The following is a 72,089-nucleotide window of genomic DNA, read 5'->3' on the forward strand; positions in this document are numbered from 1 at the left end:
AACTATTCCTGTGACACTAGTTTTAGATTCCGATGCTTCACAACAGGTTTACTGTATCCCTCTACTCTTCTTATTGACGATGAAACACAGAAATTGCATCGGAATTAAACACAAAAGCCGCAATGCCGACTTAAGTACAAGAAAATGGACTCTTCTTACTCTCTTTGTTTTGAACCATTCCTGTGACACTAGTTATAGATTCCGATGCTTCACTTGAGGTTCACTGTATCCCTCTGACCCTCTTATTCACGATGAAACACAGAAATTGCATCGGAATGAAATACAAAACGCACAATGCCAACTTAAGTACATGTAAATTGACTCTTCTTATTATCTATGTTTTGCACTATTCCTGTGACACTAGTTATAGATTCCGAAGCTTCACTTCAGGTTTACTGTATCCCTCTGACTTTCTTATTGACGATGAAACACAGAAAATGCATCGGAATTAAAGGCAAAAGGCACAATGCCGAAAAAGTACAAGTAAACTGACTCTTCTTAATGTCTATGTTTTGAACTATTCCTGTGACACTAGTTATAGATTCCGATGCTTCACTTCAGGTTTACTGTATCCCTCTGACCTTGTTATTGACGATGAAACACAGAAATTGCTTTCTAATTAAATACAAAAGGTGCAATGCCGACTCAAGTACAAGAAAATTGACTCTTCTTACTGTCTATGTTTTGAACCATTCCTGTGACACTAGTTATAGGTTCCGATGCTTCACTTCAGGTTTACTGTATCCCTCTGACCCTCTTATTGACGATGAAACACAGAAATTGCCTCGGAATGAAATACAAAACGCACAATGCCAACTTAAGTACAAGTAAACTGACTCTTCTTACTGTCTATGTTTTAAACTATTTCTGTGAAACTAGTTATAGATTACGATGCTTCACTTCAGGTTTACTGTATCCCTCTGACCTTCTTATTAACGATGAAACACAGAAATTGCAGCGGAATTAAATACAAAAGGCACAATGCCGACTTAAGTACAAGGAAACTGACTCTTCTTACTGTCTATGTTTTGAACCATTCCTGTGACACTAGTTATAGATTCCGATGCTTCACTTCGGGTTTACTGTATCCCTCTGACCTTCGTATTGACGATGATATACAGAAATTGCATCAGAATAAAAACAAAAGGCACAATGCCGACTTAAGTACAAGAAGACTGACTCCTCTTACTGTCTATGGTTTGAACCATTCCTGTGACACTAGTTATAGATTCCGATGCATCACTTCAGGGTTACTGTATCCCTCTGACCTTCTTATTGACGATGAAACACAGAAATTGCATCGGAATTAAATACAAAAGGCACAATGCAGACTTAATTATTAGAAAACTGACTCTTCTTACTGCCTATGCTTTGAACCATTCCTGTGACACTAGTTATAGATTCCGATGCTTCACTTCAGGATTACTGTATGCCTCTGAACTTCTTATTGACGATGAAACACAGAAATTGCATGGGATTTAAATACAAAAGGCAGAATGGCGACTTAAGTACAAGTAAACTGCGTCTTCTTACTGTCTATGTTTTGAACCATTCCTGTGACACTAGTTATAGATTCCGATGCTTGACTTCAGGTTTACTGTAACCCTCTGACCTTCTTATTGACGATGAAACACAGAAATTGCATCCGAATTAAATACAAAAGGCGCAATTCCGACTTAAGTACAAGAAAATTGAATCTTCTTACTGTCCATGTTTTGAACCAGTCCTGTGACACTAGTTACAGATTCCGATGCTTCACTTCAGGTTTACTGTATCCCTCTGACCCTCTTATTGACGATGAAACACAGAAAATGCAACGGGATTAAAAACAAAAGGCACAATGCCGAATTCAGTACAAGTAAACTGACTCCTCTTACTGTCTATGATTTGAACCACTCCTGTGACACTAGTTATGGATTCCGATGCTTCACTTCAGGTTACTGTAACCCTTTGACCTTCTTATTGACGATGAAACACAGAAATTGCATCCGAATTAAATACAAAAGGCGCAATGCCGACTTAAGTACAAGAAAATTGATCTTCTTACTGTCCATGTTTTGAACCAGTCCTGTGACACTAGTTACAGATTCCGATGCTTCACTTCAGGTTTACTGTATCCCTCTGACCTTCTTATTGACGACGAAACACAGAAAGTGCTTCGTAATTATATAGAAAAGGCACTATGCCGACTTAAGTGCAAGAAAACTGACCCTTCTTACTGTCTATGTTTTGAACCATTCCTGTGACACTAGTTATAGATTCCGATGCTTCACTTCAGGTTTACTGTATCCCTCTGAACTTCTTATTGACGATGAAACACAGAATTTGCATCGGAATTAAATACAAAAGGCAGAATGCCGACTTAAGTACAAGTAAACTAACTCTTCTTACTGTCTATGTTTTGAACCATTCCTGTGACACTAGTTATGGATTCCGATGCTTCACTTCAGGTTTACTGTATCCCTCTGACCTTCGTATTGACGATGAAATACAGAAATTGCATCAGAATACAAACAAAAGGCACAATGCCGACTTAAGTACAAGAAGACTGACTCTTCTTACTGTCTCTGCTTTGAACCATTCCTGTGACACTAGTTGTAGATTCCGATGCTTCACTTCAGGTTTACTGTATCCCTCTGAACTTCTTATTGACGATGAAACACAGAATTTGCATCGGAATTAAATACAAAAGGCAGAATGCCGACTTAAGAACAAGTAAACTAACTCTTCTTACTGTCTATGTTTTGAACCATTCCTGTGACACTAGTTATAGATTCCGATGCTTCACTTCAGGTTTACTGTATCCCTCTGACCTTCTTATTGGCGATGAAACTCAGAAATTGCATCTGAATTAAATAGAAGAGGCACAATGCCGACTCAAGTACAAGACGACTGGCTCTTCTTACTGTCTATGTTTTGAACTATTCCTGTGACACTAGTTATAGATTCCGATGCTTCACAACAGGTTTACTGTATCCCTCTACCCTTCTTATTGACGATGAAACACAGAAATTGCATCGGAATTAAACACAAAAGCCGCAATGCCGACTTAAGTACAAGTAAACTGACTCTTCTTACTATCTATGCTTTGGATCATTCCTGTGACACTAGGTATAGATTCCGAAGCTTCACGTCAGGTTTACTGTATCCCTCTGACCTTCTTATTGACGATGAAACACAGAAAATGCATCGGAATTAAAGGCAAAATGCACAATGCCGAAAAAGTACAAGTAAACTGACTCTTCTTACTGTCTATGTTTTGAACCATTCCTGTGACACTAGTTATGGATTCCGATGCTTCACTTCAGGTTTACTGTATCCCTCTGACCTTCGTATTGACGATGAAATACAGAAATTGCATCAGAATACAAACAAAAGGCACAATGCCGACTTAAGTACAAGAAGACTGACTCTTCTTACTGTCTCTGCTTTGAACCATTCCTGTGACACTAGTTGTAGATTCCGATGCTTCACTTCAGGTTTACTGTATCCCTCTGAACTTCTTATTGACGATGAAACACAGAATTTGCATCGGAATTAAATACAAAAGGCAGAATGCCGACTTAAGAACAAGTAAACTAACTCTTCTTACTGTCTATGTTTTGAACCATTCCTGTGACACTAGTTATAGATTCCGATGCTTCACTTCAGGTTTACTGTATCCCTCTGACCTTCTTATTGGCGATGAAACTCAGAAATTGCATCTGAATTAAATAGAAGAGGCACAATGCCGACTCAAGTACAAGACGACTGGCTCTTCTTACTGTCTATGTTTTGAACTATTCCTGTGACACTAGTTATAGATTCCGATGCTTCACAACAGGTTTACTGTATCCCTCTACCCTTCTTATTGACGATGAAACACAGAAATTGCATCGGAATTAAACACAAAAGCCACAATGCCGACTTAAGTACAAGAAAATGGACTCTTCTTACTCTCTTTGTTTTGAACCATTCCTGTGACACTAGTTATAGATTCCGATGCTTCACTTGAGGTTCACTGTATCCCTCTGACCCTCTTATTCACGATGAAACACAGAAATTGCATCGGAATGAAATACAAAACGCACAATGCCAACTTAAGTACATGTAAATTGACTCTTCTTATTATCTATGTTTTGCACTATTCCTGTGACACTAGTTATAGATTCCGAAGCTTCACTTCAGGTTTACTGTATCCCTCTGACTTTCTTATTGACGATGAAACACAGAAAATGCATCGGAATTAAAGGCAAAAGGCACAATGCCGAAAAAGTACAAGTAAACTGACTCTTCTTAATGTCTATGTTTTGAACTATTCCTGTGACACTAGTTATAGATTCCGATGCTTCACTTCAGGTTTACTGTATCCCTCTGACCTTGTTATTGACGATGAAACACAGAAATTGCTTTCTAATTAAATACAAAAGGTGCAATGCCGACTCAAGTACAAGAAAATTGACTCTTCTTACTGTCTATGTTTTGAACCATTCCTGTGACACTAGTTATAGGTTCCGATGCTTCACTTCAGGTTTACTGTATCCCTCTGACCCTCTTATTGACGATGAAACACAGAAATTGCCTCGGAATGAAATACAAAACGCACAATGCCAACTTAAGTACAAGTAAACTGACTCTTCTTACTGTCTATGTTTTAAACTATTTCTGTGAAACTAGTTATAGATTACGATGCTTCACTTCAGGTTTACTGTATCCCTCTGACCTTCTTATTAACGATGAAACACAGAAATTGCAGCGGAATTAAATACAAAAGGCACAATGCCGACTTAAGTACAAGGAAACTGACTCTTCTTACTGTCTATGTTTTGAACCATTCCTGTGACACTAGTTATAGATTCCGATGCTTCACTTCGGGTTTACTGTATCCCTCTGACCTTCGTATTGACGATGATATACAGAAATTGAATCAGAATAAAAACAAAAGGCACAATGCCGACTTAAGTACAAGAAGACTGACTCCTCTTACTGTCTATGGTTTGAACCATTCCTGTGACACTAGTTATAGATTCCGATGCATCACTTCAGGGTTACTGTATCCCTCTGACCTTCTTATTGACGATGAAACACAGAAATTGCATCGGAATTAAATACAAAAGGCACAATGCAGACTTAATTATTAGAAAACTGACTCTTCTTACTGCCTATGCTTTGAACCATTCCTGTGACACTAGTTATAGATTCCGATGCTTCACTTCAGGATTACTGTATGCCTCTGAACTTCTTATTGACGATGAAACACAGAAATTGCATGGGATTTAAATACAAAAGGCAGAATGGCGACTTAAGTACAAGTAAACTGCGTCTTCTTACTGTCTATGTTTTGAACCATTCCTGTGACACTAGTTATAGATTCCGATGCTTGACTTCAGGTTTACTGTAACCCTCTGACCTTCTTATTGACGATGAAACACAGAAATTGCATCCGAATTAAATACAAAAGGCGCAATTCCGACTTAAGTACAAGAAAATTGAATCTTCTTACTGTCCATGTTTTGAACCAGTCCTGTGACACTAGTTACAGATTCCGATGCTTCACTTCAGGTTTACTGTATCCCTCTGACCCTCTTATTGACGATGAAACACAGAAAATGCAACGGGATTAAAAACAAAAGGCACAATGCCGAATTCAGTACAAGTAAACTGACTCCTCTTACTGTCTATGATTTGAACCACTCCTGTGACACTAGTTATGGATTCCGATGCTTCACTTCAGGTTACTGTAACCCTTTGACCTTCTTATTGACGATGAAACACAGAAATTGCATCCGAATTAAATACAAAAGGCGCAATGCCGACTTAAGTACAAGAAAATTGATCTTCTTACTGTCCATGTTTTGAACCAGTCCTGTGACACTAGTTACAGATTCCGATGCTTCACTTCAGGTTTACTGAATCCCTCTGACCTTCTTATTGACGACGAAACACAGAAAGTGCTTCGTAATTATATAGAAAAGGCACTATGCCGACTTAAGTGCAAGAAAACTGACCCTTCTTACTGTCTATGTTTTGAACCATTCCTGTGACACTAGTTATAGATTCCGATGCTTCACTTCAGGTTTACTGTATCCCTCTGAACTTCTTATTGACGATGAAACACAGAATTTGCATCGGAATTAAATACAAAAGGCAGAATGCCGACTTAAGTACAAGTAAACTAACTCTTCTTACTGTCTATGTTTTGAACCATTCCTGTGACACTAGTTATGGATTCCGATGCTTCACTTCAGGTTTACTGTATCCCTCTGACCTTCTTATTGACGATGAAACACAGATATTGGATCGGAATTAAATACAAAAGGCACAATGCCGACTTAATTTTAAGAAAACTGACTCTTCTTACTGTCTGTGCTTTGAACAATTCCTGTGACACTAGTTATAGATTCCGATGGTTCACTTCAGGTTTACTGTATCCCTCTGACCTTCTTATTGACGATGAAATACAGAAATTGCATCGGAATTATATACAAAAGGCACAATGCCGTCTTAAGTACAAGAAGACTGACTCTTCTTACTGTCTATGTTTTGAACTATTCCTGTGACACTAGTTTTAGATTCCGATGCTTCACAACAGGTTTACTGTATCCCTCTACCCTTCTTATTGACGATGAAACACAGAAATTGCATCGGAATTAAACACAAAAGCCGCAATGCCGACTTAAGTACAAGAAAATGGACTCTTCTTACTCTCTTTGTTTTGAACCATTCCTGTGACACTAGTTATAGATTCCGATGCTTCACTTGAGGTTCACTGTATCCCTCTGACCCTCTTATTCACGATGAAACACAGAAATTGCATCGGAATGAAATACAAAACGCACAATGCCAACTTAAGTACATGTAAATTGACTCTTCTTATTATCTATGTTTTGCACTATTCCTGTGACACTAGTTATAGATTCCGAAGCTTCACTTCAGGTTTACTGTATCCCTCTGACTTTCTTATTGACGATGAAACACAGAAAATGCATCGGAATTAAAGGCAAAAGGCACAATGCCGAAAAAGTACAAGTAAACTGACTCTTCTTAATGTCTATGTTTTGAACTATTCCTGTGACACTAGTTATAGATTCCGATGCTTCACTTCAGGTTTACTGTATCCCTCTGACCTTCTTATTGGCGATGAAACTCAGAAATTGCATCTGAATTAAATAGAAGAGGCACAATGCCGACTCAAGTACAAGACGACTGGCTCTTCTTACTGTCTATGTTTGAACCTTTCCTGTGAGACCGGTTTTAGATTCCGATGCTTCACTTCAGGATTACTGTATCCCTTGGCCCTTCTTATTGACGACGAAACACAGAAAGTGCTTCGTAATTATATAGAAAAGGCACTATGCCGACTTAAGTGCAAGAAAACTGACCCTTCTTACTGTCTATGTTTTGAACCATTCCTGTGACACTAGTTATAGATTCCGATGCTTCACTTCAGGTTTACTGTATCCCTCTGACCTTCTTATTGGCGATGAAACTCAGAAATTGCATCTGAATTAAATAGAAGAGGCACAATGCCGACTCAAGTACAAGAAAATTGACTCTTCTTACTGTCTATGTTTTGAACCATTCCTGTGACACTAGTTATAGGTTCCGATGCTTCACTTCAGGTTTACTGTATCTCTCTGACCTTCTTATTGACGATGAAACACAGAAATTGCATCGGAAATAAATACAAAAGGCACAATGCCGACTTAAGTACAAGAAAATGGACTCTTCTTACTCTCTTTGTTTTGAACCATTCCTGTGACACTAGTTATAGATTCCGATGCTTCACTTGAGGTTCACTGTATCCCTCTGACCCTCTTATTCACGATGAAACACAGAAATTGCATCGGAATGAAATACAAAACGCACAATGCCAACTTAAGTACATGTAAATTGACTCTTCTTATTATCTATGTTTTGCACTATTCCTGTGACACTAGTTATAGATTCCGAAGCTTCACTTCAGGTTTACTGTATCCCTCTGACTTTCTTATTGACGATGAAACACAGAAAATGCATCGGAATTAAAGGCAAAAGGCACAATGCCGAAAAAGTACAAGTAAACTGACTCTTCTTAATGTCTATGTTTTGAACTATTCCTGTGACACTAGTTATAGATTCCGATGCTTCACTTCAGGTTTACTGTATCCCTCTGACCTTCTTATTGGCGATGAAACTCAGAAATTGCATCTGAATTAAATAGAAGAGGCACAATGCCGACTCAAGTACAAGACGACTGGCTCTTCTTACTGTCTATGTTTGAACCTTTCCTGTGAGACCGGTTTTAGATTCCGATGCTTCACTTCAGGATTACTGTATCCCTTGGCCCTTCTTATTGACGACGAAACACAGAAAGTGCTTCGTAATTATATAGAAAAGGCACTATGCCGACTTAAGTGCAAGAAAACTGACCCTTCTTACTGTCTATGTTTTGAACCATTCCTGTGACACTAGTTATAGATTCCGATGCTTCACTTCAGGTTTACTGTATCCCTCTGACCTTCTTATTGGCGATGAAACTCAGAAATTGCATCTGAATTAAATAGAAGAGGCACAATGCCGACTCAAGTACAAGAAATTTGACTCTTCTTACTGTCTATGTTTTGAACCATTCCTGTGACACTAGTTATAGGTTCCGATGCTTCACTTCAGGTTTACTGTATCTCTCTGACCTTCTTATTGACGATGAAACACAGAAATTGCATCGGAAATAAATACAAAAGGCACAATGCCGACTTAAGTACAAGAAAATGGACTCTTCTTACTGTCTTTGTTTTGAACCATTCCTGTTACACTAGTTATAGATTCCGATGCTTCACTTCAGGTTTACTGTATCCCTCTGACCCTCTTATTGACGATGAAACACAGAAATTGCCTCGGAATGAAATACAAAACGCACAATGCCAACTTAAGTACAAGTAAACTGACTCTTCTTACTATCTATGTTTTGGACCATTCCTGTGACACTAGTTATAGATTCCGAAGCTTCACTTCAGGTTTACTGTATCCCTCTGACCTTCTTATTGACGATGAAACACAGAAAATGCATCGGAATTAAAGGCAAAATGCACAATGCAGAAAAAGTACAAGTAAACTGACTCTTCTTACTGTCTATGTTTTAAACTATTTCTGTGAAACTAGTTATAGATTACGATGCTTCACTTCAGGTTTACTGTATCCCTCTGACCTTCTTATTAACGATGAAACACAGAAATTGCATCGGAATTAAATACAAAAGGCACAATGCCGACTTAAGTACAAGGAAACTGACTCTTCTTACTGTCTATGTTTTGAACCATTCCTGTGACACTAGTTATAGATTCCGATGCTTCACTTCGGGTTTACTGTATCCCTCTGACCTTCTTATTGACGATGAAACACAGAAATTGCATCGGAATTAAATACAAAAGGCACAATGCAGACTTAATTATTAGAAAACTGACTCTTCTTACTGCCTATGCTTTGAACCATTCCTGTGACACTAGTTATAGATTCCGATGCTTCACTTCAGGATTACTGTATGCCTCTGAACTTCTTATTGACGATGAAACACAGAAATTGCATGGGATTTAAATACAAAAGGCAGAATGGCGACTTAAGTACAAGTAAACTGCGTCTTCTTACTGTCTATGTTTTGAACCATTCCTGTGACACTAGTTATAGATTCCGATGCTTGACTTCAGGTTTACTGTAACCCTCTGACCTTCTTATTGACGATGAAACACAGAAATTGCATCCGAATTAAATACAAAAGGCGCAATTCCGACTTAAGTACAAGAAAATTGAATCTTCTTACTGTCCATGTTTTGAACCAGTCCTGTGACACTAGTTACAGATTCCGATGCTTCACTTCAGGTTTACTGTATCGCTCTGACCCTCTTATTGACGATGAAACACAGAAAATGCAACGGGATTAAAAACAAAAGGCACAATGCCGAATTAAGTACAAGTAAACTGACTCTTCTTACTGTCTATGATTTGAACCACTCCTGTGACACTAGTTATGGATTCCGATGCTTCACTTCAGGTTACTGTAACCCTTTGACCTTCTTATTGACGATGAAACACAGAAATTGCATCCGAATTAAATACAAAAGGCGCAATGCCGACTTAAGTACAAGAAAATTGATCTTCTTACTGTCCATGTTTTGAACCAGTCCTGTGACACTAGTTACAGATTCCGATGCTTCACTTCAGGTTTACTGTATCCCTCTGACCTTCTTATTGACGATGAAACACTGATATTGCATCGGAATTAAATACAAAAGGCAGAATGCCGACTTAATTATAAGAAAACTGACTCTTCTTACTGTCTGAGTTTTGAACAGTTCCTGTGACACTAGTTATAGATTCCGATGCTTCACTTCAGGATTACTGTATCCCTCTGACCTTCTTATTGACGATGAAACACAGAAATTACATCGGAATTATACACAAAAGGCGCAATGCCGACTTAAGTACAAGAAAATGGACTCTTCTTACTGTCTTTGTTTTGAACCATTCCTGTGACACTAGTTATAGATTCCGATGCTTCACTTCGGCTTTACTGTATACCTCTGACCTTCTTATTGACGATGAAACACAGAAATTGCATCCGAATTAAATACAAAAGGCGCAATGCCGACTTAAGTACAAGAAAATTGAATCTTCTTACTGTCCATGTTTTGAACCAGTCCTGTGACACTAGTTACAGATTCCGATGCTTCACTTCGGGTTTACTGTATCCCTCTGACCTTCGTATTGACGAAGATATACAGAAATTGCATCGGAATGAAATACAAAACGCACAATGCCAACTTAAGTACAAGTAAACTGACTCTTCTTACTATCTATGTTTAGGACCATTCCTGTGACACTAGTTATAGATTCCGAAGCTTCACTAAAGGTTTACTGTATCCCTCTTAACTTCTTATTGTCGATGAAACACAGAAAATGCATCGGAATTAAAGGCAAAATGCACAATGCCAAAAAAGTGCAAGTAAACTGACTCTTCTTACTGTCGATGTTTTGAACTATTTCTGTGAAACTAGTTATAGATTCCGATGCTTCACTTCAGGTTTACTGTATCCCTCTGACCCTCTTATTGACGATGAAACACAGAAATTGCCTCGGAATGAAATACAAAACGCACAATGCCAACTTAAGTACAAGTAAACTGACTCTTCTTACTATCTATGTTTTGGACCATTCCTGTGACACTAGTTATAGATTCCGAAGCTTCACTTCAGGTTTACTGTATCCCTCTGACCTTCTTATTGACGATGAAACACAGAAAATGCATCGGAATTAAAGGCAAAATGCACAATGCAGAAAAAGTACAAGTAAACTGACTCTTCTTACTGTCTATGTTTTAAACTATTTCTGTGAAACTAGCTATAGATTACGATGCTTCACTTCAGGTTTACTGTATCCCTCTGACCTTCTTATTAACGATGAAACACAGAAATTGCATCGGAATTAAATACAAAAGGCACAATGCCGACTTAAGTACAAGGAAACTGACTCTTCTTACTGTCTATGTTTTGAACCATTCCTGTGACACTAGTTATAGATTCCGATGCTTCACTTCGGGTTTACTGTATCCCTCTGACCTTCGTATTGACGATGATATACAGAAATTGCATCAGAATAAAAACAAAAGGCACAATGCCGACTTAAGTACAAGAAGACTGACTCTTCTTACTGTCTATGTTTTGAACCATTCCTGTGACACTAGTTATAGATTCCGATGCTTGACTTCAGGTTTACTGTAACCCTCTGACCTTCTTATTGACGATGAAACACAGAAATTGCATCCGAATTAAATACAAAAGGCGCAATTCCGACTTAAGTACAAGAAAATTGAATCTTCTTACTGTCCATGTTTTGAACCAGTCCTGTGACACTAGTTACAGATTCCGATGCTTCACTTCAGGTTTTCTGTATCGCTCTGACCCTCTTATTGACGATGAAACACAGAAAATGCAACGGGATTAAAAACAAAAGGCACAATGCCGAATTAAGTACAAGTAAACTGACTCTTCTCACTGTCTATGATTTGAACCACTCCTGTGACACTAGTTATGGATTCCGATGCTTCACTTCAGGTTACTGTAACCCTTTGACCATCTTATTGACGATGAAACACAGAAATTGCATCCGAATTAAATACAAAAGGCGCAATGCCGACTTAAGTACAAGAAAATTGATCTTCTTACTGTCCATGTTTTGAACCAGTCCTGTGACACTAGTTACAGATTCCGATGCTTCACTTCAGGTTTACTGTATCCCTCTGACCTTCTTATTGACGATGAAACACTGATATTGCATCGGAATTAAATACAAAAGGCAGAATGCCGACTTAATTATAAGAAAACTGACTCTTCTTACTGTCTGAGTTTTGAACAGTTCCTGTGACACTAGTTATAGATTCCGATGCTTCACTTCAGGATTACTGTATCCCTCTGACCTTCTTATTGACGATGAAACACAGAAATTACATCGGAATTATACACAAAAGGCGCAATGCCGACTTAAGTACAAGAAAATGGACTCTTCTTACTGTCTTTGTTTTGAACCATTCCTGTGACACTAGTTATAGATTCCGATGCTTCACTTCGGCTTTACTGTATACCTCTGACCTTCTTATTGACGATGAAACACAGAAATTGCATCCGAATTAAATACAAAAGGCGCAATGCCGACTTAAGTACAAGAAAATTGAATCTTCTTACTGTCCATGTTTTGAACCAGTCCTGTGACACTAGTTATAGATTCCGATGCTTCACTTCGGGTTTACTGTATCCCTCTGACCTTCGTATTGACGAAGATATACAGAAATTGCATCGGAATGAAATACAAAACGCACAATGCCAACTTAAGTACAAGTAAACTGACTCTTCTTACTATCTATGTTTAGGACCATTCCTGTGACACTAGTTATAGATTCCGAAGCTTCACTAAAGGTTTACTGTATCCCTCTTAACTTCTTATTGTCGATGAAACACAGAAAATGCATCGGAATTAAAGGCAAAATGCACAATGCCAAAAAAGTGCAAGTAAACTGACTCTTCTTACTGTCGATGTTTTGAACTATTTCTGTGAAACTAGTTATAGATTCCGATGCTTCACTTCAGGTTTACTGTATCCCACTGACCATCTTATTAACGATGAAACACAGAAATTGCATCGGAATTAAATACAAAAGGCACAATGCCGACTTAAGTACAAGGAAACAGACACTTCTTACTCTCTATGTTTTGAACCATTCCTGTGACACTAGTTATAGATTCCGATGCTTCACTTCGGGTTTACTGTATCCCTCTGACCATCGTATTGACGATGAAATACAGAAATTGCACCAGAATACAAACAAAGGGCACAATGCCGACTTAAGTACAAGAAGACTGACTCTTCTTACCGTCTATGTTTTGAACCATTCCTGTGACACTAGTTATAGATTCCGATGCATCACTTCAGGGTTACTGTATCCCTCTGACCATCTTATTGACGATGAAACACAGAAATTGCATCGGAATTAAATACAAAAAGCACAATGCAGACTTAATTATTAGAAAACTGACTCTTCTTACTGCCTATGTTTTGAATCATTCCTGTGACTCTAGTTATAGATTCCGATGCTTGACGTCGGCTTTACTGTATACCTCTGACCTTCTTATTGACGATGAAACACAGAAATTGCATCCGAATTAAATACAAAAGGCGCAATGCCGACTTAAGTACAAGAAAATTGAATCTTCTTACTGTCCATGTATTGAACCAGTCCTGTGACACTAGTTACAGATTCTGATGCTTCACTTCAGGTTTACTGTATCCCTCTGACCTCCTTATTGACGATGAAACACAGAAAATGCATCGGGATTAAAAACAAAATGCACAATGCCGAATTAAGTACAAGTAAACTGACTCTTCTTACTGTCTATGATTTGAACTATTCCTGTGACACTAGTTATAGATTCCGATGCTTCACTTCGGGTTTACTGTATCCCTCTGACCTTCATATTGACGATGAAACACAGAAATTGCATCGGAATTAAATACAAAAGGCACAATGCCCACTTAAGTACAAGAAAACTGACCCTTCTTACTGTCTATGTTTTGAACCGTTCCTGTGACACTAGTTATAGATTCCGATGCTTCACTTTAAGTTTACTATATCCCTCTGACCTTCTTATTGACGATGAAACACAGAAATCGCCTCGGAATTAAATACAAAAGGCACAATGCCGACTTAAGTACAAGGAAACTGATTCTTCTTACCGTCTATGATCTGAGCCAATCCTGTGACACAAGTTATAGATTCCGATGCTTCACTTCAGGTTTACTGTATTCCTGTGAACTTCTTATTGACTATGAAACACAGAAATTGCATCGGAATTAAATACAAAAGGCACAATGCCGACTTAAGTACAAGAAAACTGACTCTTCTTACTGTCTATGTTTCGAACCATTCGTGTGACACTAGTTATAGATTCCGATGCTTCACTTCGGGTTTAATGTACACCTCTGACCTTCTTATTGACGATCAAACACAGAAATCCCATCGGAATACAAACAAAAGGCACGATGCCGGCTTAAGTACAAGATGACTGACTCTTCTTACTTTCTATGTTTTGATCCTTTCCTGTGAGACCGGTTTTAGATTCCGATGCTTCATTTCAGGTTTACTGTATCCCTTGGACCTTCTTATTGACGACGAAACACAGAAATTGCATCGGAATTAAATACAAAAGCCACAATGCCGGGTTAAGAACAAGAAAAGTGGCTCTTCTTACTGTCTATGATTTGAACCATTCCTGTGACACTAGTTACAGATTCCGATGCTTCACATCAGGTTTGCTGTATCCCTCTGACCGTCTTATTGACGATGACACACAAAAATTGCATCGGAATAAAAATCAAAAGGCACAATGCCGACTCAAGTACAAGAAGATTGGCTCTTCTTACTGTCTATGTTTTGAACCATTCCTGTGACACTAGATATAGATTCCGATGCTTCACTTCAGGTTTACTGTATCCCTCTGAACTTCTTATTGACGATGAAACACAGAAATTGCATCGGAATTAAATACAAAAGGCACATTGCCCACTTAAGTACAAGAAAACTGACCCTTCTTACTGTCTATGTTTTGAACCATTCCTGTGACACTAGTTATAGATTCCGATGCTTCACTTTAGGTTTACTATATCCCTCTGACCTTCTTATTGACGATGAAACACAGAAATTGCATCGGAATTAAATACAAAAGGCACAATGCCGACTTAAGTACAAGTAAACTGACTCTTCTTACTGTCTATGCTTTGTACCATTCCTGTGACTCCAGTTATAGATTCCGATGCTTCACTTCAGGTTTACTGTATCCCTCTGACCTTCTTATTGACGATGAAACACAGATATTGCATCGGAATTAAATACAAAAGGCACAATGCCGACATAAGTACAAGAAAACTGACGCTTCTTACTGTTTATGTTTTGAACCATTCCTGTGACACTAGTTATAGATTCCGATGCTTCACTTCAGGTTTACTGTATCCCTGTGACCTTCTTATTGACGACGAAACAATGAAATTGCATCGGAATTAAATACAAAAGGCACAATGCTGACTTAAGTACAGGGAGACTGACTCTTCTTACTGTCTATGTTTTGAACCATTCCTGTGACACTAGTTATGGATTCCGATGCTTCACTTCAGGTTTACTGTATCCCTCTGACCTTCTTATTGACGACGAAACACAGAAATTGCATCGGAATTAAATTCAAAAGGCACAATGCCGAGTCAAGTACAAGAAGACTGGCTCACCTTACTGTCCATGCTTTGAACCTTTCCTGTGAGACCGGATTTAGATTCCGATGCTTCACTTCAGGTTTACTGTATCCCTTGGACCTTCTTATTGACAATGAAACCCAGGAATTGCATCGGAATTAAATACAAAACGCACAATGCCGACTTAAGTACAAGAAGACTGACTCTTCCTACTGTGTATGTTTTGAACCATTCCTGTGACACTAGTTATAGCTTCCGATGCTTCACTTCAGGTTCACTGTCTCCCTCTGACCCTCTTGTTGACGATGAAACACAGAAATTGCATCGGAATTAAATAGAAAAGGCACAATGCAGACTCAAGTACAAGAAGACTGGCTCTTCTTACTGTCTATGATTTGCACCTTTCCTGCGTGACCGGTTTTAGATTCCGATCCTTCACTTCAGGTTTACTGTATCCCTTGGACCTTCTTATTGACGACGAAACACAGAAATTGCATCGGAATTAAATACAAAAGGCACAATGCTGACTTAAGTACAGGGAGACTGACTCTTCTTACTGTCTATGTTTTGAACCATTCCTGTGACACTAGTTATGGATTCCGATGCTTCACTTCAGGTTTACTGTATCCCTCTGACCTTCTTACTGACGACGAAACACAGAAATTGCATCGAAATTAAATTCAAAAGGCACAATGCCGACTCTAGTACAAGAAGACTGGCTCTTCTTACTGTCTATGTTTTGCACCTTTCCTGTGAGACCGGTTTTAGATTCCGATGCTTCACTTCAGGTTTACTGTATCCCTCTGACCTTCTTATTGACGACGAATCACAGAAATTGCATCGGAATTAAATTCAAAAGGCACAATGCCGACTCAAGTACAAGAAGACTGGCTCTTCTTACTGTCTATGCTTTGAACCATTCCTGTGAGACCGGTTTTAGATTCCGATGTTTCACTTCAGGTTTACTGTATCCCTTGGACCTTCTTATTGACGATGAAACCCAGAAATTGCATCGGAATTAAATACAAAAGGCACAATGCCGACTCAAGTACAGGGAAATTGACTCTTCTTACTGTCTATGTTTTGAACCATTCCTGTGACACTAGTTATAGATTCCGATGCTTCACTTCAGGTTTACTGTATCCCTCTGATCTTCCTATTGACGATGAAACACAGAAATTGCCTCGGAATTAAATACAAAATGCACAATGCCGACTTAAGTACAAGAAGACTGACTCTTCTTACTGTCTATGCTTTGAACCATTCCTGTGACACTAGTTATAGATTCAGATGCTTCACTTCAGGTTTACTGTACCCCTCCGACCTTCTTATTGACGATGAAACACAGAAATTGCATCGGAATTAAATACAAAAGGCAAAATGCCGACTCAAGTAGAAGAAGACTGGCTCTTATTACTGTCTATGTTTTGAACCTTTCCTGTGAGACCGGTTTTAGATTCCGATGCTTCACTTCAGGTTTACTGTATTCCTCTGACCTTCTTATTGACGATGAAACACAGAAATTGCATCGGAATTAAATAGAAAAGGCACAATGCCGACTCAAGTACAAGAAGCCTGGCTCTTCTTACTGTCTATGATTTGCACCTTTCCTGTGAGACCGGTTTTAGATTCCGAAGCTTCACTTCAGGTTTACTGTATCCCTTGGACCTTCTTAATGACGACGAAACACAGAAATTGCATCGGAATTAAATACAAACGGCACAATGCTGACTTAAGTACAAGGAGGCTGACTCTTCTTACTGTCTATGTTTTGAACCATTCCTGTGACACTAGTTATGGATTCCGATGCTTCACTTCAGGTCTACTGTATCCCTCTGACCTGCTTATTGCCGACGAAACACAGAAATTGCATCGGAAATACATTCAAATGGCACAATGCCGACACAAGTACAAGAAGACTAGCTCTTCTTACTGTCTATGCTTTGAACCTTTCCTGTGAGACCGGTTTTAGATTCGTATGCTTCACTTCAGGTTTACTGTATCTCTCTGACATTCTTATTGACGATGAAACACAGAAATTGCATCGGAATTAAATAGAAAAGGCACAATGCCGACGCAAGTACAAGAAGTCTGGTTCTTCTTACTTTCTATGTTTTGAAGCTTTCCTGTGAGAGCGGTTTTAGATTCTGATGCTTCACTTCAGATTTACTGTATCCCTTGGACCTTTTTATTGACGACGAAACACAGAAATTGCATCGGAATTAAATTCAAAAGGCACAATGCTGACTCAAGTACAAGAAGACTGGCTCTTCTCACTGTCTATGTTTTGATCCTTTCCTGTGAGACCGGATTTAGTTTCCGATGCTTCACTTCAGGTTTACTGTATCCCTTATACCTTCTTATTGACGACGAAACTCAGAAATTGCATCGGAATTAAATACAAATGGCACAATGCCGGGTTAAGTAGAAGAAAACTGACACTTCTTACAGTCTATGATTTGAACCGTTCCAGTGACACTAGTTACAGATTCCGATGCATCGCTTCAGGGTTACTGTATCCCTCTGACCTTCTTATTGACGATGAAACACAGAAATTGCATTGGAATTAAATACAAAAGGCACAATGCCGTCTGAATTATAAGAAAACTGACTCTTCTAACTGACTATGCTTTGAACCATTCCTGTGACACTAGTTATAGATTCCGATGCTTCACTTCAGGTTTACTGTATCGCTCTGACCTTCTTATTGACGATGAAACACAGAAATTGCATCGGAATTGAATACAAAAAGGCACAATGCCGACATAAGTATTAGTAAACTGACTCTTCTTACTGTCCATGTTTTGAACCATTGCTGTGACACTAGTTATAGATTCCGACCCTTCACTTCACGTTTACTGTAACCCTCTGACCTTCGTATTGACGATGAAACACAGAAATTGCACCGGAATTAAATACAAAAGCACAATGCCGACTTAAGTACACGAAGACTGATTCTTCTTACTGTCTATGTTTTGAACCATTCCTGTGACACTAGGTATGGATTCCGATGCTTCACTTCAGGTTTACTGTATCCCTTGGACCTTCTTATTGACGACGATACACAGAAATTGCATCGGAATGAAATACTGAAGGCGCAATGCCGGGTTAAGTACAAGAAAACTGACTCTTCTTACTGTCTATGATTTGAACCATTCCTGTGACACTAGTTATAGATTCCGATGCATCACTTCAGGTTTACTGTATCTCTCTGACCTTCTTATTGGCGATGAAACACAGAAATTGCATCGGAAATAAATACAAAAAGCACAATGCCGACATAATTATTAGAAAACTGACATTTCTTACTGACTATGCTTTGAACCATTCCTGTGGCACTAGTTATAGATTCCGATACTTCACTTCAGGTTTACTGCGTCCCTCTGACCTTCTTATTGACGATGAAACACAGATATTGCATCGGAATAAGTACAAAAGGCACAATGCCGACTTAAGTACAAGAAAACTGACTCTTCCTATTGTCTATGTTTCGAAACATTCCTGTGACACTAGTTATAGATTCGAATGCTTCACTTCAGGTTTACTGCATCCCTCTGACCTTCTTATTGACGATGAAACACAGATATTGCATCGGAATAAGTACAAAAGGCACAATGCCGATTTAAGTACCAGAAAACTGACGCTTATTACTGTTTATGTTTTGAACCATTCCTGTGACACTAGTTATAGATTCCGATGCTTCACTTCAGGTTTACTGCATCCCTGTGACCTTCTTATTGATGATGAAACACACAAATTGCTTCGGAATTAAAAACAAGAGGCACTATGGCGACTGAAGTACAAAAAAAAACTGACTCTTCTTACTGTCTATGTTTCGAACCATTCCTGTGACACTAGTTATAAATTCCGATGCTTCACTTCAGGTTTACTGTATCCCTCTGACCTTCTTATTGACGATCAAACACAGAAATTGAATCGGAATACAAACAAAAGGCACAATGCCGACTTAAGTACAAGTAGACTGACTCTTCCTACTGTCTATGCTTTGAACCATCCCTGTGACACTAGTTATAGTTTCCGATGCTTCATTTCAGGTTTGGTGTATCCCAATGACCGCCTTATTGACAATGAAACGCAGAAATAGCATCGGAATTAAAAACAAAAGGCACAATGACGTCTCAAGTACAAGAAGACTGGCTCTTCTCACTGTCTATGTTTTGATCCTTTCCTGTGAGACCGGATTTAGTTTCCGATGCTTCACTTCAGGTTTACTGTATCCCTTATACCTTCTTATTGACGACGAAACACAGAAATTGCATCGGAATTAAATACAAATGGCACAATGCCGGGTTAAGTAGAAGAAAACTGACACTTCTTACAGTCTATGATTTGAACCATTCCAGTGACACTAGTTACAGATTCCGATGCATCACTTCAGGGTTACTGTATCCCTCTGACCTTCTTATTGACGAAGAAACACAGAAATTGCATTGGAATTAAATACAAAAGCCACAATGCCGTCTAAATTATAAGAAAACTGACTCTTCTAACTGACAATGCTTTGAACCATTCCTGTGACACTAGTTATAGATTCCGATGCTTCACTTCAGGTTTACTGTATCGCTCTGACCTTCTTATTGACGATGAAACACAGAAATTGCATCGGAATAAGTACAAAAGGCACAATGACGTCTCAAGTACAAGAAGACTGGCTCTTTTCACTGTCTATGTTTTGATCCTTTCCTGTGAGACCGGATTTAGTTTCCGATGCTTCACTTCAGGTTTACTGTATCCCTTATACCTTCTTATTGACGACGAAACACAGAAATAGCATCGGAATTAAAAACAAAAAGCACAATGACGTCTCAAGTACAAGAAGACTGGCTCTTCTCACTGTCTATGTTTTGATCCTTTCCTGTGAGACCGGATTTAGTTTCCGATGTTTCACTTCAGGTTTACTGTATCCCTCTGACCTTCGTATTGACGATGAAACACAGAAATTGCACCGGAATTAAATACAAAAGCACAATGCCGACTTAAGTACACGAAGACTGACTCTTCTTACTGTCTATGTTTTGAACCATTCCTGTGACACTAGGTATAGATTCCGATGCTTTACTTCAGGTTTACTGTATCCCTTGGACCTTCCTATTGACGACGATACACAGAAATTGCATTGGAATTAAATACAGAAGGCGCAATGCCGGGTTAAGTACAAGAAAACTGACTCTTCTTACTGTCTATGATTTGAACCATTCCTGTGACACTAGTTATAGATTCCGATGCATCACTTCAGGGTTACCGTATCTCTCTGACCTTCTTATTGGCGATGAAACACAGAAATTGCATCGGAAATAAATACAAAAAGCACAATGCCGACATAATTATTAGAAAACTGACATTTCTTACTGACTATGCTTTGAACCATTCCTGTGACACTAGTTATAGATTCCGATACTTCACTTCAGGTTTACTGCATCCCTCTGACCTTCGTATTGACGATGAAACACAGATATTGCATCGGAATAAGTACAAAAGGCACAATGCCGACTTAAGTACAAGAAAACTGACTCTTCCTATTGCCTATGTTTTGAAACATTCCTGTGACACTAGTTGTAGATTCGAATGCTTCACTTCAGGTTTACTGCATCCCTCTGACCTTCTTATTGACGATGAAACACAGATATTGCATCGGAATAAGTACAAAAGGCACAAGGCCGACTTAAGTACAAGAAAACTGACGATTCTTACCGTTTATGTTTTGAACCACTCCTGTGACACTAGTTATGGATTCCGATGCTTCACTTCAGGTTACTGTATTCCTCTGACCTTCTTATTGACGATGAAACACAGAAATTGCATCGGAAATAAATACAAAAGGCACATTGCTGACTGAAGTACAAGAAAACTGACTCTTCTTACTGTCTATGTTTTGAACAATTCCTGTGACACTAGTTATAGATTCCGATGCATCACTTCAGGGTTACTGTATCCCTCTGCCCCTCTTATTGACGATGAAACACAGAAATTGCATCGGAAATAAGTACAAAAGGCACAATGCCGACTTAAGTACTAGAAAGTGGACTCTTCTTACTATCTTTGTTTTGAACCATTCCTGTGACACTAGTTATAGATTCCGATGCTTCACTTCAAGTTTACTGTATCCCTCTGACCCTCTTATTGACGATGAAACACAGAAATTGCATCGGAATGAAATACAAAACGCACAATACCAACTTAAGTACAAGTATACTGACTCTTCTTACTATCTATGTTTTGGACCATTCCTGTGACACTCGTTATAGATACCGATGCTTCACTTCAAGTTTACTGTATGCCTCTGAACTTCTTATTGACGATGAAACACAGAAATTGCATGGGATTTAAATACAAAAGGCAGAATGGCGACTTAAGTACAAGTAAACTGAGTCTTCTTACTGTCTATGTTTTGAACCATTCCTGTGACACTAGTTATAAATTCCGATGCTTGACTTCAGGTTTACTGTAACCCTCTGACCTTCTTATTGACGATGAAACACAGAAATTGCATCCGAATTAAATAAAAAAGGCGCAATGCCGACTTAAGTACAAGAAAATTGAATCTTCTTACTGTCCATGTTTTGAACCAGTCCTGTGACACTACTTACAGATTCCGATGCTTCACTTCAGGTTTACTGTATCCCTCTGACCTTCTAATTGACGTTGAAACACAGATATTGCATCGGAATTAAATACAAAAGGCAGAATGCCGACTTATTTATAAGAAAACTGACTCTTCTTACTGTCTGAGCTTTGAACAATTCCTGTGACACTAGTTATAGATTCCGATGCTTCACTTCAGGTTTACTGTATCCCTCTGACCCTCTTATTGACGATGAAACACAGAAATTATATCGGAATTAAACACAAAAGGCGCAATGCCGACTTAAGTACAAGAAAATGGACTCCTCTTACTGTCTTTGTTTTGAACCATTCCTGTGACACTAGTTATAGATTCCGATGCTTCACCTCAGGTTTACTGTATCCCTCTGACCCTCTTATTGACGAGGAAACACAGAAATTGCATCGGTATGAAATACAAAACGCACAATGCCAACTTAAGTACAAGTAAACTGACTCTTCTTACTATCTATGCTTTGGACCATTCCTGTGACACTAGTTATAGATTCCGAAGCTTCACTTCACGTTTACTGTAACCCTCTGACCTTCGTATTGACGATGAAACACAGAAATTGCACCGGAATTAAATACAAAAGCACAATGCCGACTTAAGTACACTAAGACTGACTCTTTTTACTGTCTATGTTTTGAACCATTCCTGTGACACTAGTTATAGCTTCCGATGCTTCACTTCAGGTTCACAGTCTCCCTCTGACCCTCTTGTTGACGATGAAACACAGAAATTGCATCGGAATTAAGTAGAAAAGGCACAATGCCGACTCAAGTACAAGAAGACTGGCTCTTCTTACTGTCTATGATTTGCACCTTTCCTGCGTGACCGGTTTTAGATTCCGATCCTTCACTTCAGGTTTACTGTATCCCTTGGACCTTCTTATTGACGACGAAACACAGAAATTGCACCGGAATTAAATTCAAAAGGCACAATGCCGACTCTAGTACAAGAAGACTGGCTCTTCTTACTGTCTATGTTTTGCACCTTTCCTGTGAGACCGGTTTTAGATTCCGATGCTTCACTTCAGGTTTACTGTATCCCTCTGACCTTCTTATTGACGACGAATCACAGAAATTGCATCGGAATTAAATTCAAAAGGCACAATGCCGACTCAAGTACAAGAAGACTGGCTCTTCTTACTGTCTATGCTTTGAACCATTCCTGTGAGACCGGTTTTACATTCCGATGCTTCACTTCTGGTTTACTGTATCCCTTGGACCTTCTTATTGACGATGAAACACAGAAATTGCCTCGGAATTAAATACAAAATGCACAATGCCGACTTAAGAACAAGAAGACTGACTCTTCTTACTGTCTATGCTTTGAACCATTCCTGTGACACTAGTTATAGATTCAGATGCTTCACTTCAGGTTTATTGTATCCCTTTGACCTTCTTATTGACGATGAAACACAGAAATTGCATCGGAATTAAATACAAAAGGCAAAATGCCGACTCAAGTAGAAGAAGACTGGCTCTTATTACTGTCTATGTTTTGAACCTTTCCTGTGAGACCGGTTTTAGATTCCGATGCTTCACTTCAGGTTTACTGTATCCCTCTGACCTTCTTATTGACGATGAAACACAGAAATTGCATCGGAATTAAATAGAAAAGGCACAATGCCGACTCAAGTACAAGAAGCCTGGCTCTTCTTACTGTCTATGATTTGCACCTTTCCTGTGAGACCGGTTTTAGATTCCGAAGCTTCACTTCAGGTTTACTGTATCCCTTGGACCTTCTTAATGACGACGAAACACAGAAATTGCATCGGAATTAAATACAAACGGCACAATGCTGACTTAAGTACAAGGAGGCTGACTCTTCTTACTGTCTATGTTTTGAACCATTCCTGTGACACTAGTTATGGATTCCGATGCTTCACTTCAGGCCTACTGTATCCCTCTGACCTGCTTATTGCCGACGAAACACAGAAATTGCATCGGAATTACATTCAAATGGCACAATGCCGACACAAGTACAAGAAGACTAGCTCTTCTTACTGTCTATGCTTTGAACCTTTCCTGTGAGACCGGTTTTAGATTCGTATGCTTCACTTCAGGTTTACTGTATCTCTCTGACATTCTTATTGACGATGAAACACAGAAATTGCATCGGAATTAAATAGAAAAGGCACATAGCCGACTCAAGTACAAGAAGTCTGGTTCTTCTTACTTTCTATGTTTTGAACCTTTCCTGTGAGAGCGGTTTTGGATTCTGATGCTTCACTTCAGATTTACTGTATCCCTTGGACCTTTTTATTGACGACGAAACACAGAAATTGCATCGGAATTAAATTCAAAAGGCACAATGCCGACTCAAGTACAAGAAGACTGGCTCTTCTCACTGTCTATGTTTTGATCCTTTCCTGTGAGACCGGATTTAGTTTGCGATGCTTCACTTCAGGTTTACTGTATCCCTTATACCTTCTTATTGACGACGAAACTCAGAAATTGCATCGGAATTAAATACAAATGGCACAATGCCGGGTTAAGTAGAAGAAAACTGACACTTCTTACAGTCTATGATTTGAACCATTCCAGTGACACTAGTTACAGATTCCGATGCATCACTTCAGGGTTACTGTATCCCTCTGACCTTCTTATTGACGATGAAACACAGAAATTGCATTGGAATTAAATACAAAAGTCACAATGCCGTCTGAATTATAAGAAAACTGACTCTTCTAACTGACTATGCTTTGAACCATTCCTGTGACACTAGTTATAGATTCCGATGCTTCACTTCAGGTTTACTGTATCGCTCTGACCTTCTTATTGACGATGAAACACAGAAATTGCATCGGAATTGAATACAAAAAGGCAGAATGCCGACATAAGTACTAGTAAACTGACTCTTCTTACTGTCCATACATTGAACCATTGCTGTGACACTAGTTATAGATTCCGACCCTTCACTTCACGTTTACTGTAACCCTCTGACCTTCGTATTGACGATGAAACACTGAAATTGCACCGGAATTAAATACAAAAGCACAATGCCGACTTAAGTACACGAAGACTGATTCTTCTTACTGTCTATGTTTTGAACTATTCCTGTGACACTAGGTATAGATTCCGATGCTTCACTTCAGGTTTACTGTATCCCTTGGACCTTCTTATTGACGACGATACACAGAAATTGCATCGGAATTAAATACAGAAGGCGCAATGCCGGGTTAAGTACAAGAAAACTGACTCTTCTTACTGTCTATGATTTGAACCATTCCTGTGACACTAGTTATAGATTCCGATGCATCACTTCAGGGTTACTGTATCTCTCTGACCTTCTTATTGGCGATGAAACACAGAAATTGCATCGGAAATAAATACAAAAAGCACAATGCCGACATAATTATTAGAAAACTGACATTTCTTACTGACTATGCTTTGAACCATTCCTGTGACACTAGTTATAGATTCCGATACTTCACTTCAGGTTTACTGCATCCCTCTGACCTTCTTATTGACGATGAAACACAGATATTGCATCGGAATAAGTACAAAAGGCACAATGCCGACTTAAGTACAAGAAAACTGACTCTTCCTATTGTCTATGTTTCGAAACATTCCTGTGACACTAGTTATAGATTCGAATGCTTCACTTCAGGTTTACTGCATCCCTCTGACCTTCTTATTGACGATGAAACACAGATATTGCATCGGAATAAGTACAGAAGGCACAATGCCGACATAAGTACCAGAAAACTGACGCTCTTTACTGTTTATGTTTTGAACCATTCCTGTGACACTAGTTATAGATTCCGATGCTTCACTTCAGGTTTACTGCATCCCTGTGACCTTCTTATTGACGATGAAACACACAAATTGCTTCGGAATTAAAAACAAAAGGCACAATGGCGACTTAAGTACAAAAAAAACTGACTCTTCTTACTGTCTATGTTTCGAACCATTCCTGTGACACTAGTTATTGATTCCGATGCTTCACTTCAGGTTTACTGTATCCCTCTGACCTTCTTATTGACGATCAAACACAGAAATTGAATCGGAATACAAACAAAAGGCACAATGCCGACTTAAGTACAAGTAGACTGACACTTCCTACTGTCTATGTTTTGAACCATTCCTGTGACACTAGTTATAGTTTCCGATGCTTCATTTCAGGTTTGGTGTATCCCAATGACCGCCTTATTGACAATGAATCACAGAAATAGCATCGGAATTAAAAACAAAAGGCACAATGACGTCTCAAGTACAAGAAGACTGGCTCTTTTCACTGTCTATGTTTTGATCCTTTCCTGTGAGACCGGATTTAGTTTCCGATGCTTCACTTCAGGTTTACTGTATCCCTTATACCTTCTTATTGACGACGAAACTCAGAAATTGCATCGGAATCAAATACAAATGGCACAATGCCGGGTTAAGTAGAAGAAAACTGACACTTCTTACAGTCTATGATTTGAACCATTCCAGTGACACTAGTTACAGATTCCGATGCATCACTTCAGGGTTACTGTATCCCTCTGACCTTCTTATTGACGAAGAAACACAGAAATTGCATTGGAATTAAATACAAAAGCCACAATGCCGTCTGACTTATAAGAAAACTGACTCTTCTAACTGACAATGCTTTGAACCATTCCTGTGACACTAGTTATAGATTCCGATGCTTCACTTCAGGTTTACTGTATCGCTCTGACCTTCTTATTGACGATGAAACACAGAAATTGCATCGGAATAAATACAAAAGGCACAATGACGTCTCAAGTACAAGAAGACTGGCTCTTCTCACTGTCTATGTTTTGATCCTTTCCTGTGAGACCGGATTTAGTTTCCGATGCTTCACTTCAGGTTTACTGTATCCCTTTTACCTTCTTATTGACGACGAAACACAGAAATAGCATCGGAATTAAAAACAAAAGGCACAATGACGTCTCAAGTACAAGAAGACTGGCTCTTCTCACTGTCTATGTTTTGATCCTTTCCTGTGAGACCGGATTTAGTTTCCGATGTTTCACTTCAGGTTTACTGTATCCCTCTGACCTTCGTATTGACGATGAAACACAGAAATTGCACCGGAATTAAATACAAAAGCACAATGCCGACTTAAGTACACGAAGACTGACTCTTCTTACTGTCTATGTTTTGAAACATTATTGTGACACTAGGTATAGATTCCGATGCTTCACTTCAGGTTTACTGTATCCCTTGGACCTTCTTATTGACGACGATACACAGAAATTGCATCGGAATTAAATACAGAAGGCGCAATGCCGGGTTAAGTACAAGAAAACTGACTCTTCTTACTGTCTATGATTTGAACCATTCCTGTGACACTAGTTATAGATTCCGATGCATCACTTCAGGGTTACCGTATCTCTCTGACCTTCTTATTGGCGATGAAACACAGAAATTGCATCGGAAATAAATACAAAAAGCACAATGCCGACATAATTATTAGAAAACTGACATTTCTTACTGACTATGCTTTGAACCATTCCTGTGACACTAGTTATAGATTCCGATACTTCACTTCAGGTTTACTGCATCCCTCTGACCTTCTTATTGACGATGAAACACAGATATTGCATCGGAATAAGTACAAAAGGCACAATGCCGACTTAAGTACAAGAAAACTGACTCTTCCTATTGCCTATGTTTCGAAACATTCCTGTGACACTAGTTGTAGATTCGAATGCTTCACTTCAGTTTTACTGCATCCCTCTGACCTTCTTATTGACGATGAAACACAGATATTGCATCGGAATAAGTACAAAAGGCACAATGCCGACTTAAGTACCAGAAAACTGACGCTTCTTACTGTTTATGTTTTGAACCACCCCTTTGACCCTAGTTATAGATTCCGATGCTTCACTTCAGGTTTACTGTATCCCTCTGATCTTCTAATTGACGATGAAACACAGAAATTGCGTCGGAATTAAATACAAAGGCACAATGCCGACTTAAGTACAAGAAAACTGACGATTCTTACCGTTTATGTTTTGAACCACTCCTGTGACACTAGTTATGGATTCCGATGCTTCACTTCAGGTTACTGTATCCCTCTGACATTCTTATTGACGATGAAACACAGAAATTGCATCGGAAATAAATACAAAAGGCACAATGCCGACTGAAGTACAAGAAAACTGACTCTTCTTACTGTCTATGTTTTGAACAATTCCTGTGACACTAGTTATAGATTCCGATGCATCACTTCAGGGTTACTGTATCCCTCTGCCCCTCTTATTGACGATGAGACACAGAAATTGCATCGGAAATAAGTACAAAAGGCACAGTGCCGACTTAAATACTAGAAAATGGACTCTTCTTACTATCTTTGTTTTGAACCATTCCTGTGACACTAGTTATAGATTCCGATGCTTCACTTGAAGTTTACTGTATCCCTCTGACCCTCTTATTGACGATGAAACACAGAAATTGCATCGGAATGAAATACAAAACGCACAATACCAACTTAAGTACAGGTATACTGACTCTTCTTACTATCTATGTTTTGGACCATTCCTGTGACACTAGTTATAGATACCGATGCTTCACTTCAGGTTTACTGTATGCCTCTGAACTTCTTATTGACGATGAAACACAGAAACTGCATGGGATTTAAATACAAAAGGCAGAATGGCGACTTAAGTACAAGTAAACTGAGTCTTCTTACTGTCTATGTTTTGAACCATTCCTGTGACACTAGTTATAGATTCCGATGCTTGACTTCAGGTTTACTGTAACCCTCTGACCTTCTTATTGACGATGAAACACAGAAATTGCATCCGAATTAAATAAAAAAGGCGCAATGCCGACTTAAGTACAAGAAAATTGAATCTTCTTACTGTCCATGTTTTGAACCAGTCCTGTGACACTAGTTACAGATTCCGATGCTTCACTTCAGGTTTACTGTATCCCTCTGACCTTCTTATTGACGATGAAACACAGATATTGCATCGGAATTAAATACAAAAGGCAGAATGCCGACTTAATTATAAGAAAACTGACTCTTCTTACTGTCTGAGCTTTGAACAATTCCTGTGACACTAGTTATAGATTCCGATGCTTCACTTCAGGTTTACTGTATCCCTCTGACCCTCTTATTGACGATGAAACACAGAAATTATATCGGAATTAAACACAAAAGGCGCAATGCCGACTTAAGTACAAGAAAATGGACTCCTCTAACTGTCTTTGTTTTGAACCATTCCTGTGACACTAGATATAGATTCCGATGCTTCACTTCAGGTTTACTGTATCCCTCTGACCCTCTTATTGACGAGGAAACACAGAAATTGCATCGGTATGAAATACAAAACGCACAATGCCAACTTAAGTACAAGTAAACTGACTCTTCTTACTATCTATGTTTTGGACCATTCCTGTGACACTAGTTATAGATTCCGAAGCTTCACTACAGGTTTACTGTATCCCTCTGAACTTCTTATTGTCTATGAAACACAGAAAATGCATCGGAATTAAAGGCAAAATGCACAATGCCGAAAAAGTACAAGTAAACTGACTCTTCTTACTGTCTATGTTTTGAACTATTTCTGTGAAACTAGTTATAGATTCCGATGCTTCACTTCAGGTTTACTGTATCCCTCTGACCTTCTTATTGACGATGAAACACAGAAATTGCATCGGAATTGAATACAAAAGGCACAATGCCGACATAAGTACTAGTAAACTGACTCTTCTTACTGTCCATGTTTTGAACCATTGCTGTGACACTAGTTATAGATTCCGACCCTTCACTTCACGTTTACTGTAACCCTCTGACCTCCGTATCGACGATGAAACACAGAAATTGCACCGGAATTAAATACAAAAGCACAATGCCGACTTAAGTACACTAAGACTGACTCTTTTTACTGTCTATGTTTTGAACCATTCTTGTGACACTAGGTATAGATTCCGATGCTTCACTTCAGGTTTACTGTATCCCTTGGACCTTCTTATTGACGACGATACACAGAAATTGCATCGGAATTAAATACAGAAGGCGCAATGCCGGGTTAAGTAAAAGAAAACTGACTCTTCTTACTGTCTATGATTTGAACCATTCCTGTGACACTAGTTATAGATTCCGATGCAAAATTTCAGGGTTACTGTATCTCTCTGACCTTCTTATTGGCGATGAAACACAGAAATTGCATCGGAAATAAATACAAAACGCACAATGCCGACATAATTATTAGAAAACTGACATTTCTTACTGACTATGCTTTGAACCATTCCTGTGACACTAGTTATAGATTCCGATACTTCACTTCAGGTTTACTGCATCCCTCTGACCTTATTATTGACGATGAAACACAGATATTGCATCGGAATAAGTACAAAAGGCACAATGCCGGCTTAAGTACAAGAACAATGCCGGCTTAAGTACAAGAAAACTGACTCTTCCTATTGTCTATGTTTCGAAACATTCCTGTGACACTAGTTATAGTTTCGAATGCTTCACTTCAGGTTTACTGCATCCCTCTGACCTTCTTATTGACGATGAAACACAGATATTGCATCGGAATAAGTACAAAAGGCACAATGCCGACTTAAGTACAAGAAAACTGACGATTCTTATCGTTTATGTTTTGAACCACTCCTGTGACACTAGTTATGGATTCCGATGCATCACTTTAGGGTTACTGTATCCCTCTGACCTTCTTATTGACGATGAAACACAGAAATTGCATCGAAAATAAGTACAAAAGGCACAATGCCGACTTAAGTACTAGAAAATGGACTCTTCTTACTATCTTTGCTTTGAACCATTCCTGTGACACTAGTTATAGATTCCGATGCTTCACTTCAAGTTTACTGTATCCCTCTGACCCTCGTATTGAGAATGAAACACAGAAATTTAATCGGAATGAAATACAAAACGCACAATACCAACTTAAGTACAAGTATACTGACTCTTCTTACTATCTATGTTTTGGACCATTCCTGTGACACTAGTTATAGATACCGATGCTTCACTTCAGGTTTACTGTATGCCTCTGAACTTCTTATTGACGATGAAACACAGAAATTGCATGGGATTTAAATACAAAAGGCAGAATGGCGACTTGAGTACAAGTAAACTGAGTCTTCTTACTGTCTATGTTTTGAACCATTCCTGTGACACTAGTTATAGATTCCGATGCTTGACTTCAGGTTTACTGTAACAGTCTGACCTTCTTATTGACGATGAAACACAGAAATAGCATCCGAATTAAATAAAAAAGGCGCAATGCCGACTTAAGTACAAGAAAATTGAATCTTCTTACTGTCCACGTTTTGAACCAGTCCTGTGACACTAGTTACGGATTCCGATGCTTAACTTCAGGTTTACTGTATCCCTCTGACCTTCTTATTGACGATGAAACACAGAAAATGCAACGGGATTAAAAACAAAAGGCACAATGCCGAATTAAGTACAAGTAAACTGACTCTTCTTACTGTCTATGATTTGAACCACTCCTGTGACACTAGTTATGGATTCCGATGCTTCACTTCAGGTTACTGTAACCCTCTTACCTTCTTATTGACGATGAATCACAGAAATTGCATCCGAATTAAATACAAAAGGCGCAATGCCGACTTAAGTACAAGAAAATTGAATCTTCTTACTGTCCATGTTTTGAACCAGTCCTGTGACACTAGTTACAGATTTCGATGCTTCACTTCAGGTTTACTGTATCCCTCTGACCTTCTTATTGACGATGAAACACAGATATTGCATCGGAATTAAATACAAAAGGCAGAATGCCGACTTAATTATAAGAAAACTGACTCTTCTTACTGTCTGAGCTTTGAACAATTCCTGTGACACTAGTTATAGATTCCGATGCTTCACTTCAGGTTTACTGTATCCCTGCGACCTTCTTATTGACGATGAAACACAGAAATTATATCGGAATTAAACACAAAAGGCGCAATGCCGACTTAAGTACAAGAAAATGGACTCCTCTTACTGTCTTTGTTTGAACATTCCTGTGACACTAGTTATAGATTCCGATGCTTCACTTCAGGTTTACTGTATCCCTCTGACCCTCTTATTGACGATGAAACACTGAAATTGCATCGGTATGAACTACAAAACGCACAATGCCAACTTAAGTACAAGTAAACTGACTCTTCTTACTATCTATGTTTTTGGACCATTCCTGTGACACTAGTTATAGATTCCGAAGCTTCACTACAGGTTTACTGTATCCCTCTGAACTTCTTGTTGTCGATGAAACACAGAAAATGCATCGGAATTAAAGGCAAAATGCACAATGCCGAAAAAGTACAAGTAAACTGACTCTTCTTACTGTCTATGATTTGAACTATTTCTGTGAAACTAGTTATAGATTCCGATGCTTCACTTCAGGTTTACTGTATCCCACTGACCATCTTATTAACGATGAAACACAGAAATTGCATCGGAATTAAATACAAAAGGCACAATGCCGACTTAAGTACAAGGAAACTGACTCTTCTTACTGTCTATGTTTTGAACCATTCCTGTGACACTAGGTTATAGATTCCGATGCTTCACTTCGGGTTTACTGTATCCCTCTGACCATCGTATTGACGATGAAATACAGAAATTGCATCAGAATACAAACAAAGGGCACAATGCCGACTTAAGTACAAGATGACTGAATCTTCTTACTGTCTACGTTTTGAACCATTCCTGTGACACTAGTTATAGTTTCCGATGCTTCACTTCGGGTTTACTGTATCCCTCTGACCATCTTATTGACGATGAAACACAGAAATTGCATCGGAATTAAATACAAAAGGCACAATGCAGACTTAGTTATTAGAAAACTGACTCTTCTTACTGCCTATGCTTTGAACCATTCCTGTGACTCTAGTTATAGATTCCGATGCTTCACTTCAGGTTTACTGTATCCCTCTGACCTTCTTATTGACGATGAAACACAGAAAATGCATCGGGATTAAAAACAATAGGCACAATGCCGAATTAAGTACAAGTAAACTGACTCTTATTACTGTCTATGATTTGAACTATTCCTGTGACATTAGTTATAGATTCCGATGCTTCACTTCAGGTTTACTGTATCCCTCTGACCTTCATATTGACGATGAAACACAGAAATTGCATCGGAATTAAATACAAAAGGCACAATGCCCACTTAAGTACAAGAAAACTCACCCTTTCTTACTGTCTATGTTTTGAACCATTCCTGTGACACTAGTTATAGATTCCGATGCTTCACTTTAGTTAACTATATCCCTCTGACCTTCTTATTGACGATCAAACACAGAAATTGCATCGGAATTAAATACAAAAATTACAATGCCGACTTAAGTACAAGGAAACTGATTCTTCTTACCGTCTATGTTTTGAACCATTCCTGTGACACAAGTTATAGATTCCGATGCTTCACTTCAGGTTTACTGTGTCCCTGTGAACTTCTTATTGACTATGAAACACAGAAATTGCATCGGAATTAAATACAAAAGGCACAATGCCGACTTAAGTACAAGAAAACTGACTGTTCTTACTGTCTATGTTTCGAACTATTCGTGTGACGCTAGTTATAGATTCCGATGCTTCACTTCGGGTTTACTGTATCCCTCTGACCTTCTTATTGACGATCTAACACAGAAATTCCATCGGAATGCAAACAAAAGGCACGATGCCGACTTAAGTACAAGAAGACTGACTCTTCTTACTGTCTATATTTTCATCCTTTCCTGTGAGACCGGTTTTAGATTCCGATGCTTCATTTCAGGTTTACTGTATCCCTTGGACCTTCTTATTGACGACGGAACACAGAAATTGCATCGGAATTAACTACAAAAGGCACAATGCCGGTTAAGTACTAGAAAACTGGCTCTTTTTACTGTATATGATTTGAACCATTCTGTGACACTAGTTATAGATTCCGATGCTTCACTTCAGGTTTGCTGTATCCCTCTGACCGTCTTATTGACGATGAAACACAAAATTGCATCGGAATAAAAATCAAAAGGCACAATGCCGACTCAAGTACAAGAAGATTCTCTCTTCTTACTGTCAATGTTTTGAACCTTTCCTGTGAGACCGGTTTTAGATTCCGATGCTTCACTACAGGTTTACTGTATCCCTTGGACATTCTTATTGACGACGAAACATAGAAATTGCATCGGAATTAAATACAAAATGCGCAATGCCGACTTAAGTACAAGAAAATTGACTCTTCTTACTGCCTATGTTTTGAAACATTCCTGTGACACTAGTTATAGATTCCGATGCTTTACTTCAGGTTTACTGTATCCCTCAGACCTTCTTATTGACGATGAAACACAGAAATTGCATCGGAATTAAATACAAAAGGCACAATGCCGACTTAAGTACAAGTAAACTGACTCTTCTTACTGTCTATGTTTTCAACCATTCCTGTGACACTAGTTATAAATTCCGATGGCTCACTTCAGGTTTACTGTAACCCTGTGACCCTCTTAATGACGACGAAACACAGAAATTGCATCCGAATTAAATACAAAAGGCGCAATGCCGACTTAAGTACAAGAAAATTGACTCTTCTTACTGTCTATGTTTTGAACCATTCCTGTGACACTAGTTACAGATCCCGATGCTTCACTTCAGGTTTACTGTATCCCTCTGACCTTCTTATTGATGATGAAACACAGATATTGCATCGGAATGAAATACAAAACTCACAATGCCAACTTAAGTACAAGTAAACTGGCTCTTCTTACTGTCTATGTTTGAACCATTCCTGTGACATTAGTTATAGATTCCGATGTTTCACTTTAGGTTTACTGTATCCCTCTGACCTTCTTATTGATGATGAAACACAGATATTGCATCGGAATTAAATACAAAAGGCACAATGCCGACTTAAGTAGAAGAAAACTGACGCTTCTTACTGTTTATGTTTGAACCATTCCTGTGACACTAGTTATAGATTCCGATGCTTCACTTCAGATTACTGTATCGCTGTGACCTTCTTATTGACTATGAAACACAGAAATTGCATCGGAATTAAATACAAAAGGCACAATGCCGACTTAAGTACAAGAAAACTGACTCTTCCTACTGTCTATGTTTTGATCCCTTCCTGTGAGACCGGTTTTAGATTCCGATGCTTCACTTCAGGTTTACTGTATCCCTTGGACCTTCTTATTGACGACGAAACACAGAAATTGCAACAGAATTAAATACGAAAGGCACAATGCCGGGTTATGTAGAAGAAAACTGACTCTTGTTACAGTCTATGATTTGAACCATTCCTGTGACACTAGTTGCAGATTCCGATGCATCACTTCAGGATTACTGTATCCCTCTGACCTTCTTATTGACGATGAAATACAGAAATTGCATTGGTATTAAATACAAAAGGCACAATGCCGACTGAATCATAAGAAAACTGACTCTTCTCACTGTCTATGCTTTGAACCACTCCTGTGACACTAGTTATAGATTCCGATGCTTCACTTCACGTTTACTGTAACCCTCAGACCTTCTTATTGACGATGAAACACAGATATTGCATCGGAATTAAATACAAAGGCACAATGCCGACTTAAGTACACGAAAACTGACGCTTCTTACTGTTTATGTTTGAACCATTCCTGTGACACTAGTTATAGATTCCGATGCTTCACTTCAGGTTTACTGTATCCCTGTGACCCTCTTATTGACGATGAAACACACAAATTGCATCGGAATTAAATACAAAAGGCACAATGCCGACATAAGTACTAGTAAACTGACTCTTCATACTGTCCATGTTTTGAACCATTGCTGTGACACTAGTTATAGATTCCGATCCTTCAGTTCACGTTTACTGTAACCCTCTGACCTTCGTATTGACGATGAAACACAGAAATTGCATCGGAATTAAATACAAAAGGTACAATGCCGACTTAAGTACACGAAGACTGACTCTTCTTACTGTCTATGTTTTGAACCATTCCTGTGACACTAGGTATAGAGTCCGATGCTTCACTTCACGTTTACTGTAACCCTCTGACCTTCTTATTGACGATGAAACACAGATATTGCATCGGAATTAAATACAAAAGCACAATGCCGGCTTAAGTACAAGAAAACTGACTCTTCTTACTGTCTATGTTTTGAACCATTGCTGTGACACTAGTTATAGTTTCTGATGCTTCACTTCAGGGTAGCTGTATCCCAATGACCGTCTTATTGACGATGAAACACAGAAATTGCATCGGAATTAGAAACAAAAGCGCAATGCCGACTCAAGTACAAGAAGACTGGCTTTTCTTACTGTCTATGTTTTGATCCTTTCATGTGAGACCGGTTTTAGATTCCGATGCTTCACTTTAGGTTTACTGCATCCCTTGGTATTGACAACGATACACAGAAATTGCATCGGAATTAAATACACAAGGCACAATGCCGGGTTAAGTACAAGAAAACTGACTCTTGTTACTGTCTATGATTTGAACCATTCCTGTGGACACTAGTTATAGATTCTGATGCATCACTTCAGGGTTACTGTATCTCTCTGACCTTCTTATTGGCGATGAAACACAGAAATTGCATCGGAAATAAATACAAAAGGCACAATGCCGACATAATTATTAGAAAACTGACTCTTCTTACTGACTATGCTTTTGAACCATTCCTGTGACACTAGTTATAGATTCCGATACTTCACTTCAGGTTTACTGCATCCCTCTGACCTTCTTATTGACGATGAAACACAGATATTGCATCGGAATAAGTACAAAAGGCACAATGCCGACTTAAGTACAAGAGAACTGACTCTTCCTATTGTCTATGTTTCGAAACATTCCTGTGACACTAGTTATAGATTCGAATGCTTCACTTCAGGTTTACTGTATCCCTCTGACCTTCTTATTGACGATGAAACACAGAAATTGCATTGGAATGAAATACAAAAGGCACAATGGTGACTTACGTACAAGAAGACTGACTCTTTTTACTCTCTATGTTTTTAACCATTCCTGTGACACTAGTTATAGATTCAGATGCTACACTTCAGGTATACTCTATCTCTCTGACCTTCACATTGTCGATGAAACACAGAAATTGCATCAGAATTAGATACAAGAGGCACAATGCCGACTTAAGTACCAGAAAACTGACGCTTCTTACTGTTTATGTTTTGAACCACTCCTTTGACCCTAGTTATAGATTCCGATGCTTCACTTCAGGTTTACTGTATCCCTCTGATCTTCTAATTGACGATGAAACACAGATTTTGCATCGGAATTAAATACAAAAGGCACAATGCCGACTTAAGTACAAAAAGACTGACTCTTCTTACTCTCTATGATTTTAACCATTCCTGTGACACTAGTTATAGATTCAGATGCTACACTTCAGCTATACTCTATCTCTCTGACCTTCATATTGACGATGAAACACAGAAATTGCATCAGAATTAGATACAAGAGGCACAATGTCGACTTAAGTTCAAGAAGACTGACACTTCTTACTGTCTATGATTTGAACCATTCCAGTGACACTAGTTATAGATTACGATGCTTCACTTCAGGTTTACTTTATCCCTTGTGAACTTCTTATTGACCATGAAACACAGAAATTGCATCGGAATTAAATACAAAAGGCACAATGCCGACTTAAGTACAAGAAAACTGACTTTTCTTACTGTCTAGGTTTCGAACCATTCGTGTGACACTAGTTATAGATTCGAATGCTTCACTTCAGGTTTACCGTATCCCTCTGACCTTCTTATTGACGATCAAACACAGAAATTCCATCGGAATACAAACAAAAGGCACAATGGCGACTTAAGTACAAGAAGACTGGATCTTCTTACTGTCTATGTTTTGATCCTTTCCTGTGAGACCGGTTTTAGATTCCGATGCTTCACTTCAGGTTTACTGTATCCCTTGGACCTTCTTATTGACGACGAAAAACAGAAATTGCATCGGAATTAAATAGTAAAGGCACAATGCCGGGATAAGTACAAGAAAACTGACTCTTCTTACTGTCTGTGTTTTGAACCATTCCTGTGACACTAGTAATATATTCCGATGCTTCACTTCAGGTTTACTGTATCCCTCTGACCTTCTTATTGACGATGATACACAGAAATTGCATCGGAATTAAATACAAAAGGCACAATGCCAACTTAAGTACAAGTAAACTGACTCTTCTTACTGTCTATGTTTTGAACCATTCCTGTGACACTAGTAATAGATTCCGATGCTTCACTTCAGGTTTGCTGTATCCCTCTGACCGTCCTATTGACGATGAAACACAAAAATTGCATCGGAATAAAAATCAAAAGGCACAATGCCGACTCAAGTACAAGAAGATTCTCTCTTCTTACTGTCAATGTTTTGAACCTTTCCTGTGTGACCGGTTTTAGATTCCGATGCTTCACTACAGGTGTACTGTATCCCTTGGACATTCTTATTGAAGACGAAACACAGAAATTGCATCGGAATTAAATACAAAAGGCGCACTGCCGACTTAAGTACAAGAAAATTGACTCTTCTTACTGCCTATGTTTTGAACCATTCCTGTGACACTAGTTATAGATTCCGATGCTTTACTTCAGGTTTACTGTATCCCTCTGACCTTCTTATTGACGATGAAACACAGAAATTGCATCGGAATTAAATACAAAAGGCACAATACCGACTTAAGTACAAGTAAACTGACTCTTCTTACTGTCTATGCTTTGAACCATTCCTGTGACACTAGTTATAGATTCCGATGGCTCACTTCAGGTTTACTGTAACCCTGTGACCTTCTTATTGACGACGAAACACAGAAATTGCATCGGAATTGAATACAAAAGGCACAATGCCGACATAAGTACTAGTAAACTTACTCTTCTTACTGTCCATGTTTTGAACCATTGCTGTGACACTAGTTATAGATTCCGACTCTTCACTTCGCGTTTACTGTAACCCTCTGACCTTCGTATTGACGATGAAACACAGAAATTGCACCGGAATTAAATACAAAAGCACAATGCCGACTTAAGTACACTAAGACTGACTCTTTTTACTGTCTATGTTTTGAACCATTCCTGTGACACTAGGTATAGATTCCGATGCTTCACTTCAGGTTTACTGTATCCCTTGGACCTTCTTATTGACAACGATACACAGAAATTGCATCGGAATTAAATACAGAAGGCGCAATGCCGGGTTAAGTACAAGAAAACTGACTCTTCTTACTGTCTATGATTTGAACCATTCCTGTGACACTAGTTATGGATTCCGATGCTTCACTTCAGGTTACTGTATCCCTCTGACCTTCTTATTGACGATGAAACACAGAAATTGCATCGGAAATAAATACAAAAGGCACAATGCCGACTGAAGTACAAAAAACTGACACTTCTTACTGTCTATGTTTTGAACAATTCCTGTGACACTAGTTATAGATTCCGATGCATCACTTCAGGGTTACTATATTCCTCTGACCTTCTTATTGACGATGAAACACAGAAACTGCATCTAAAATAAGTACAAAAGGCACAATGCCGACTTAAGTACTAGAAAATAAACTCTACTTACTATCTTTGCTTTGAACCATTCCTGTGACACTAGTTATAGATTCCGATGCTTCACTTCAAGTTTACTGTATCCCTCTGACCCTCTTATTGACAATGAAACACAGAAATTGCATCGGAATGAAATACAAAACGCACAATACCAACTTAAGTACAAGTATACTGACTCTTCTTACTATCTATGTTTTGGACCATTCCTGTGACACTAGTTATAGATACCGATGCTTCACTTCAGGTTTACTGTATGCCTCTGAACTTCTTATTGACGATGAAACACAAAAATTGCATGGAATTTAAATACAAAAGGCAGAATGCCGACTTAAGTACAAGTAAACTGGGTCTTCTTACTGTCTATGTTTTGAACCATTCCTGTGGCACTAGTTATAGATTCCGATGCTTGACTTCAGGTTTACTGTAACCCTCTGACCTTCTTATTGACGATGAAACACAGAAATTGCATCCGAATTAAATAAAAAAGGCGCAATGCCGACTTAAGTACAAGAAAATTGAATCTTCTTACTGTCCACGTTTTGAACCAGTCCTGTGACACTAGTTACGGATTCCGATGCTTCACTTCAGGTTTACTGTATCCCTCTGACCTTCTTATTGACGATGAAACACAGAAAATGCAACGGGATTAAAAACAAAAGGCACAATGCCGAATTAAGTACAAGTAAACTGACTCTTCTTACTGTCTATGATTTGAACCACTCCTGTGACACTAGTTATGGATTCCGATGCTTCACTGCAGGTTTACTGTATCCCTCTGACCTTCTTATTGACGATGAAACACAGATATTGCATCGGAATTAAATACAAAAGGCAGAATGCCGACTTAATTATAAGAAAACTGACTCTTCTTATTGTCTGAGCTTTGAACAATTCCTGTGACACTAGTTATAGATTCCGATGCTTCACTTCAGGTTTACTGTATCCCTCTGACCTTCTTATTGACGATGAAACACAGAAATTATATCGGAATTTAACACAAAAGGCGCAATGCCGACTTAAGTGCAAGAAAATGGACTCCTCTTACTGTCTTTGTTTTGAACCATTCCTGTGACACTAGTTATAGATTCCGATGCTTCACTTCAGGTTTACTGTATCCCTCTGACCCTCTTATTGACGATGAAACACAGAAATTGCATCAGTATGAAATACAAAACGCACAATGCCAACTTAAGTACAAGTAAACTGACTCTTCTTACTATCTATGTTTTGGACCATTCCTGTGACACTAGTTATAGATTCCGAAGCTTCACTACAGGTTTACCAAATCCCTCTGAACTTCTTATTGGTGATGAAACACAGAAAATGCATCGGAATTAAAGGCAAAATGCACAATGCCGAAAAAGTACAAGTAAACTGACTCTTCTTACTGTCTATGTTTTGAACTAATTCTGTGAAACTAGTTATAGATTCCGATGCTTCACTTCAGGTTTACTGTATCCCAATGACCATTTTATTAACGATGAAACACAGAAATTGCATCGGAATTAAATACAAAAGGCACAATGCCGACTTAAGTACAAGGAAACTGACTCTTCTTACTGTCAATGTTTTGAACCATTCCTGTGACACTAGTTATAGATTCCGTTGCCTCACTTCGGGTTTACTGTATCCCTCTGACCATCGTATTGACGATGAAATACAGAAATTGCATCAGAATACAAACAAAGGGCACAATGCCGACTTAAGTACAAGAAGACTGACTCTTCTTACTGTCTATGTTTTGAACCATTCCTGTGACATTAGTTATAGATTCCGATGCTTCACTTCGGGTTTACTGTATCCCTCTGACCATCCTATTGACGATGAAACACAGAAATTGCATCGGAATTAAATACAAAAGGCACAATGCAGACTTAATTATTAGAAAACTGACTCTTCTTACTGCCTATGCTTTGAACCATTGCTGTGACTCTAGTTATGGATTCCGATGCTTCACTTCAGGTTTACTGTATCCCTCTGAACTTCTTATTGACGATGAAACACAGAATTTGCATGGGATTTAATTACAAAAGGCAGAATGGCGACTTAAGTACAAGTAAACTGACTCTTCTTACTGTCTATGTTTTGAACCATTCCTGTGACACTAGTTATAGATTCCGATGCTTCACTTCAGGTTTACTGTAAACCTCTGACCTTCTTATTGACGATGAAACACAGAAATTGCATCCGAATTAAATACAAAAGGCGCAATGCCGACTTAAGTACAAGAAAATTGAATCTTCTTACTGTCCATGCTTTGAACCAGTCCTGTGACACTAGTTACAGATTCCGATGCTTCACTTCAGGTTTACGGTATCCCTCTGACCTTCTTATTGACGATGAAACACAGAAAATGCATCGGGATTAAAAACAAAAGGCACAATGCCGAATTAAGTACAAGTAAACTGACTCTTCTTACAGTCTATGATTTGAACTATTCCTGTGACATTAGTTATAGATTCCGATGCTTCACTTCAGGTTTACTGTATCCCTCTGACCTTCATATTGACGATGAAACACAGAAATTGCATCGGACTTAAATACAAAAGGCACAATGCCCACTTAAGTACAAGAAAACTGACCCTTCTTACTGTCTATGTTTTGAACCATTCCTGTGAGACTAGTTATAGATTCCGATGCTTCACTTTAGGTTAACTATATCCCTCTGACCTTCTTATTGACGATGAAACACAGAAATTGCATCGGAATTAAATACAAAAGGCACAATGCCGACTTGAATACAAGGAAACTGATTCTTCTTACCGTCTATGTTTTGAACCATTCCTGTGACACAAGTTATAGATTCCGATGCTTCACTTCAGGTTTACTGTGTCCCTGTGAACTTCTTATTGACTATGAAACACAGAAATTGCATCGGAATTAAATACAAAAGGCACAATGCCGACTTAAGTACAAGAAAACTGACTGTTCTTACTGTCTATGTTTCGAACCATTCGTCTGACGCTAGTTATAGATTCCGATGCTTCACTTCGGGTTTACTGTATCCCTCTGACCTTCTTATTGACGATCAAACACAGAAATTCCATCGGAATGCAAACAAAAGGCACGATGCCGACTTAAGTACAAGAAGACTGACTCTTCTTACTGTCTATGTTTTGATCCTTTCCTGTGAGACCGGTTTTAGATTCCGATGCATCATTTCAGGTTTACTGTATCCCTTGGACCTTCATATTGACGACGGAACACAGAAATTGCACCGGAATGAACTACAAAAGGCACAATGCCGGGTTAAGTACAAGAAAACTGGCTCTTTTTACTGTCTATGATTTGAACCATTCCTGTGACACTAGTTATAGATTCCGATGCTTCACTTCAGGTTTGCTGTATCCCTCTGACCGTCTTATTGACGATGAAACACAAAAATTGCATCGGAATAAAAATCAAAAGGCACAATGCCGACTCAAGTACAAGAAGATTCTCTCTTCTTACTGTCAATGCTTTGAACCTTTCCTGTGAGACCGGTTTTAGATTCCGATGCTTCACTACAGGTTTACTGTATCCCTTGGACATTCTTATTGACGACGAAACATAGAAATTGCATCGGAATTAAATACAAAAGGCGCAATGCCGACTTAAGTACAAGAAAATTGACTCTTCCTACTGCCTATGTTTTGAAACATTCCTGTGACACTAGTTATAGATTCCGATGCTTTACTTCAGGTTTACTGTATCCCTCTGACCTTCTTATTGACGATGAAACACAGAAATTGCATCGGAATTAAATACAAAAGGCACAATGCCGACTTAAGTACAAGTAAACTGGCTCTTCTTACTGTCTATGTTTTCAACCATTCCTGTGACACTAGTTATAGATTCCGATGGCTCACTTCAGGTTTACTGTAACCCTGTGACCCTCTTAATGACGACGAAACACAAAAATTGCATCCGAATTAAATGCAAAAGGCGCAATGCCGACTTAAGTACAATAAAATTGACTCTTCTTACTGTCTATGTTTTGAACCATTCCTGTGACACTAGTTACAGATCCCGATGCTTCACTTCAGGTTTACTGTATCCCTCTGACCTTCTTATTGATGATGAAACACAGAAATTGCATCGGAATGAAATACAAAACTCACAATGCCAACTTAAGTACAAGTAAACTGACTCTTCTTACTGTCTATGCTTTGAACCATTCCTGTGACATTAGTTATAGATTCCGATGTTTCACTTTAGGTTTACTGTATCCCTCTGACCTTCTTATTGATGATGAATCTCAGATATTGCATCGGAATTAAATACAAAAGGCACAATGCCGACTTAAGTACAAGAAAACTGACGCTTCTTACTGTTTATGATTTGAACCATTCCTGTGACACTAGTTATAGATTCCGATGCTTCACTTCAGGATTACTGTATCGCTGTGACCTTCTTATTGACTATGAAACACAGAAATTGCATCGGAATTAAATACAAAAAGCACAATGCCGACTTAAGTACAAGAAAACTGACTCTTCTTACTGTCTATGTTTCGAACCATTCGTGTGACACTAGTTATAGATTCCGATGCCTCACTTCGGGTTTACTGTATCCCTCTGACCTTCTTATTGACGATCAAACACAGAAATTCCATCGGAATACAAACAAAAGGCACGATGCCGACTTAAGTACAAGAAGACTGCCTCTTCTTACTGTCTATGCTTTGATCCTTTCCTGTGAGACCGGTTTTAGATTCCGATGCTTCATTTCAGGTTTACTGTATTCCTTGGACCTTCTTATTGACGACGAAACACAGATATTGCAACAGAATTAAATACGAAAGCCACAATGCCGGGTTATGTAGAAGAAAACTGACTCTTGTTACAGTCTATGATTTGAACCATTCCTGTGACACTAGTTGCAGATTCCGATGCATCACTTCAAGGTTACTGTATCCCTCTGACCTTCTTATTGACGATGAAACACAGAAATTGCATCGGAATTAAATGCAAAAGGCACAATGCCGACATAAGTACTAGTAAACTGACTCTTCTTGCTGTCCATGTTTTGAACCATTGCTGTGACACTAGTTATAGATTCCGATCCTTCACTTCACGGTTACTGTAATCCTCTGACCTTCGTATTGACGATGAAACACAGAAATTGCATCGGAATTAAATACAAAAGGTACAATGGCGACTTAAGTACACGAAGACTGACTCTTCTTACTGTCTATGATTTGAACCATTCCTGTGACACTAGGTATAGAGTCCGATGCTTCACTTCAGGTTTACTGTATCCCTCTGACATTCTTATTGACGATGAAACACAGAAATTGCATCGGAACTAATTACAAAAGGCTCAATGCCGACTCAAGTACAAGAAGATCGGCTCTTCTCACTGTCTATACTTTGATCCTTTCCTGTGAGACCGGTTTTAGATTCCGATGCTTCACGTCAGGTTTACTGTATCCCTTGGCCCATCTTATTGACGACGAAACACAGAATGGGCATCGGAATTAAATAGAAAAGGCACAATGCCGACTTAAGTACAAGAAAACTGACTCTTCTTACTGTCAATGCTTTGAACCATTCCTGTAACACTAGTTATAGATTCCGATGCCTCACTTCGGGTTTACTGTATCCCTCTGACCATCGTATTGACGATGAAATACAGAAATTGCATCAGAATACAAACAAAGGGCACAATGCCGACTTAAGTACAAGAAGACTGACTCTTCTTACTGTCTATGTTTTGAACCATTCCTGTGACACTAGTTATAGATTCCGATGCTTCACTTCGGGTTTACTGTATCCCTCTGACCATCCTATTGACGATGAAACACAGAAATTGCATCGGAATTAAATACAAAAGGCACAATGCAGACTTAATTATTAGAAAACTGACTCTTCTTACTGCCTATGCTTTGAACCATTCCTGTGACTCTAGTTATGGATTCCGATGCTTCACTTCAGGTTTACTGTATCGCTGTGACCTTCTTATTGACTATGAAACACAGATATTGCATCGGAATTAAATAGAAAGGCACAATGCCGATTTAAGTACAAGAAAACTCACGCTTCTTACTGTTTATGTTTTGAACCATTCCTGTGACACTAGTTATAGATTCCGATGCTTCACTTCAGGTTTACTGTATCCCTGTGACCCTCTTATTGACGATGAAACACACAAATTGCATCGGAATTAAATACAAAAGGCACAATGCCGACATAAGTACTAGTAAACTGACTCTTCTTGCTGTCCATGTTTTGAACCATTGCTGTGACACTAGTTATAGATTCCGATCCTTCACTTCACGGTTACTGTAATCCTCTGACCTTCGTATTGACGATGAAACACAGAAATTGCATCGGAATTAAATACAAAAGGTACAATGGCGACTTAAGTACACGAAGACTGACTCTTCTTACTGTCTATGATTTGAACCATTCCTGTGACACTAGGTATAGAGTCCGATGCTTCACTTCAGGTTTACTGTATCCCTCTGACATTCTTATTGACGATGAAACACAGAAATTGCATCGGAACTAATTACAAAAGGCTCAATGCCGACTCAAGTACAAGAAGATCGGCTCTTCTCACTGTCTATACTTTGATCCTTTCCTGTGAGACCGGTTTTAGATTCCGATGCTTCACGTCAGGTTTACTGTATCCCTTGGCCCATCTTATTGACGACGAAACACAGAATGGGCATCGGAATTAAATAGAAAAGGCACAATGCCGACTTAAGTACAAGAAAACTGACTCTTCTTACTGTCAATGCTTTGAACCATTCCTGTAACACTAGTTATAGATTCCGATGCCTCACTTCGGGTTTACTGTATCCCTCTGACCATCGTATTGACGATGAAATACAGAAATTGCATCAGAATACAAACAAAGGGCACAATGCCGACTTAAGTACAAGAAGACTGACTCTTCTTACTGTCTATGTTTTGAACCATTCCTGTGACACTAGTTATAGATTCCGATGCTTCACTTCGGGTTTACTGTATCCCTCTGACCATCCTATTGACGATGAAACACAGAAATTTCATCGGAATTAAATACAAAAGGCACAATGCAGACTTAATTATTAGAAAACTGACTCTTCTTACTGCCTATGCTTTGAACCATTCCTGTGACTCTAGTTATGGATTCCGATGCTTCACTTCAGGTTTACTGTATCCCTCTGAACTTCTTATTGACGATGAAACACAGAATTTGCATGGGATTTAATTACAAAAGGCAGAATGGCGACTTAAGTACAAGTAAACTGACTCTTCTTACTGTCTATGCTTTGAACCATTCCTGTGACACTAGTTATAGATTCCGATGCTTCACTTCAGGTTTACTGTAACCCTCTGACCTTCTTATTGACGATGAAACACAGAAATTGCATCCGAATTAAATACAAAAGGCGCAATGCCGACTTAAGTACAAGAAAATTGAATCTTCTTACTGTCCATGCTTTGAACCAGTCCTGTGACACTAGTTACAGATTCCGATGCTTCACTTCAGGTTTACGGTATCCCTCTGACCTTCTTATTGACGATGAAACACAGAAAATGCATCGGGATTAAAAACAAAAGGCACAATGCCGAATTAAGTACAAGTAAACTGACTCTTCTTACTGTCTATGATTTGAACTATTCCTGTGACATTAGTTATAGATTCCGATGCTTCACTTCAGGTTTACTGTATCCCTGTGACCTTCATATTGACGATGAAACACAGAAATTGCATCGGACTTAAATACAAAAGGCACAATGCCCACTTAAGTACAAGAAAACTGACCCTTCTTACTGTCTATGTTTTGAACCATTCCTGTGAGACTAGTTATAGATTCCGATGCTTCACTTTAGGTTAACTATATCCCTCTGACCTTCTTATTGACGATGAAACACAGAAATTGCATCGGAATTAAATACAAAAGGCACAATGCCGACTTAAGTACAAGGAAACTGATTCTTCTTACCGTCTATGTTTTGAACCATTCCTGTGACACAAGTTATAGATTCCGATGCTTCACTTCAGGTTTACTGTGTCCCTGTGAACTTCTTATTGACTATGAAACACAGAAATTGCATCGGAATTAAATACAAAAGGCACAATGCCGACTTAAGTACAAGAAAACTGACTGTTCTTACTGTCTATGTTTCGAACCATTCGTGTGACGCTAGTTATAGATTCCGATGCTTCACTTCGGGTTTACTGTATCCCTCTGACCTTCTTATTGACGATCAAACACAGAAATTATATCGGAATGCAAACAAAAGGCACGATGCCGACTTAAGTACAAGAAGATTCTCTCTTCTTACTGTCTATGTTTTGATCCTTTCCTGTGAGACCGGTTTTAGATTCCGATGCTTCATTTCAGGTTTACTGTATCCCTTGGACCTTCTTATTGACGACGGAACACAGAAATTGCACCGGAATTAACTACAAAAGGCACAATGCCGGGTTAAGTACAAGAAAACTGGCTCTTTTTACTGTCTATGATTTGAACCATTCCTGTGACACTAGTTATAGATTCCGATGCTTCACTTCAGGTTTGCTGTATCCCTGTGACCGTCTTATTGACGATGAAACACAAAAATTGCATCGGAATAAAAATCAAAAGGCACAATGCCGACTCAAGTACAAGAAGACTCTCTCTTCTTACTGTCAATGTTTTGAACCTTTCCTGTGAGACCGGTTTTAGATTCCGATGCTTCACTACAGGTTTACTGTATCCCTTGGACATTCTTATTGACGACGAAACATAGAAATTGCATCGGAATTAAATACAAAAGGCGCAATGCCGACTTAAGTACAAGAAAATTGACTCTTCTTACTGCCTATGTTTTGAAATATTCCTGTGACACTAGTTATAGATTCCGATGCTTTACTTCAGGTTTACTGTATCCCTCTGACCTTCTTATTGACGATGAAACACAGAAATTGCATCGGAATTAAATACAAAAGGCACAATGCCGACTTAAGTACAAGTAAACTGGCTCTTCTTATTGTCTATGTTTTCAACCATTCCTGTGACACTAGTTATAGAATCCGATGGCTCACTTCAGGTTTACTGTAACCCTGTGACCCTCTTAATGACGACGAAACACAGAAATTGCATCCGAATTAAATGCAAAAGGCGCAATGCCGACTTAAGTACAATAAAATTGACTCTTCTTACTGTCTATGTTTTGAACCATTCCTGTGACACTAGTTACAGATCCCGATGCTTCACTTCAGGTTTACTGTATCCCTCTGACCTTCTTATTGATGATGAAACACAGAAATTGCATCGGAATGAAATACAAAACTCACAATGCCAACTTAAGTACAAGTAAACAGACTCTTCTTACTGTCTATGCTTTGAACCATTCCTGTGACATTAGTTATAGATTCCGATGTTTCACTTTAGGTTTACTGTATCCCTCTGACCTTCTTATTGATGATGAAACACAGAAATTGCAACAGAATTAAATACGAAAGGCACAATGCCGGGTTATGTAGAAGAAAACTGACTCTTGTTACAGTCTATGATTTGAACCATTCCTGTGACACTAGTTGCAGATTCCGATGCATCACTTCAGGATTACTGTATCCCTCTGACCTTCTTATTGACGATGAAATACAGAAATTGCATTCGTATTAAATACAAAAGGCACAATGCCGACTGAATCATAAGAAAACTGACTCTTCTCACTGTCTATGCTTTGAACCATTCCTGTGACACTAGTTATAGATTCCGATGCTTCACTTCACGTTTACTGTAACCCTCTGACCTTCTTATTGACGATGAAACACAGATATTGCATCGGAATTAAATACAAAGGCACAATGCCGACTTAAGTACAAGAAAACTGACGCTTCTTACTGTTTATGTTTTGAACCATTCCTGTGACACTAGTTATAGATTCCGATGCTTCACTTCAGGTTTACTGTATCCCTGTGACCCTCTTATTGACGATGAAACACACAAATTGCATCGGAATTAATTACAAAAGGCACAATGCCGACATAAGTACTAGTAAACTGACTCTTCTTACTGTCCATGTTTTGAACCATTGCTGTGACACTAGTTATAGATTCCGATCCTTCACTTCACGTTTACTGTAATCCTCTGACCTTCGTATTGACGATGAAACACAGAAATTGCATCGGAATTAAATACAAGAGGTAGAATGGCGACTTAAGTACACGAAGACTGACTCTTCTTACTGTCTATGATTTGAACCATTCCTGTGACACTAGGTATAGAGTCCGATGCTTCACGTCAGGTTTTCTGTATCCCTCTGACATTCTTATTGACGATGAAACACAGAAATTGCATCGGAACTAATTACAAAAGGCTCAATGCCGACTCAAGTACAAGAAGATCGGCTCTTCTCACTGTCTATACTTTGATCCTTTCCTGTGAGACCGGTTTTAGATTCCGATGCTTCACGTCAGGTTTACTGTATCCCTTGGCCCTTCTTATTGACGACGAAACACAGAAAGGGCATCGGAATTAAATAGAAAAGGCACAATGCCGACTTAAGTACAAGAAAACTGACTCTTCTTACTGTCTATGTTTGAACCATTGCTGTGACACTAGTTATAGATTCTGATGCATCACTTCAGGGTTACTGTATCTCTCTGACCTTCTTATTGGCGATGAAACACAGATATTGCATCGGAATAAGTACAAAAGGCACAATGCCGACTTAAGTACAAGAAAACTGACACTTCCTATTGTCTATGTTTCGAAACATTCCTGTGACACTAGTTATAGATTCGAATGCTTCACTTCAGGTTTACTGTATCCCTCTGACCTTCTTATTGACGATGAAACACAGAAATTGCATTGGAATGAAATACAAAAGGCACAATGGTGACTTACGTACAAGAAGACTGACTCTTCTTACTGTCTATGTTTTGAACCATTCCAGTGACACTAGTTATAGATTACGATGCTTCACTTCAGGTTTACTTTATCCCTGTGAACTTCTTATTGACCATGAAACACAGAAATTGCATCGGAATTAAATACAAAAGGCACAATGCCGACTTAAGTACAAGAAAACTGACTCTTCTTACTGTCTAGGTTTCGAACCATTCGTGTGACACTAGTTATAGATTCCGATGCTTCACTTCAGGTTTACTGTATCCCTCTGACCTTCTTATTGACGATCAAACACAGAAATATCATCGGAATACAAACAAAAGGCACAATGGCGACTTAAGTACAAGAAGACTGACTCTTCTTACTTTCTATGTTTTGATCCTTTCCTGTGAGACCGGCTTTAGATTCCGATGCTTCACTTCAGGTTTACTGTATCCCTTGGACCTTCTTATTGACGACGAAACACAGAAATTGCATCGGAATTAAATAGTAAAGGCACAATGCCGGGATAAGTACAAGAAAACTGACTCTTCTTACTGTCTGTGTTTTGAACCATTCCTGTGACACTAGTTATAGATTCCGATGCATCACTTCAGGGTTACTGTATCCCTCTGACCTTCTTATTGACGATGAAACACAGAAATTGCATCGGAATTAAATACAAAAGGCACAATGCCGACTTAATTATTAGAAAACTGTCTCTTCTTACTGTTTATGCTTTGAATCATTCCTGTGACACTAGTAATATATTCCGATGCTTCACTTCAGGTTTACTGTATCCCTCTGACCTTCTTATTGACGATGAAACACAGAAATTGCATCGGAATTAAATACAAAAGGCACAATGCCGACTCAAGTACAAGAAGATTCTCTCTTCTTACTGTCAATGATTTGAACCATTCCTGTGAGACCGGTTTTAGATTCCGATGCTTCACTACAGGTGTACTGTATCCCTTGGACATTCTTATTGACGACGAAACACAGAAATTGCATCGGAATTAAATACAAAAGGCGCACTGCCGACTTAAGTACAAGAAAATTGACTCTTCTTACTGCCTATGTTTTGAACCATTCCTGTGACACTAGTTATAAATTCCGATGCTTTACTTCAGGTTCACTGTATCCCTCTGACCTTCTTATTGACGATGAAACACAGAAATTGCATCGGAATTAAATACAAAAGGCACAATACCGACTTAAGTACAAGTAGACTGACTCTTCTTACTGTCTATGCTTAGAACCATTCCTGTGACACTAGTTATAGATTCCGATGGCTCACTTCAGGTTTACTGTATCCCTTGGACCTTCTTATTGACGACGAAACACAGAAATTGCATCGGAATTAAATACAAAAGGCACAATGCCGGGTTAAGGACAAGAAAACTGGCTCTTCTTACTGTCTATGATTTGAACCATTCCTGTGACACTAGTTGCAGATTCCGATGCATCACTTCAGGATTACTGTATCCCTCTGACCTTCTTATTGACGATGAAACACAGAAATTGCATTGGTATTAAATACAAAAGGCACAATGCCGACTGAATCATAAGAAAACTGACTCTTCTCACTGTCTATGCTTTGAACCATTCCTGTGGCACTAGTTATAGATTCCGATGCTTCACTTCACGTTTACTGTAACCCTCTGACCTTCTTATTGACGATGAAACACAGATATTGCATCGGAATTAAATACAAAAGGCACAATGCCGATTTAAGTACAAAAAACTGACGCTTCTTACTGTTTATGTTTTGAACCATTCCTGTGACACTAGTTATAGATTCCGATGCTTCACTTCAGGTTTACTGTATCCCTGCGACCCTCTTATTGACGATGAAACACACAAGTTGCATCGGAATTAAATACAAAAGGCACAATGCCGACATAAGTACTAGTAAATTGACTCTTCTTACTGTCCATGTTTTGAACCATTGCTGTGACACTAGTTATAGTTTCCGATGCTTCACTTCAGGTTTGCTGTATCCCAATGACCGTCTTATTGACGATGAAACACAGAAATTGCATCGGAATTAGAAACAAAAGGCGCAATGCCGACTCAAGTACAAGAAGACTGGCTCTTCTTACTGTCTATGTTTTGGTCCTTTCATGTGAGACCGGTTTTAGATTCCGATGCTTCACTTCAGGTTTACTGTATCCCTTGGACCTTCTTATTGACGACGATACACAGAAATTGCATCGGAATTAAATACGGAAGGCACAATGCCGGGTTAAGTACAAGAAAACTGACTCTTGTTACTGTCTATGATTTGAACCATTCCTGTGGCACTAGTTATAAATTCTGATGCATCACTTCAGGGTTACTGTATCTCTCTGACCTTCTTATTGGCGATGAAACACAGAAATTGCATCGGAAATAAATACAAAAGGCACAATGCCGACATAATTATAAGAAAACTGACTCTTCTTACTCACTATGCTTTGAACCATTCCTGTGACACTAGTTATAGATTCCGATACTTCACTTCAGGTTTACTGCATCCCTCTGACCTTCTAATTGACGATGAAACAAAGATATTGCATCAGAATTAGATACAAGAGGCACAATGCCGACTTAAGTACCAGAAAACTGACGCTTCTTACTGTTTATGTTTTGAACCACTCCTTTGACCCTAATTATAGATTCCGATGCTTCACTTCAGGTTTACTGTATCCCTCTGACATTCTTATTGACGATCAAACACAGAAATTGCAACGGAATACGAACAAAAGGCACAATGCCGACTTAAGTACAAGTAGACTGACTTTTCTTACTGTCTATGTTTTGAACCATTCCTGTGACACTAGTTATAGATTCCGATGAATCACTTCAGGCTTACTGTATCCCTCTGACTTTCTTATTGACGATGAAACACAGAAAATGCATCGGAATTAAATACAAAAGGTAAAATTCCGACTCAAGTACAAGAAGATCGGCTCTTCTTACTGTCTATGTTTTGAACCTTTCCTGTGAGACCGGTTTTAGATTCCGATGCTTCACTTCAGGTTTACTGTATCCCTTGGCCCTTCTTATTGACGACGAAACTTAGAAAGTGCATCGGAATTAAATAGAAAAGGCACAATGCCAACTAAAGTACAAGAAAACTGACACTTCTCACTGTCTATGTTATGAACCATTCCTGTGACACTAGTTATAGTTTGCGATGCTTCACTTCAGGTTTGCTGTATCCCAATGACCGTCGTATTGACGGTGAAACACAGAAATTGCATCGGAATTAAAAACAAAAGGCGCAATGCCGACTCAAGTACAAGAAGACTGGCTCTTCTTACTGTCTATGTTTTGATCCTTTCATGTGAGACCGGTTTTAGATTCCGATGCTTCACTTCAGGTTTACTGTATCCCTTGGACCTTCTTATTGACGACGATACACAGAAATTGCATCGGAATTAAATACAAAAGGCACAATGCCGGGTTAAGTAGAAGAAAACTGACTCTTGTTACAGTCTATGAATTGAACCATTCCTGTGACACTAGTTGCAGATTGCGATGCATCACTTCAGGGTTACTGTATCCCTCTGACCTTCTTATTGACGATGAAACACAGAAATTGCATCGGAATTAAATACAAAAGGCGCACTGCCGACTTAAGTACAAGAAAATTGACTCTTCTTACTGCCTATGTTTTGAACCATTCCTGTGACACTAGTTATAGATTCCGATGCTTTACTTCAGGTTTACTGTATCCCTCTGACCTTTTTATTGACGATGAAACACAGAAATTGCATCGGAATTAAATACAAAAGGCACAATGCCGACTTAAGTACAAGTAAACTGACTCTTCTTACTGTCTATGCTTTGAACCATTCCTGTGACACTAGTTATAGATTCCGATGGCTCACTTCAGGTTTACTGTAACCCTGTGACCTTCTTAATGACGACGAAACACAGAAATTGCATCCGAATTAAATACAAGAGGCGCAATGCCAACTTAAGTACAAGAAAATTGACTCTTCTTACTGTCTATGTTTTTAACCATTCCTGTGACACTAGTTACAGATCCCGATGCTTCACTTCAGGGTTACTGTATCCCTCTGACCTTCTTATTGACGATGAAACACAGAAATTGCATCGGAATGAAATACAAAACTCACAATGCCAACTTAAGTACAAGTAAACTGACTCTTCTTACTGTCTATGTTTTGAACCATTCCTGTGACATTAGTTATAGATTCCGATGTTTCACTGCAGGTTCACTGTATCCCTCTGACCTTCGTATTGATGATGAAACACAGATATTGCATCGGAATTAAATACAAAAGGCACAATGCCGACTTAAGTACAAGAAAACTGACGCTTCTTACTGTTTATGTTTTGAACCATTCCTGTGACACTAGTTATAGATTCCGATGCTTCACTTCAGGTTTACTGTATCGCTGTGACCTTCTTATTGACTATGAAACACAGAAATTGCATCGGAATTAGATACAAAAGGCACAATGCCGACTTAAGTACAAGAAAACTGACTCTTCTTACTGTCTATGTTTCGAACAATTCGTGTGACACTAGTTATAGATTCCGATGCTTCACTTCGGGTTTACTGTATCCCTCTGGCCTTCTTATTGACGATCAAACACAGAAATTCCATCGGAATACAAACAAAAGGCACGAAGCCGACTTAAGTACAAGAAGACTGACTCTTCTTACTGTCTATGTTTTGATCCTTTCCTGTGAGACCGGTTTTAGATTCCGATGCTTCATTTCAGGTTTACTGTATCCCTTGGACCTTCTTATTGACGATGAAACACAGAAATTGCATTGGTATTAAATACAAAAGGCACAATGCCGACTGAATCATAAGAAAACTGACTCTTCTCACTGTCTATGCTTTGAACCATTCCTGTGACACTAGTTATAGATTCCGATGCTTCACTTCACGTTTACTGTAACCCTCTGACCTTCTTATTGACGATGAAACACAGATATTGCATCGGAATTAAATACAAAAGGCACAATGCCGACTTAAGTACAAGAAAACTGACGCTTCTTACTGTTTATGTTTTGAACCATTCCTGTGACACTAGTTATAGATTCCGATGCTTCACTTCAGGTTTACTGTATCCCTGTGACCCTCTTATTGACGATGAAACACACAAATTGCATCGGAATTAAATACAAAAGGCACAATGCCGACATAAGTACTAGTAAACTGACTCTTCTTACTGTCCATGTTTTGAACCATTGCTGTGACACTAGTTATAGATTCCGATCCTTCACTTCACGTTTACTGTAACCCTCTGACCTTCGTATTGACGATGAAACACAGAAATTGCATCGGAATTAAATACAAAAGGTACAATGCCGACTAAAGTACACGAAGACTGAGTCTTCTTACTGTCTATGTTTGAACCATTCCTGTGACACTAGTTATAGATTCCGATGCTTCACTTCAGGTTTACTGTATCCCTCTGACATTCTTATTGACGATGAAACACAGAAATTGCATCGGAATTAATTACAAAAGGCTCTATGCCGACTCAAGTACAAGAAGATCGGCTCTTCTCACTGTCTATACTTTGATCCTTTCCTGTGAGACCGGTTTTAGATTCCGATGCTTCACGTCAGGTTTACTGTATCCCTTGGCCCTTCTTATTGACGACGAACCCAGAAAGCGCATCGGAATTAAATAGAAAAGGCACAATGCCGACTTAAGTACAAGAAAACTGACTCTTCTTACTGTCAATGTTTTGAACCATTGCTGTGATACTAGTTATAGTTTCCGATGCTTCACTTCAGGTTTGCTGTATCCCAATGACCGTCTTATTGACGATGAAACACAGAAATTGCATCGGAATTAAAAACAAAAGGCGCAATGCCGACTCAAGTACAAGAAGACTGGCTCTTCTTACTGTCTATGTTTTGATCCTTTCATGTGAGACCGGTTTTAGATTCCGATGCTTCACTTCAGGTTTACTGTATCCCTGTGACCCTCTTATTGACGATGAAACACACAAATTGCATCGGAATTAAATACAAAAGGCACAATGCCGACATAAGTACTAGTAAACTGACTCTTCTTACTGTCCATGTTTGGAACCATTGCTGTGACACTAGTTATAGATTCCGATCCTTCACTTCACGTTTACTGTAATCCTCTGACCTTCGTATTGACGATGAAACACAGAAATTGCATCGGAATTAAATACAAAAGGTACAATGGCGACTTTAGTACACGAAGACTGACTCTTCTTACTGTCTATGATTTGAACCATTCCTGTGACACTAGGTATAGAGTCCGATGCTTCACTTCAGGTTTACTGTATCCCTCTGACATTCTTATTGACGATGAAACACAGAAATTGCATCGGAACTAATTACAAAAGGCTCAATGCCGACTCAAGTACAAGAAGATCGGCTCTTCTCACTGTCTATACTTTGATCCTTTCCTGTGAGACCGGTTTTAGATTCCGATGCTTCACGTCAGGTTTACTGTATCCCTTGGCCCTTCTTATTGACGACGAAACACAGAAAGGGCATCGGAATTAAATAGAAAAGGCACAATGCCGACTTAAGTACAAGAAAACTGACTCTTCTTACTGTCTATGTTTTGAACCATTGCTGTGACACTAGTTATAGATTCTGATGCATCACTTCAGGGTTACTGTATCTCTCTGACCTTCTTATTGGCGATGAAACACAGATATTGCATCGGAATAAGTACAAAAGGCACAATGCCGACTTAAGTACAAGAAAACTGACTCTTCCTATTGTCTATGTTTCGAAACATTCCTGTGACACTAGTTATAGATTCGAATGCTTCACTTCAGGTTTACTGTATCCCTCTGACCTTCTTATTGACGATGAAACACAGAAATTGCATTGGAATGAAACACAAAAGGCACAATGGTGACTTACGTACAAGAAGACTGACTCTTCTTACTCTCTATGTTTTTAACCATTCCTGTGACACTAGTTATAGATTCAGATGCTACACTTCAGCTATACTCTATCTCTCTGATCTTCATATTGACGATGAAACACAGAAATTGCATCAGAATTAGATACAAGAGGCACAAAGTCGACTTAAGTTCAAGAAGACTGACTCTTCTTACTGTCTATGTTTTGAACCATTCCAGTGACACTAGTTATAGATTACGATGCTTCACTTCAGGTTTACTTTATCCCTGTGAACTTCTTATTGACCATGAAACACAGAAATTGCATCGGAATTAAATACAAAAGGCACAATGCCGACTTAAGTACAAGAAAACTGACTCTTCTTACTGTCTAGGTTTCGAACCATTCGTGTGACACTAGTTATAGATTCCGATGCTTCACTTCAGGTTTACTGTATCCCTCTGACCTTCTTATTGACGATCAAACACAGAAATTCCATCGGAATACAAACAAAAGGCACAATGGCGACTTAAGTACAAGAAGACTGACTCTTCTTACTTTCTATGTTTTGATCCTTTCCTGTGAGACCGGTTTTAGATTCCGATGCTTCACTTCAGGTTTACTGTATCCCTTGGACCTTCATATTGACGACGAAACACAGAAATTGCATCGGAATTAAATAGTAAAGGCACAATGCCGGGATAAGTACAAGAAAACTGACTCTTCTTACTGTCTGTGTTTTGAACCATTCCTGTGACACTAGTTATAGATTCCGATGCATCACATCAGGGTTACTGTATCCCTCTGACCTTCTTATTGACGATGAAACACAGAAATTGCATCGGAATTAAATGCAAAAGGCACAATGCCGACTTAATTATTAGAAAACTGACTCTTCTTACTGTTTATGCTTTGAATCATTCCTGTGACACTAGTAATATATTCCGATGCTTCACTTCAGGTTTACTGTATCCCTCTGACCTTCTTATTGACGATGAAACACAGAAATTGCATCGGAATTAAATACAAAAGGCACAATGCCGACTCAAGTACAAGAAGATTCTCTCTTCTTACTGTCAATGATTTGAACCTTTCCTGTGAGACCGGTTTTAGATTCCGATGCTTCACTACAGGTGTACTGTATCCCTTGGACATTCTTATTGACGACGAAACACAGAAATTGCATCGGAATTAAATACAAAAGGCGCACTGCCGACTTAAGTACAAGAAAATTGACTCTTCTTACTGCCTATGTTTTGAACCATTCCTGTGACACTTGTTATAAATTCCGATGCTTTACTTCAGGTTCACTGTATCCCTCTGACCTTCTTATTGACGATGAAACACAGAAATAGCATCGGAATTAAATACAAAAGCCACAATACCGACTTAAGTACAAGTAAACTGACTCATCTCACTGTCTATGCTTAGAACCATTCCTGTGACACTAGTTATAGATTCCGATGGCTCACTTCAGGTTTACTGTATCCCTTGGACCTTCTTATTGACGACGAAACACAGAAATTGCATCGGAATTAAATACAAAAGGCACAATGCCGGGTTAAGGACAAGAAAACTGGCTCTTCTTACTGTCTATGATTTGAACCATTCCTGTGACACTAGTTGCAGATTCCGATGCATCACTTCAGGATTACTGTATCCCTCTGACCTTCTTATTGACGATGAAACACAGAAATTGCATTGGTATTAAATACAAAAGGCACAATGCCGACTGAATCATAAGAAAACTGACTCTTCTCACTGTCTATGCTTTGAACCATTCCTGGGACACTAGTTATAGATTCCGATGCCTCACTTCACGTTTACTGTAACCCTCTGACCTTCTTATTGACGATGAAACACAGATATTGCATCGGAATTAAATACAAAAGGCACAATGCCGATTTAAGTACAAAAAACTGACGCTTCTTACTGTTTATGTTTTGAACCATTCCTGTGACACTCGTTATAGATTCCGATGCTTCACTTCAGGGTTACTGTATCCCTGCGACCCTCTTATTGACGATGAAACACACAAATTGCATCGGAATTAAATACAAAAGGCACAATGCCGACATAAGTACTAGTAAACTGACTCTTCTTACTGTCCATGTTTTGAACCATTGCTGTGACACTAGTTATAGTTTCCGATGCTTCACTTCAGGTTTGCTGTATCCCAATGACCGTCTTATTGACGATGAAACACAGAAATTGCATCGGAATTAGAAACAAAAGGCGCAATGCCGACTCAAGTACAAGAAGACTGGCTCTTCTTACTGTCTATGTTTTGGTCCTTTCATGTGAGACCGGTTTTAGATTCCGATGCGTCACTTCAGGTTTACTGTATCCCTTGGACCTTCTTATTGACGACGATACACAGAAATTGCATCGGAATTAAATACGGAAGGCACAATGCCGGGTTAAGTACAAGAAAACTGACTCTTGTTACTGTCTATGATTTGAACCATTCCTGTGGCACTAGTTATAAATTCTGATGCATCACTTCAGGGTTACTGTATCTCTCTGACCTTCTTATTGGCGATGAAACACAGAAATTGCATCGGAAATAAATACAAAAGGCACAATGCCGACATAATTATTAGAAAACTGACTCTTCTTACTCACTATGCTTTGAACCATTCCTGTGACACTAGTTATAGATTCCGATACTTCACTTCAGGTTTACTGCATCCCTCTGACCTTCTAATTGACGATGAAACAAAGATATTGCATCAGAATTAGATACAAGAGGCACAATGCCGACTTAAGTACCAGAAAACTGACGCTTCTTACTGTTTATGTTTTGAACCACTCCTTTGACCCTAGTTATAGATTCCGATGCTTCACTTCAGGTTTACTGTATCCCTCTGACATTCTTATTGACGATCAAACACAGAAATTGCATCGGAATACGAACAAAAGGCACAATGCCGACTTAAGTACAAGTAGACTGACTTTTCTTACTGTCTATGTTTTGAACCATTCCTGTGACACTAGTTATAGATTCCGATGAATCACGTCAGGCTTACTGTATCCCTCTGACTTTCTTATTGACGATGAAACACAGAAAATGCATCGGAATTAAATACAAAAGGTAAAATTCCGACTCAAGTACAAGAAGATCGGCTCTTCTTACTGTCTATGTTTTGAACCTTTCCTGTGAGACCTGTTTTAGATTCCGATGCTTCACTTCAGGTTTACTGTATCCCTTGGCCCTTCTTATTGACGACGAAACTTAGAAAGTGCATCGGAATTAAATAGAAAAGGCACAATGCCAACTAAAGTACAAGAAAACTGATTCTTCTCACTGTCTATGTTATGAACCATTCCTGTGACACTAGTTATAGTTTCCGATGCTTCACTTCAGGTTTGCTGTATCCCAATGACCGTCGTATTGACGGTGAAACACAGAAATTGCATCGGAATTAAAAACAAAAGGCGCAATGCCGACTCAAGTACAAGAAGACTGGCTCTTCTTACTGTCTATGTTTTGATCCTTTCATGTGAGACCGGTTTTAGATTCCGATGCTTCACTTGAGGTTTACTGTATCCCTTGGACCTTCATATTGACGACGATACACAGAAATTGCATCGGAATTAAATACAAAAGGCACAATGCCGGGTTAAGTAGAAGAAAACTGACTCTTGTTACAGTCTATGAATTGAACCATTCCTGTGACACTAGTTGCAGATTGCGATGCATCACTTCAGGGTTACTGTATCCCTCTGACCTTCTTATTGACGATGAAACACAGAAATTGCATCGGAATTAAATACAAAAGGCGCACTGCCGACTTAAGTACAAGAAAATTGACTCTTCTTACTGCCTATGTTTTGAACCATTCCTGTGACACTAGTTATAGTTTCCGATGCTTTACTTCAGGTTTACTGTATCCCTCTGACCTTTTTATTGACGATGAAACACAGAAATTGCATCGGAATTAAATACAAAAGGCACAATGCCGACTTAAGTACAAGTAAACTGACTCTTCTTACTGTCTATGCTTTGAACCATTCCTGTGACACTAGTTATAGATTCCGATGGCTCACTTCAGGTTTACTGTAACCCTGTGACCTTCTTAATGACGACGAAACACAGAAATTGCATCCGAATTAAATACAAGAGGCGCAATGCCAACTTAAGTACAAGAAAATTGACTCTTCTTACTGTCTATGTTTTTAACCATTCCTGTGACACTAGTTACAGATCCCGATGCTTCACTTCAGGTTTACTGTATCCCTCTGACCTTCTTATTGATTATGAAACACAGAAATTGCATCGGAATGAAATACAAAACTCACAATGCCAACTTAAGTACAAGTAAACTGACTCTTCTTACTGTCTATGTTTTGAACCATTCCTGTGACATTAGTTATAGATTCCGATGTTTCACTGCAGGTTCACTGTATCCCTCTGACCTTCTTATTGATGATGAAACACAGATATTGCATCGGAATTAAATACAAAAGGCACAATGCCGACTTAAGTACAAGATAACTGACGCTTCTTACTGTTTATGTTTTGAACCATTCCTGTGACACTAGTTATAGATTCCGATGCTTCACTTCAGGTTTACTGTATCGCTGTGACCTTCTTATTGACTATGAAACACAGAAATAGCATCGGAATTAGATACAAAAGGCACAATGCCGACTGAAGTACAAGAAAACTGACTCTTCTTACTGTCTATGTTTCGAACAATTCGTGTGACACTAGTTATAGATTCCGATGCTTCACTTCGGGTTTACTGTATCCCTCTGGCCTTCTTATTGACGATCAAACACAGAAATTCCATCGGAATACAAACAAAAGGCACGAAGCCGACTTAAGTACAAGAAGACTGACTCTTCTTACTGTCTATGTTTTGATCCTTTCCTGTGAGACCGGTTTTAGATTCCGATGCTTCATTTCAGGTTTACTGTATCCCTTGGACCTTCTTATTGACGATGAAACACAGATATTGCATCGGAATTAAATACAAAAGGCACAATGCCGATTTAAGTACAAAAAACTGACGCTTCTTACTGTTTATGTTTTGAACCATTCCTGTGACACTCGTTATAGATTCCGATGCTTCACTTCAGGGTTACTGCATCCCTGCGACCCTCTTATTGACGATGAAACACACAAATTGCATCGGAATTAAATACAAAAGGCACAATGCCGACATAAGTACTAGTAAACTGACTCTTCTTACTGTCCATGTTTTGAACCATTGCTGTGACACTAGTTATAGTTTCCGATGCTTCACTTCAGGTTTGCTGTATCCCAATGACCGTCTTATTGACGATGAAACACAGAAATTGCATCGGAATTAGAAACAAAAGGCGCAATGCCGACTCAAGTACAAGAAGACTGGCTCTTCTTACTGTCTATGTTTTGGTCCTTTCATGTGAGACCGGTTTTAGATTCCGATGCGTCACTTCAGGTTTACTGTATCCCTTGGACCTTCTTATTGACGACGATACACAGAAATTGCATCGGAATTAAATACGGAAGGCACAATGCCGGGTTAAGTACAAGAAAACTGACTCTTGTTACTGTCTATGATTTGAACCATTCCTGTGGCACTAGTTATAAATTCTGATGCATCACTTCAGGGTTACTGTATCTCTCTGACCTTCTTATTGGCGATGAAACACAGAAATTGCATCGGAAATAAATACAAAAGGCACAATGCCGACATAATTATTAGAAAACTGACTCTTCTTACTCACTATGCTTTGAACCATTCCTGTGACACTAGTTATAGATTCCGATACTTCACTTCAGGTTTACTGCATCCCTCTGACCTTCTAATTGACGATGAAACAAAGATATTGCATCAGAATTAGATACAAGAGGCACAATGCCGACTTAAGTACCAGAAAACTGACGCTTCTTACTGTTTATGTTTTGAACCACTCCTTTGACCCTAGTTATAGATTCCGATGCTTCACTTCAGGTTTACTGTATCCCTCTGACATTCTTATTGACGATCAAACACAGAAATTGCATCGGAATACGAACAAAAGGCACAATGCCGACTTAAGTACAAGTAGACTGACTTTTCTTACTGTCTATGTTTTGAACCATTCCTGTGACACTAGTTATAGATTCCGATGAATCACGTCAGGCTTACTGTATCCCTCTGACTTTCTTATTGACGATGAAACACAGAAAATGCATCGGAATTAAATACAAAAGGTAAAATTCCGACTCAAGTACAAGAAGATCGGCTCTTCTTACTGTCTATGTTTTGAACCTTTCCTGTGAGACCGGTTTTAGATTCCGATGCTTCACTTCAGGTTTACTGTATCCCTTGGCCCTTCTTATTGACGACGAAACTTAGAAAGTGCATCGGAATTAAATAGAAAAGGCACAATGCCAACTAAAGTACAAGAAAACTGATTCTTCTCACTGTCTATGTTATGAACCATTCCTGTGACACTAGTTATAGTTTCCGATGCTTCACTTCAGGTTTGCTGTATCCCAATGACCGTCGTATTGACGGTGAAACACAGAAATTGCATCGGAATTAAAAACAAAAGGCGCAATGCCGACTCAAGTACAAGAAGACTGGCTCTTCTTACTGTCTATGTTTTGATCCTTTCATGTGAGACCGGTTTTAGATTCCGATGCTTCACTTCAGGTTTACTGTATCCCTTGGACCTTCTTATTGACGACGATACACAGAAATTGCATCGGAATTAAATACAAAAGGCACAATGCCGGGTTAAGTAGAAGAAAACTGACTCTTGTTACAGTCTATGAATTGAACCATTCCTGTGACACTAGTTGCAGATTGCGATGCATCACTTCAGGGTTACTGTATCCCTCTGACCTTCTTATTGACGATGAAACACAGAAATTGCATCGGAATTAAATACAAAAGGCGCACTGCCGACTTAAGTACAAGAAAATTGACTCTTCTTACTGCCTATGTTTTGAACCATTCCTGTGACACTAGTTATAGTTTCCGATGCTTTACTTCAGGTTTACTGTATCCCTCTGACCTTTTTATTGACGATGAAACACAGAAATTGCATCGGAATTAAATACAAAAGGCACAATGCCGACTTAAGTACAAGTAAACTGACTCTTCTTACTGTCTATGCTTTGAACCATTCCTGTGACACTAGTTATAGATTCCGATGGCTCACTTCAGGTTTACTGTAACCCTGTGACCTTCTTAATGACGACGAAACACAGAAATTGCATCCGAATTAAATACAAGAGGCGCAATGCCAACTTAAGTACAAGAAAATTGACTCTTCTTACTGTCTATGTTTTTAACCATTCCTGGGACACTAGTTACAGATCCCGATGCTTCACTTCAGGTTTACTGTATCCCTCTGACCTTCTTATTGATGATGAAACACAGAAATTGCATCGGAATGAAATACAAAACTCACAATGCCAACTTAAGTACAAGTAAACTGACTCTTCTTACTGTCTATGTTTTGAACCATTCCTGTGACATTAGTTATAGATTCCGATGTTTCACTGCAGGTTCACTGTATCCCTCTGACCTTCTTATTGATGATGAAACACAGATATTGCATCGGAATTAAATACAAAAGGCACAATGCCGACTTAAGTACAAGAAAACTGACGCTTCTTACTGTTTATGTTTTGAACCATTCCTGTGACACTAGTTATAGATTCCGATGCTTCACTTCAGGTTTACTGTATCGCTGTGACCTTCTTATTGACTATGAAACACAGAAATTGCATCGGAATTAGATACAAAAGGCACAATGCCGACTGAAGTACAAGAAAACTGACTCTTCTTACTGTCTATGTTTCGAACAATTCGTGTGACACTAGTTATAGATTCCGATGCTTCACTTCGGGTTTACTGTATCCCTCTGGCCTTCTTATTGACGATCAAACACAGAAATTCCATCGGAATACAAACAAAAGGCACGAAGCCGACTTAAGTACAAGAAGACTGACTCTTCTTACTGTCTATGTTTTGATCCTTTCCTGTGAGACCGGTTTTAGATTCCGATGCTTCATTTCAGGTTTACTGTATCCCTTGGACCTTCTTATTGACGATGAAACACAGAAATTGCATTGGTATTAAATACAAAAGGCACAATGCCGACTGAATCATAAGAAAACTGACTCTTCTCACTGTCTATGCTTTGAACCATTCCTGTGACACTAGTTATAGATTCCGATGCTTCACTTCACGTTTACTGTAACCCTCTGACCTTCTTATTGACGATGAAACACAGATATTGCATCGGAATTAAATACAAAAGGCACAAAGCCGACTTAAGTACAAGAAAACTGACGCCTCTTACTGTTTATGTTTTGAACCATTCCTGTGACACTAGTTATAGATTCCGATGCTTCACTTCAGGTTTACTGTATCCCTGTGACCCTCTTATTGACGATGAAACACACAAATTGCATCGGAATTAAATACAAAAGACACAATGCGACATAAGTACTAATAAACTGACTCTTCTTACTGTCCATGTTTTGAACCATTGCTGTGACACTAGTTATAGATTCCGATCCTTCACTTCACGTTTACTGTAACCCTCTGACCTTCGTATTGACGATGAAACACAGAAATTGCATCGGAATTAAATACAAAAGGTACAATGCCGACTAAAGTACACGAAGACTGACTCTTCTTACTGTCTATGTTTTGAACCATTCCTGTGACACTAGGTATAGATTCCGATGCTTCACTTCAGGTTTACTGTATCCCTCTGACATTCTTATTGACGATGACACACAGAAATTGCATCGGAATTAATTACAAAAGGCTCTATGCCGGCTCAAGTACAAGAAGATCGGCTCTTCTCACTGTCTATACTTTGATCCTTTCCTGTGAGAACGGTTTTAGATTCCGATGCTTCACGTCAGGTTTACTGTATCCCTTGGCCCTTCTTATTGACGACGAACCCAGAAAGCGCATCGGAATTAAATAGAAAAGGCACAATGCCGACTTAAGTACAAGAAAACTGACTCTTCTTACTGTCAATGTTTTGAACCATTGCTGTGACACTAGTTATAGTTTCCGATGCTTCACTTCAGGTTTGCTGTATCCCAATGACCGTCTTATTGACGATGAAACACAGAAATTGCATCGGAATTAAAAACAAAAGGCGCAATGCCGACTCAAGTACAAGAAGACTGGCTCTTCTTACTGTCTATGTTTTGATCCTTTCATGTGAGACCGGTTTTAGATTCCGATGCTTCACTTCAGGTTTACTGTATCCCTTGGACCTTCTTATTGACGACGATACACAGAAATTGCATCGGAATTAAATACGGAAGGCACAATGCCGGGTTAAGTACAAGAAAACTGACTCTTGTTACTGTCTATGATTTGAACCATTCCTGTGAGACTAGTTATAGATTCTGATGCATCACTTCAGGGTTACTGTAGCTCTCTGACCTTCTTATTGGCGATGAAACACAGAAATTGCATCGGAAATAAATACAAAAGGCACAATGCCGACATAATTATTAGAAAACTGACTCTTCTTACTCACTATGCTTTGAACCATTCCTGACACTAGTTATAGATTCCGAAACTTCACTTCAGGTTTACTGCATCCCTCTGACCTTCTTATTCACGATGAAACACAGAAATTGCATCAGAATTAGATACAAGAGGCACAATGCCGACTTAAGTACCAGAAAACTGACGCTTCTTACTGTTTATGTTTTGAACCACTCCTTTGACCCTAGTTATAGATTCCGATGTTTCACTTCAGGTTTACTGTATCCCTCTGACATTCTTATTGACGATCAAATACAGAAATTGCATCGGAATACGAACAAAAGGCACAATGCCGACTTAAGTACAAGTAGACGGACTTTTCTTACTGTCTATCTTTTGAACCATTCCTGTGACACTAGTTATAGATTCCGATGAATCACTTCAGGCTTTCTGTATCCCTCTGACTTTCTTATTGACGATGAAACACAGAAAATGCATCGGAATTAAATACAAAAGGCACAATTCCGACTCAAGTACAAGAAGATCGGCTCTTCTTAGTGTCTATGTTTTGAACCTTTCCTGTGAGACCGGTTTTAGATTCCGATGCTTCACTTCAGGTTTACTGTATCCCTTGGCCCTTCTTATTGACGACGAAACTTAGAAAGTGCATCGGAATTAAATAGAAAAGGCACAATGCCGACTAAAGTACAAGAAAACAGACTCTTCTTACTGTCTATGTTATGAACCATTCCTGTGACACTAGTTATAGTTTCCGATGCTTCACTTCAGGTTTGCTGTATCCCAATGACCGTCGTATTGACGATGAAACACAGAAATTGCATCGGAATTAAAAACAAAAGGCGCAATGCCGACTCAAGTACAAGAAGACTGGCTCTTCTTACTGTCTATGTTTTGATCCTTTCATGTGAGACCGGTTTTAGATTCCGATGCTTCACTTCGGGTTTACTGTATCCCTTAGACCTTCTTATTGACGACGATACACAGAAATAGCATCGGAATTAAATAAAAAAGGCACAATGCCGGGTTAAGTAGAAGAAAAATGACTCTTGTTACAGCCTATGGATTGAACCATTCCTGTGACACTAGTTGCAGATTCCGATGCATCACTTCAGGGTTACTGTATCTCTCTGACCTTATTGACGATGAAACACAGAAATTGCATCGGAAATAAATACAAAAGGCACAATGTCGACATAATTATAAGAAAACTGACCCTTCTTACTGACTATGCTTTGAACCATTCCTGTGACACTAGTTATAGATTCCGATGCTTCACTTCAGGTTTACAGTATCCCTCTGACCTTCTTATTGACGATGAAACACAGAAATTGCATCGGAATTAAATACAAAAGGCACAATGCCGGGTTAAGTAGAAGAAAACTGACTCTTGTTACAGTCTATGAATTGAACCATTCCTGTGACACTAGTTGCAGATTCCGATGCATCACTTCAGGGTTACTGTATCTCTCTGACCTTATTGACGATGAAACACAGAAATTGCATCGGAAATAAATACAAAAGGCACAATGTCGACATAATTATAAGAAAACTGACCCTTCTTACTGACTATGCTTTGAACCATTCCTGTGACACTAGTTATAGATTCCGATGCTTCACTTCAGGTTTACTGTATCCCTCTGACCTTCTTATTGACGATGAAAAACAGAAATTGCATCGGAATTAAATACAAAAGGCACAATGCCGACTTAAGTACTAGTAAGCTGACTCTTCTTAGTGTCCATGTTTTGAACCATTCCTGTGACACTAGTTATAGTTTCCGATGCTTCACTTCAGGTTTACTGTATCCCTCTGACTTTCTTATTGACGATGTAACACAGAAATTGCATCGGAATTAAATACAAAAGACACAATGCCGACTCAAGTACAAGAAGATCGGCTCTTCTTACTGTCTACGTTTTGAACCTTTCCTGTGAGACCGGTTTTAGATTCCGATGCTTCACTTCAGGTTTACTGCATCCCTTGGCCCTTCTTATTGACGACGAAACTTAGAAAGTGCATCGGAATTAAATAGAAAAGGCACAATGCCGACTTAAGTACAAGAAAACTGACCCTTCTTACTGTCTATGTTATGAACCATTCCTGTGACACTAGTTATAGTTTCAGATGCTTCACTTCAGGTTTGCTGTATCACAATGACCGTCTTATTGACAATGAAACACAGAAATAGCAACGGAATTAAAAACAAAAGTCACAAAGACGACTCAAGTACAAGAAGACTGGCTCTTCTCACTGTATATGTTTTGATCCTTTCCTGTGAGGCCGGTTTTTGATTCGGATGCTTCACTTCAGGTTTACTGTATCCCTTGGACCTTCTTATTTACGACGAAACACAGAAATTGCATCGGAATTAAATAGTAAAGGCACAATGCCGGGATAAGTACAAGAAAACTGACTCTTATTACTGTCTGAGTATTGAACGATTCCTGTGACACTAGTTATAGATTCAGATGCATCACTTCAGGGTTACTGTATCCCTCTGACCATCTTATTGACGATGAAACACAGAAATTGCATCGGAATTAAATATAAAAGGCACAATTCCGACTTAATAATTAGAAAACTGACTCTTCTTACTGTCTATGCTGTGAATCATTCCTGTGACACTAGTAATATATTCCGATGCTTCACTTCAGGTTTACTGTATCCCTCTGACCTTGTTATTGGTGATGAAACACACAAATTGCATCGGAATTAAATTCAAAAGGCACAATGGCGACTTAGGTACAAAAAAAACTGACTCTTCTTACTGTCTATGTTTCGAACCATTCCAGTGACACTAGTTATAGATTCCGATGCTTCACTTCAGGTTTACTGTATCACTCTGACATTCTTATTGACGATCAAACACAGAAATTGCATCGGAATACGAACAAAAGGCACAATGCCGACTTAAGTACAAGTAGACTGACTTTTCTTACTGTCTATGTTTTGAACCATTCCTGTGACACTAGTTATAGATTCCGATGAATCACTTCAGGCTTACTGTATCCCTCTGACTTTCTTATTGACGATGAAACACAGAAAATGCATCGGAATTAAATACAAAAGGCACAATTCCGACTCAAGTACAAGAAGATCTGCTCTTCTTACTGTCTATGTTTTGAACCTTTCCTGTGAGACCGGTTTTAGATTCCGATGCTTCACTTCAGCTTTATTGTATCCCTTGGCCCTTCTTATTGACGACGAAACTTAGAAAGTGCATCGGAATTAAATAGAAACGGCACAATGCCGACTTAAGTACAAGAAAACTGACTCTTCTTACTGTCTATGTTATGAACCATTCCTGTGACACTAGTTATAGTTTCCGATGCTTCACATCAGGTTTGCTGTATCCCAATGACCGTCGTATTGACGATGAAACACAGAAATTGCATCGGAATTAAATACAAAAGGCACAATGCCGGGTTAAGTAGAAGAAAACTGACTCTTGTTACAGTCTATGAATTGAACCATTCCTGTGACACTAGTTGCAGATTCCGATGCATCACTTCAGGGTTACTGTATCCCTCTGACCTTCTTATTGACGATGAAATACAGAAATTGCATTGGTATTAAATACAAAAGGCACAATGCCGACTGAATCATAAGAAAACTGACTCTTCTCACTGTCTATGCTTTGAACCATTCCTGTGACACTAGTTATAGATTCCGATGCTTCACTTCTGGTTTACTGTATCCCTCTGACCTTCTTATTGACGATGAAACACAGAAATTGCATCGGAATTGAATACAACAGGCACAATGCCGACTTAAGTAAAACAAGACTGACTCTTCTTACTGTCTATGTTTTGAACCATTCCTGTGACACTAGTTATAGATTCCGATGCTTCAATTCAGGTTTACTGTATCCCTCTGACATTCTTATTGACGATGAAACACAGAAATTGCATCGGAATTAATTACAAAGGGCACAATGCCGACTCAAATACAAGAAGATCGGCTCTTCTTACTGTCTATGTTTTGAACCATTCCTGTGAAACCGGTTTTAAATTCCGATGCTTCACGTCAGGATTACTGTATCCTTTGGCCCTTCTTATTGACGACGAAACACAGAAAGGGCATCGGAATTAAATACAAAAGGCACAATGCCGACTTAAGTACAAGAAAACTGACTCTTCTTACTGTCTATGTTTTGAACCATTCCTGTGACACTAGTTATAGTTTCCGATGCTTCACTTTAGGTTTGCTTTATCCCAAAGACCGTCGTATTGACGATGAAACACAGAAATTGCATCGGAATTAAAAACAAAAGGCGCAATGCCGACTCAAGTACAAGGAGACTGGCTCTTCTTACTGTCTATGGTTTGATCCTTTCATGTGAGACCGGTTTAGGATTCCGATGCTTCACTTCAGGTTTACTGTATCCCTTGGACCTTCTTATTGACGACGATACACAGAAATTGCATCGGAATTAAAGACAAAAGGCACAATGCCGGCTTAAGTAAAAGAAGTCTGACTCTTCTTACTCTCTATGTTTTTAACCATTGCTGTGACACTAGTTATACATTCCGATGCTACACTTCAGGTATACTGTATCTCTCTGACCGTCGTATTGATGATGAAACACAGAAATTGCATCAGAATTAAATACAAAAGGCACAATGCCGACTCAAGTACAAGAAGACTGGCTCTTCTTACTGTCTATGATTTAACGATTCCAGTGACACTAGTTATAGATTACGTTGTTTCACTTCAGGTTTACTGTATCCCTGTGACCTTCTTATTGACGGTGAAACACACAAATTGCATCGGAATTAAATACAAAAGGCACAATGCCGACTTAAGTACAAAAAAAAACTGAATCTTCTTACTGTCTATGTTTCGAACCATTCCTGTGACACTAGTTATAGATTCCGATGCTTCACTTCAGGTTTACTGTATCCCTCTGACCTTCTTATTGACGATGAAACACAGAAATTGCATCGGAATTAAAAACAAAATCACAATGACGACTCAAGTACATGAAGACTGGCTCTTCTCACTGTCTGTGTTTTGATCCTTTCCTGTGAGACCGTTTTTAGATTCCGATGCTTCACTTCAGGTTTACTGTATCCCTTGGACCTTCATATTGACGACGAAACACAGAAAGTGCATCGG

This window comes from Schistocerca piceifrons, unplaced genomic scaffold, assembly GCF_021461385.2.
Source record: "Schistocerca piceifrons isolate TAMUIC-IGC-003096 unplaced genomic scaffold, iqSchPice1.1 HiC_scaffold_2246, whole genome shotgun sequence".
Classification (NCBI taxonomy): Eukaryota; Metazoa; Arthropoda; class Insecta; order Orthoptera; family Acrididae; genus Schistocerca; species Schistocerca piceifrons.